Source organism: Urocitellus parryii, chromosome 3 (assembly GCF_045843805.1).
Source record: "Urocitellus parryii isolate mUroPar1 chromosome 3, mUroPar1.hap1, whole genome shotgun sequence".
Lineage (NCBI taxonomy): Eukaryota > Metazoa > Chordata > Mammalia > Rodentia > Sciuridae > Urocitellus > Urocitellus parryii.
Window position 1 is genome coordinate 117,965,337 of NC_135533.1, and position 72,089 is coordinate 118,037,425.

Sequence of the window (72,089 nt, forward strand, 5' to 3'; positions counted from 1 at the left end):
GTGCCCTGATATGTCCTATAAAGAATGGATCTTTTCTGTCCCAGATTAGACTTTGTATAGTGGAAAGCAAAGAGAAAACAGTAGAGGAAGGGGAAATCCTACCAGCATCTTCAAGGGATACTATAGCATTAACTATATACTGACTATGGGAAAATAAATTAAATACAGAATCTTTAAACATCACAAAACCTTGTAATACTGCATTAAGCTCTACCTTTTGAGCTGATTGTTTGGGCACTAAAAATGTAAACGTTTGATCAGGTGTAACTATTGCTGCTGTACCATTATTTGACCCATCAGTTAACATATTTGGAGCATTCATGATAGATGTTTTTCTTGTCATTTTTGGAAAAATTACAGGATGTGATGATCAAAAAGACAATAAAGGATTAGATGGTAAGTGGTTATCAAAAGAAACATTAGATTTGCACATGATTATTGCCCAAGTATTTAACTAATTAGCTAACTCATCAATTTGATTCATAGTATATGGAGTAATAATTTTATTGGGAGAAATTCCAAACACTCTCTTTGCTGCTTTTATTCCTTTGAGTATTAATTGTCCTACAGCCTCAGGATACCTAGTAAGAATAGTGTTAGGAGAATAAGATAAATGTATCCATAATAATGGACCTTCTTGCCAAAATACTCCTGTAGGAATATTTTTTTGTTTGTAGTACAATAAATAATAAAGGCAAACTTATATCAATTCTATCCAAATGCATATTTTCCATATATGTTTCAATGATTTTTAATGCCTTTCTTGCTTCAGGCATTAACATGCGGGGTGAATTTGGATCTGATGGACCTTTTAGGATATCAAATAAAGGTCCCAACTCTCCTGTTGGTATACCTAGATAAGGCCTTATCCAATTTATGTCTCCTAATAACTTTTGAAAGTCATTAAGTGATTTGAGTTGATCTACTCGTATTTGAATTTTTGGTGGACGGACCATGGTTGAGGATAGTAGAACTCCTAAATAGTTAATTGGAAGATTTAATTGTACTTTATCTATTGCTATCTCTAGATTATAATTTTTAAATAAGTTTGTAAGTGTGGCATAACATTCTAGCAATGTGTTTTTATCTTTGTGTGCTAATAATACATCATCCATATAGTGAAATATTTGTAGTTCAGGATTTTGATTTCTAAGTGTCTGGATTACTTTGTTAACATAAATGTGACACATAGTTGGGCTGTTAGCCATCCCTTGAGGGAGTACTTTCCATTCAGATCTCTGATCAGGACCTTCTTGATTCAGTGCAGGGATAGTAAATGCAAAACGTGGACTATCCTCAGGATGAATTGGAATTGAAAAAAACCCAATCTTTAATATCTATAACTAAAACATACCAAGTTTTTGGCAAAGCAGACAATTGAGGAATCCCTGATTGAACAGGTCCCATAATAACCATCTCATTATTAATGGCTCTTAAATCTTGCAATATTTCCATTTACCAGATTTCTTTTTGATGACAAAAATGGGAGTATTATGGGGAGATACAGAAGGTTGTGTATGTCCTTCTGCTAATTGTTGTTTGACCAGGTCATGGGCTGCTTGTATCTTTTCTTTAGTCAGGGGCCACTGAGGAACCCATACTGGTCTTTCTGATTTCCAAGTAATTTTTATTGTCTCAGTGACCCCTTCTGAAAATCCAACCCATGTTTGTCAGTTCCTTGGTCTATTTGTATTGGTGCTGCTATACCTTGTTCTTGTTTTTCTAATCTTTTTCCTTTCCTAAAACCTTGTCTAGCCATAATAGTGGGTGCATTTTGGATGATGTTATTTGTTAATGTCAAACCTAATTGATCTAGGACATCTCGTCCCCATAAATTTACTGGAAGATGATCCAATACATATGGCTGTATAGTTTCTTCACATCCTTCAGAATCCTTCCAATCTAATACCATTGCACTTCTATGAGGATTAGTCACCACTCCTAGGCCTTGAAGCGTTTAAGTGGCTTGTTGTAATGGCCAATGTTTTGGCCATTCTTGATGAGAGATGATGCTAAGGTCTGCACCTGTATCCAGTAGCCCATTAAATTCATGTCCTTGAATATTTAGTTTTAGCATGGGGAGAGAATCTAAATTTAAAGAAAGCATAGCCCAATCTACACCTGTGGAGCCTAATCTCTTGGAACCTCTTTCTACAGTACGACTGGAAAATTTATCATGTAGGCTGGGTATTATTAGTAACTGTGCTATTCTATCTCCTGGTGAAATTACTGATATACCCTTTGGAGAACTGGCTATAATTTTTATTTCACCTTCATAATTGGGATCAATTACCCCAGGACTTATCATAAGTCCTTTTAGAGTAGAAGAGCTGCGTCCCAATAATAAGCCTACTGTTCCTTTGGGAAGAGGTCCTTTTACCCCTGTGAGAATGATTTGAACTCCCATCTCTGGAGTTAATACTGCTCTGGCGGAGGTGCAGATGTCCAACCCTGTGCTACCTCTGGTTTGTCTGATGAGGGATCTAATGGACAATGTGTCCTGGGTACTACCCTGATGGGGTTGCTGGGTTCCTCCTGTGCTCCTTATATTTGTGGTCTTGGGCCCAGGAGCATTGGGCCCCCCTGTCCATTTTTTGGCAATGGAGCCTGATGCCTTTCTCCATGATATCGTGGATAAACACCTGGTCCTTGTTCATTTTTTGATAATGGAGTACCCTCTATGGTGGTTTGAGAACGGCATTCATTAGCCCAATGTCTCCCTCTATGGCATCATGGGCAAATACCCGGTATTCTACTCCTTTAATACCTAGTTTTGTTAAACCCTCCTCCTATGGGGCAATTCCTTTTAAAATGTCCTGTTTGTTCACAATTATAGCATGTTCTTGGCCTGGCATCTAAAGCCTGTTTTACTGCAGCTGCCATGACTTGCCCTTGTTCTAAAGCCTGTTTTACTGCAGCTGCCACGACTTGCTCTTGTTCATTAATGTCTCTACATAATTTAATATATGTATTAAACATATATATTGTTGGGTCTTGTTTTTTATTATTATAATCTGCTAACCTATGTCTTTTGAATGAAGAGTTTAAACCATTTAATTCAATGCAGTTCTAGAGAGATGGTTTTTATTTCCTGCCATTTTGATTATTTCCAATGTTTAAACTAGACTTGATTGTCCTTTAATTGACTATTCTTCTGGTATAATTCCTCCATAAGCAGGTTTTAATTTAATTTTAATTTTTTTTATGAAATATCTCATTGAGTATGTTTTGTAGTATATGATTATGTTTATGAACTACTTCAACTTCTGTTTGTCATGGAAAGTTTTTATTTCATCTTCAATTCAGAAGCTTAATTTTGTTGAGTATAATACTCTCAGATGGCATCCATTTTCTTTCACATTTTGATATATATTATTCCAAGTCCTCTTGGTTTTTAGGGTCTGGGTTGAGAAATCAATTGAAATCCAGTTTACTGTACCTATAAATGTGACCAGTTATTTTTCTTTTTCAGCTCTAAGAATTCTATACTTATTCTATCTGTTAAATATTTTCATTATAAAGTGTCCTAAAGTAAACCTGTTGTGATTTTGTATATTTGGAGTAATATATGCCTCTTGTATTTGAATTTTCATCTCATTATTAAAGTTTGGAAAAAAATTCTGATATTATCTCATTGAAAACATTGTGCATCCCTTTAGCTTGTAATTTTGATACTTTTTCTACTCTAATGATTTTCATATTTAGCCTTCTGATGTCCAGATTTCTCAAATATTCTGTTCATGGTATTTTAACATCTTTTATTTATGGTCAACTTTATTTTCAAGATTATATACTTTGTTTTTCAGGCCTCAAACTCTATCTTTAAACTGATCAAATTAATTGGTGATGCATTGAATTTTTAATTTTGTTTATTGATTCTTTTATTTTCAGGATTTCCATTTAGTTCTTATTTAGAATCTCTCTTTATTGTGTTCTTTACTTCCTGTATTTCTCTAATTCCACATCTTACCTCTTATTTTAGCTCATAGAACATTTTAACTATAAACTTTCTAAAGTTTTTCCTCTAAAATTTCTTCCACTGTGTCATCAATAGAGTCAGTTGTTGAATCATTATGGGCTGTTTGGGCATTTTTTCCTGTTGCTTTTTCATATTATTTGTATGTCTACCCAACTAATGGGACAGTTTCTTTTAAGCAAAGGACAACTTTATGAGCTTCTTTCTCTTAAGTGCCCTGGATTGAGCAGATATTCATGTACTGATAAAATAAGTCAATGTGTGACTCTGATGGTCCCAATATCAGCAACACTTTGAGAGATGCCACTTTGCCCTATTTAATATATTTATTTCAGAGCCAAACTTCATACTATTCAACCTATGAGAACCAAAACCTATGGTTAACCAAGAACTAGACAAAGTGTCTGTAAATAAAGGCTGCTATCATTCATTTAGACCAAAAATTTATTGAGTGGCTAAGACATTCTAGGAACATTGAATGTCAAAATGAAATACCAAACATGAGGAGCACACAATGGGAATCTTCAAGAAGACAAGAAAATTCCCTGGACTCAAGATTATCTATTTTCTAACTGATTTGAGCCTTGGCCCTCCCTAGTGGGCTAATACTACTTTTCTAAGGCCTTTGTTTCACAGAGCAAATACCCAGGACAAGACTTTATCAAATTTCCATCCCCAGCTTTTGTGTGTTCATTGGTGTTTCAGATTAATATTTCTTATAGTAGGAAAAACTTGAGAAGGATATGATGAGCAATGTTTTCTCTAAAAGAAAGATTAGGAGTTCAGATATGGTAGATTAAAAATAGTATTTATTGATCACAAACAATGTGGAAAAACTGATTCTACTTGAGAAACAGACTTGCATCAGACACCATAGGACTTCTGTTTCTTGGTCTTATTTTTATGAATATGACTGAACCAATCTTCCTTCTGAGACTCTAATATGTACAGGTGAAAGTATTACACTGGCTTCAAAATATAAGTTAATGGCAAAAATAATGATTTGCCTTAAGCTACCTTATAATTAATTACACATATACATGTTTATCCAACTGGGCAAATTTTATAACTTTCTGGTTTCCTTCAATGCCACAGAATGGAACTGAAGGGAGATAAAGATTGCAGCAGTGGTGAGTAGACAGCAGAATATAGGACTCAGGCAAAGTATGCATGGCAAAAGACAGCTACAGGTAGCAGGATGATGCCATTGATGTTCACTACTGTCCTCCACAAAGGCTTCTCAGAGGTGTCTGTCAGCTTCATCTTCATAGCTGCCTCCTCTTCCTTGGTCATCTTAGGTCCCTAGTCCAGCCCACAGAACAGGTCATAGGCCCGCCTGAAGCACCCTTTTCTCTCCTCTGGAACTTCTGTATCAAGGGAAAGGCATAAAATAATTATTGGATACAGAAGCAGGAGAGATGAGAAGGGGCTTCCAGGAAGATGCTATACCATGAAGCATCTCCATTCTGAAGAAATTTCCCAATTTTCTTCTTTTCAGGAATAGGAGTAGCATATGATTTTCAAATGAACTTATGTACAAGACGATGTTACTGAATGGATTCTACATCATCACAATCAACTAGCCTGAACTGTATCTCTATCAGACAAATGAAATGTATTTTGATTTAGATCAAGTGATAGTTTATGAGAGAGAAATGTTAACAATTGGCTGGTAAACTGTGGTGTGAAGAACATGGAAAACCCACCTGTGAAATACATAAACTCATAGCTCTCTGCTGTGTTACTGGAAAGCAACAAGGCTGGCATGTCAGGAGTGAATTGGCTACATCTGTGAATTCTAAGCTTCCACATCAGATCCACCTGGATGGCAAAGAAAGGTCTGAACCATTCCTGATGCAAAGTAGCACTGATCAATACTTCTGGGCCTTAAGATCTGATATTGCATATCAATACTGATGAATCAAACCATCCAACTGGCCCTTACACCCAAAGTGGATGCCTACCAAGGACAAGACTCCATCAAATTTCCATCCCCAGCCTTTGTGTATTCAAGGGAACTGGTTTTCATCTGAGCTCAGGTGAGGCACCAGAAGTAGACAGACCCAGTTTACAATCTCTCTCTTCCACTTACTAATATGAGATCAAACACACTATATTTTTGGCACCATCTTAAGAGAACACTCTTTTGCACTTTCTCATTTTCACAAATCTCAGATATTTTAAAAAGAGGCACAGAATTTTAGAAATGGAAACATCCTGAGTGATCTAGGGCATAAATGTATCACAATTGGTACCAAGTCCAGTCTCATGGCCTTATTAATTCACTTCTCTTATCTTTTGGGTATCTGTAAAAGTGGATAAATACTGACTTCTTTATTGTATTAATGAAAATTTAATGAGATATTTAATATAATGATTTAATGAGAGAGAACCCAGCACATAATACATATTAGTAAGTAAAATCTCCCCCCACTCTCTATCTTTTCTCTCACACAAGAGATATACCCTTTTGTACCTCTCCCATCTGTTGTATTCCAATGATATGGGCTCACTGATTTAGCTCATGTGACAAATAGGTACATGGTTATCTGAGTTAACATAAAGTTAAGTGGTATTGGGAAACTCTCTATCTTATTTTTCTCATCTATAAAATTGGAAGTTGTATGCTTGCATTATCTGCCTTAAACTATGATCTGGATACAAAATGTATCATTAAATGAGTTAGTTATTTATAATTAAATGTTATGATCATGTCATTATCAATCATATGATAATGGTGGTGGTGATGATGGTAAGGGGATGGTGATGCAATTTTATTCTCTTAATATTACTAGAATCTTCCCCATAATGCTGTTTGTGACACTCAGTCCTTTTTCTTTTCTATTTTGAGACAGCATCTCATTTAATTGCCCACGATGGTCTCATATTTGCAATCCTCTTGCCCCAGCCTTTTGAATCACTGTGATTACATGTATGCATCACCAAACCCAGACCCATTACCTAGATGTGCAATAGTCTACATTCTTACTCTGAGTTAAAATTAGATGGATCCTTGAGTTCATCAGTTTCATATTTCTTCTCTGATGCAAAAATTATCTCTTCTTCCATGTTAACACTTCTTGATATTCAAGGCTCCTCATCCATGCCCTTCTAAAATCTGATATTCTCACATAGTATGGAAACACGTTTTAAAGTAGAAGAGAAAGGGGGCATGCTCACGGGCTAAGGTGTAGTTTTGTTGTATAGCAGTTGTCTAGTAGGTGCAAGTCCTTGTTTTAATTGCCAGTACCACACAAAGGAAGAGAAAAAGAAAAAAAATGGGGGGGGGGCATGTTCATGCCTGGCTACTCCAGGAAAGCAGGAAGGAACTGCCTGATGTCAGCATCATGGACAGCTGCCTGTGGCTCCATGTTCCTCCAGTACCCACAGAGATGCTGGTTTCAGAAATGAAATGTTCTTAGAGATTAAGAGCATATTGTATCAGGGCCAAGACGATTAACAGTCTCTCCCTCCCAGTACCTCAATTTGTGTCTGTAAAGTGAGATAATAAGATCATAGGACATTTATGGCCCTTTCCAGAGCTAGAATTCTATGACATTCCTAATGGCCAGATTCAAAATTTGCTCTGCTTCCTCTGGGGCTCTACTTCACATGGAGTGATGAGCGCTCCAGTCCAATACCAGCAAAAGCACCTGATCTTGAGCTCCCCTACTTCTACCCACCACATGCATCCATTCTTCATCTGTGTATCGTACCCATATGGTGAGGAAAACTTCCAACATTGAACACATTAATTTAAAGGGAAAGCCTCTAGGCACTAACTAAGCATCATCTCAGGCTTCCAGAGAAATTTGATTTTTTAAGTCAGATATGGTAAGACATAAGATCCCAATAGTCTCTATTTTTTATTCTCTTTATGTTACTAGAATCAAACAAAGCTTTCCCCACCATCTGATCTGTTTCCAAACTATGTCAGAAGAGCCTGACCCTTCTCTTACCTATGACTATGCCCCCAAAGCATGGTCAAGTCAAGGTGGCAAATTTCTCATGCACTGATTCACTGAGCACAGTAAATTTGAGGGGTAAGGCAGCTGAAATGGCCCTGTACCTCCCTCCCTGACCTCAACCAAGCCTCATAGTAAACTTTCCAAAATCCACTTATCCATCCACATTCCTCCTAGGGAAGGGATCTGAGCTCTGATGAAGGCATTTAGTGAAAGCTTTACACAGTCTTGCTGTCGTAAGAGAAACTTTTTTTTTTTTTTGTACCAGGGATTGAACTCAGGGGCACTTGACTACTAAGCCATATCCTCAGCCCTACTTTGTATTTTATTTAGAAACAGGGTCTCACTGAATTGCTTAGTGCCTTTCTTTTGCTGTAGCTTGCTTTGAACTCATGATTCTTCTGCCTCAGTTTCCTTTACTGCTGGGATTACAGGTGTGTGCCACCACACCCAGCAAGAGTAAGTTTTTATGGCTTGGAAATCAGCTTTGACTCATAAATCACCTATTTCAATGGTATCCTTCGGTGTTTCTTGGAGGTTCTCCTCTTCTGCATCCAAGTCAATACGTTCCTCTGTGCTGTTGCGCAGATTCGAACAGAGACGATAGAGCTGTGGGAAAACAGAGAAAAATTTAATATAAAAATCCAGTGTCTTCAGCCAAGCAGTAGGAGAGCAAAGAGATAACCATCAAGAAAAGAAAAGGAATGTGTACCAACAAAGAACATAGATTACATTTCTCACCCACAGCATAATCTCTCAATATGTTGGAAACTTAGATGTAAATCATACCCATGTATACATGATATATGGATAGAAGTTAAAGAGACTGTCTCAGATAAGGAAATATTTGTTCAGTGATTATTTTTACACATGATAAATGAATTGTTCCTTTTGGCACTGATACTAGGAAGTAAGACTAGACAAAACAACCATTTGTCCAGATCAGCAGTGTGAGGTCATAATTTTATACTATGTCATATTATGAGGATAAGAATATGCAGAGGGATACATCAAGTTGGTAGAATAGAGATAACCAGCACTAGTTTGCTCCTCCATGGGATGGAAACAAAGAAAAACATTGTGTAACTGCTCACAGAAGTAAGGAACTATGAGTGAACACTGGAAATTGATAGCACAGAAAATTAAACCTGGTGAATTCCAGAGACAACGGAGAATAGCAAAGCAAAAGAGGTAGAATACCTCAGCTCCTGGTGCCTGACACCCTAGTCAGGGGAAGGCACTGATTCCTGCAAGGAAGTAAAATCTACAGAGAAAGAGTCATGGCATGGCATAGAAGGATGCACCCTGCAGACTAACCGGTTTTTTTAAAAGAAGTGTGGAGATAGTGTAAATGATTGTTCTGTAACTAATAGAGCACTTGTTCTATATTTTAGAATATTTATTTTTTAGTTTTCGGCAGACACAACATCTTTGTATGTGGTGCTGAGGATCGAACCCGGGCCGCATGCATGCCAGGTGAGCACGCTACCGCTTGAGCCACATCCCCAGCCCAATAACAGTTTAAATAAATAGATGACCTGGAGTCTGCTTAACAAGCTAGCTTTAAAGAAGGAACTCAACCGTATCTCTCAGCAAACCCTCAGAGTGCTATGGCGAGGATCCATCTTGAGTAGGGTCCTATTGTTAGGGACTAAACAGCTCTGTGATCAGAAGACCCAACAAAATCACATTTTAGTGTCCCTATGAACATTCCTATGCACTAACTGGGTCAGCAGTGGCCAGTATAACTTGGGGGAGTATCCCTGACAAAAGTTTCTGAGAAATTTATGCAGGGGTTTATTTATGATTTACTTATGCAGGGAACATAGACTACAATACATACACGAGAATGGAGGAAACAGTAATTCAGCAGTTCTCCCTTCTGTTATTTGAAGTGACCCCAGAAGTATATTATTTTGTGTGGGGGCCAGGTCTGAAGTCATGAGGATAGAGGTCGGCAAATCGTTTGGTTTCCACAACCAAAAGTACAGAACAAAGAATATTAAAGGCTGCAATAGAGCAGTGCAAACTCACATGTAAAGGCAAACCTATTAGAACAAAAGCAGATTTCTTGGTGGAAAATATTATCACCAGGAGGGTATGGACTGATGTATTTCAAATACTGAAAGAAAGTAAATGCCAATCTATATTAGTATACTCAGCAAAGTTATTCTTCATATTTGAATGATAAATAAGCACCTTCCATGATAATCACAAACAAAGGGAGTTTATGGCCATGAAGCCAGCACTGCAGAAGATACTTAAGGGACTTCTATACCTAGAAGAGGAAAAATGATAACCACAATCATGAGAACACAGGAAAGAATAAATCTCACTAAAAGAGTTGATAAGCAAATGAGAATTAAGAAAAAAACCAAACATTATTAATATGTAAAACTACCAATCTTCTAAGATGAATAAGAAAAACAAATATAGAATATCCAAAACTACCAGAATATAAACAAAAAATTTAGAAGCTGTACACACTTTTCAACAAAAATCCTGAATGTAAATGAATCCTCCAATTAAAAAATACATACTGGCCAACTGGATTAAAAAACAAGATGTAACAATCTGCTGCATACAAGAAACTCATGTCATAATTAAGGACATGAACAGACTGAAAATGAAAGGATGGAGAATGAAATTTCATGAAAATGAAATATGAAAGCAAATAGCAGTATTTATTTATGATTTACTTTTAGCCAAGATTTGTCAGAAGAGACAAGGAAGATCACTACAGACTTATAAAGGGAACAATTCATCAAGAAGATATAATGATTATAAATATATATGCACAAAATGTCAATATATATTATATTCAATAGTCTTTGTTAAACAAAGACTATTGAATATAAACAAAGAGATAAGCTTAAATAATAATAGATGATTTCAATATCACACCCTCAGCAAGTGATAGATCATCCAGACAATAAGCCATCAAAGAAACATCAGAGTTAAGTTATACTACAGATCAGGTGGACTTAATATACAACCACAGAAATTTCACCCCAAAACTGTATAACACGTATTTTCATAAGTACATGGATTTTCCAAAATAGATCATATATTAGGCCATAAATCAAGTCTTACAAATGATAAAAAGTTGAAATAATTTGTTATATCTAATCAGATCATAATTTAGTGAAACTAGAATTAAGAGGAAGAGGAACTACAGAAATTATATGAACACATGGAGACTGAACAATATACTTTTTTTGGTGGTATGGGGTTACTCTAACACTGAGCTACATCCCCAGCTCTATCTTTAATTTTATTTTGAGATAGTATCTAACTAAGTTGCCAAGGTTAACTTCAAACTTGTGATCCTTCCTGACAAGTATCTGGGATTATAGGTGTCCACCACCACACCAAGCTGATAATAAACAGTGGGTCATTGAAGAATCTGGAAGGAAATTTAAAAATTTCTAGAATCATGTGAAAATGGAAATATAGCATACCCTTATCTTGTGGGATACAATGAAAACAGTATGAAGAGGAAAATTTAGAGCTATGAGTGTTTGCAACAATAACAACAAACCATAGAGATCATAAATAAATAACCTAAACATGGCAAGGCTAAGACTAAACCCCCAATCAGTAGAGTACAGAAATAATAAAGATTAGGGCAAAAATAAATAAATTAGAGACAATATGAATGATACAAAGGATTGATGAAACAAAGAGTTGGTCCTATGAAAAGATAAAATTCACAAGCTCTTGACTAAATCTACCAAAAACAAGAGAAATAAGACCCAAATAAATATAAAGAGATAAGAAGGGGGATATACAACTGATACCATTGAAATTCACTGGATAATTTGGGAATATTTTAAAAAACTTTATGTAAAACAAATTAAAAATATCTAGTGGACAAATTTCTGGACACATATGACATTCCATAATTAGCCAAAATAGAAAATAAAAAATAAAATTAAAATAAAAAGATAAATAGATCAATAAGAAATGAGATTAAAATAGTCATAAAAAGTATTACAACAAAGATAAGCTCAGAATAGATTCACTGCTGAATTTTACCAGGCTTTTAAAGAAGAAATAATACCAACTACCAAAGCTCCTCAAAATATTTCATAAATTAGAAAGGGAAAGACCCTTTTAAACTCATTCTACAAAGCCAGTATTACTCTACTATGATAACATGATAAGGACACAACACATATACACATAAGGAAACTATAGGTCAATAACCCTGTCATCATAGTGCATAAAATCTCAATAAAATACTTGCAAATTGAATCAACAGCACATTAAAAGATCATTCACCATGAGCAAGTTAGTTTTATTCCAGTGATGTAAGTCTGATTCAACACACACAAATCAATAAATGTAATACAGCACACAAATAGAACCAAAGACACATATCACATAATCATCTCAATAGATTCAGAAAGTACCTTTGATAAAATTGTGTATCTATTCATGATTAAAAACCCTGATTACATTAGGGATAGAAATATCATATGTCAACACAATAAAGGCTATATATCACAAGCCCATAGCTCACATCATACTGAAAGGAGAAAAATAAAATCATTTCCTCTAAAACCAGAAAAATACAAGAATGTCCACTCTTATTCAATATAGTATTTGAAATTTCATCCAGAGCAATCAGGCAAGAAAAACAAATAAAAGAGATACAAAGAAAAAAATGAGGAAGTCAGATTTTCCATCTTTGCAGATAGTGCAATTCTATATTTAGATAACCCTAAACCCTAAAACACTTTTAGAACTTATAAACAAATTTAACAAAGTAGCAGATACAAAATCAAACATACAAAAATCAATAACTGTTTTATACACCAAAAATGAATTTCCTGAGAAACAAATTAGGAAAAAAACTCTCACTTTACAATAAGTGAGAAAAACAAATAAATAATATACCTAGGAATAAACTTGACCAAGATGATAAAAAACCTACAATGAAAATTTCAAAGCCCTGAAGAAAAAAACTGAAAAAGAGACTAGAATGTGGAAAAACACCACTGTACATGGATTGGGAGAATGAATATTGTTTAAATGAGTATACTACAAAAAGTGATCTACAGATTCAATATAATCCTCATAAAATACCAATGACATTCTTCACAGAACTAGGAAAAACAATCCTAAAATTCATATGAAAGCACAAAAGACCCATAACAGCCAAAGCAATCCTTGGCAAAAGAGCAACACTAAGGGATGATAATTCCTGGTTTCAAAACATACTACAGAGCAATAATAATAAAAATAGAATGTCATTGGCATACAAATAGGCAGGTCATTTGATTAAATAGAATAGAGGACACAGAAATAAACTCATGCATCTTTAGCTAACTGATTCTCAACAAAAGTCCCAAAAACTATGTTGGAGAAAAGACAGCCTCTTCAACAAATGATGTTGGGAAAACTGAAAACCCACATGAAGAAGACCGAAACTAGGGCTCTATCTCTCATCCTGTACAAAAATAAATTCAAATAAATAAATAAATAAATAAACCCAAAATGAATCAAAGAGATTAACGTAAGACCTGAAGCTTTGAAATGACTAGAAGAAAGCATAGATATTGCTACAAGCAACAATTTCCTTGAATAGGATTCTAATAGCCCAGGAAACAAAATAAATAATTGACAAATAGGATCACATCATATTAAAAAGTTTCTGCACAACAAGAGAAACAATCATCAGAGTGAAGAGATAACCTGCACTATGGCAGGAAACAAAATCTTTGCTAGCTATTCATTTGACAAAGAATTAATATCCAGAATATATAATTTTTAAAAATTAACAAAAGAACAAGCAATCTAATCAAGAAATGAGCAATTGGTGTGAATAGATACTTCTCAAGAGAAGAGTATGGATGGCCAATAAATATATTTTTAAATGATATATATCTTTATTCATCAGGCAAGTGCAAATCAAAACTATAGTAAGATTCCATCTGACTGAATTATAGTCAGAATGGCTATTATAAAAATTAATAAATAAATAACAAATGCAGGCAAGGATGTAGAGAAAAAAATAACCCTTTTACAATTTTGGTGGGAGTGTAAATTAGCTCTGTCACTATAGCAATCAGTATGGAGTTTCCTTAAAAAATTTAAAATAGAATTACCAAACAATCCAGCTATATCAATCCTGGGTATATATCCAGAGGAAATAAGTCAGTGTACCAAAGAGGTACCTGTACACCCATGTTTTTTACAGCACCATTCATAATTGTAAAGATACTGAATCAGTCCAGGTGTTCATCAACAGATTAATGAATTTTAAAAATGGTATATATACACTATGGATATCATTCAGTCATAAAGAATAATGAAATCATGTCATTTTCAGGAAAATTGATGGAATTGGAGTATATGTTAAGTGAAATCAGCCAAAAAAATAACAAGTAGGGCATGTTTTCTCCTGTCCATTGGTAACTACCTTGCTTTCTCGACTTTAAAAGGAAACACAGAACTAAATGTGTTTGAGGCTATAAGTTTGAGGCATGGGGAAGCAGGTGATAGCTCTATGAAAGAAAGCCTGTGACAGATACAGTCAATAAACATCATGCTGATTTTGCAGTAATTAAATCAGTTTTTATTTGACATATAGGTTTGTCACGGCTTTTGGAAATTTGGCAATGATGTTGAAGGTCTCTAATGGTCCTATAGTTCTTGTATTCAGGTGTGCATAAATACAGTATTAATAAAAATTTTCTCTTTTTGTATGGGCATATATGATCTTGGGTTAATTTCTTATCTCTGTTCCCTTGGAAACCTGAAAAAGATGGAACGCCATTTGAATTGGTTTAGCAGACTTATATTGCTTATAGGCCCATAATCACTCATTTTTTCTAGATTGGGAGGGATATGAATGAACCCTAAACCAATGGAAACATTTTGATTTAAAGAAGAGTACTTTTAATTTATGAAGTCTTAAATCAATTGGGCCTTGATATTGTGTTATGATTTGAATGTCCCCTCGAAAACTTATGTTGAAATTTAACTGCCATTGTGACAGTATTAAAGGTGTCAGCATACTACAGCAATAGAGGCACATCACATTTTATAGCAGTGCAATTCACAATAGTCAAATTATAGAACAATCCCAGGTGCCCATTAACAGACGAATCAATAAAGAATATGTGGCATTGCTACAGGCCTGACTCGGGCCTAAATGAAGGAATGTTTATCTTGCTCATTGTGCGGCAGGGAAGTCCTACCATAGAATGCTATGTTTTGGGACAGAGTGCTGTCAGAACTCCGGCAAGTACCATTTCCTTGCTCCTTTGACAAGGAGTTTTTCCCCTGTTGGTTCAAGGTAAGCCTACATGGCAGTTTCTAAACTCTTCGTGTCTGGACTCCTGTAAGATGATATGTTGTGTATCACTTCTGGACTATCATTACTGTTATATGTAAATTGGCACATACCCACTATAAAAGCTATTTTTGCTGTGCAATAAAACAGACACTGTTCTCTGAAACCATCTCTGGAGGGGTTTCTCCATGCTCTCAAGCTCCCCACAGTCGACACTGGAAGGGCAGGACCCTCAGCATGGCATGTGTACACAATAGCTTTTTAATTTTTTTAGTTGTTGATAGACCTTTATTTTTTATTTATTTATATCCAGTGCTGAGAATTGAACCCAGTGCCTCACACATGCCAGGCAAGTATGCTACTGCCAGACCCCAGCCCCAGAACCACAATGGCTTTATACTGAGCTATAAAGGAGAATGGAGTAATGTCATTTGCTGGTAAATGGATGTAATTGGAGAACATCAGGCTAAGTGAAATAAGTCAGACTCACAAAGTCAAAGGTCAATTGTCTTTGCACATAAGCAGAAGTTAGAAACAAGGAGAGAAGAGGATTGAGGAATCCCATGAAGACAGAAAGGAGAGCAGTAAGGAAAAAGAAGGGGATTAAGGGGACAGAGGATGGAAGGGAAAAGGGAGGAACCCCAGAATGAAATTGATCAAGTTATGCTATGTACATAAATGAGTATTCTACATTCAATTTGACCTTCGTGTATATCTATGAAGCACCAATTAAAAGCAATGAATAAACAGAAGTAAGTCCAGTAGAGTAGAGGAAGAAAATGGGCAAGGAGGAGACAAGGAAAAATGGAAGTACTGGGGATTGAAATGGAACAAATTATATTCCATGTATGTATGCATATGTCAAAATGAACCCCACTTATATTTATAACTATAATGCAAAAATAAGAACATTTTTTTAAAAAAGGGATAATTAGATAATGAGGAATCTGTTCTTATGAGTGGATTAAATCCACTATTATGGGAATACTTTTTTAATAAAAGGATGAAGTTTGGCTTCGATTAATTCATATCCCTTTCTCATTCTCTCTTGCCACTTAATGCCTTCCATGAGTTTATGATGTGGCAAGAGGGTCCTCACCAGATGCACCCATCAATCAGACTTGAGGCTTCAAGAACAAAAAATGAAATAAACTTTTATTATTTATAACCTACCCAATCTGTGGCATTCTGTTATAGCAGCAGTAAACAGACTAAGATATATTGTTAGAAATATTTTGAATTTTATGAACAACTGTTTGGCAGCTTAAGTGGAAAATATCAAAAGGTAAAACATACTACAGATTTCTCTGAGTTTAGAAATTTTTGTAACCAGGCCTCAGAAGCTTCAACTATGGGACTGTTATAAGTAACACAAGATACTATTTTGAACATAGGTTTCTGAGTATGGTAGCCCCATGCTTGCTCATGTGATCTCATTTCCCTTGTACATCTACTATCACTCAGGGAGTAGGATCCAGAGACAACCCCCCTGGACTGAAGTGTGGACTGTCAAAAGATTCCCATTAAAAATGCATTCTTGAAACTTCCTAGCTGGCATACCATATTTCCTGTCCTGTGTCCTTCTACACAAAACTAAGGGCAAGTACAAATCATTTTATTCATGCAGGTGGGAGATGTCTAGTTGAGCTGAGGTCAATCAAGAGTGCTGCAACATGAATGTGAAATAAGGACAGAAGAGGTCTTCTGAATGGATACTCACATGCACATCTGGAATGGGCTTGGTGAAGAGGGAGATGACCACAATGGTGATGACAGAAATGAAAAAGAGGAGAATGGCAAAATACAAGTAGTGGACCCCACAGATAATGGTGGGACAGTTGCTGGGCTACACACAGCTCCCAGTTCCATAGGCAAACTCAGTAATCATATGGGAAATCCCAATCAGAAATCCTAGGATGAGTCCCCAAAAGGCTCCCTGTGAAAGAAAACCCTGAATTAATGAGTGCTGAACCCACAAAACAGGTGGGAATTCTAACATTCCAAGAGCTGAGTGGGCAGAGGCAAAGGAATAAAGCTGAGAGAAATGGTAGCTCTAGACCATCTGAAGCCAGGACATCATGGTGCAGGAAGGGCTGGGACTGTTTAGTCAGGCTTCTAGGGGGTCTCTCTATCTTGTTTCAGCAGCATGATTTCACCTGCATCATTAAACAAGGACTCATAATATAGTGGAGTAAAGTGATTAATAACTCATATGGAATTTTAATCTCCTCTAAATTCCAAAAATTCATTTTAACTTAAAAAATATTTGAACTCTCCACCTTAGCTATTGTCATCACCTGCCTCCAGATTTAGGTCTGTTTAGATGTTATGTGATCACTTGTATTTTGTCTACCTTGAAGATACCAAAAAATTAATTAGGTATCTGTGGGATGGAGAAAGTAACTTTTCCATATAAATAGTTCTTCAATCCCCTTTATAAGCCCAAAGTCATAAATTTTAGTTTAATAACACAACATTATATAATGGATTTTTGTATCAAATTTGGGGTTTGTATATGAGATACACAGATGCTTCCAAGAGACTAGAAGAATTAGGGGACTATTTTTCAGGGATTTTTAAAGACTCTTCATCCCTCTTTCTTCACCTTTTCTTTTCTTTGTTTTCTTCCTCATTTTTTTTTACTTTCCTTTACCTCCTCTCTTTGCTTCTTCCTTTTCTTGTTTTTTTGCCTTTTGGTCTGTTCTCACCAAAGGCCTCTATTTCTGAAAGCTACAAATTAAGTGAGCCAGTGGCAAATGTGAATGTGCTCTTAGAAGGGTGGCCAAAATGAATCTTCATAATTTTGTCAGGTGTTGATCAGTCCCTTGGCTAGCCACAGTTATCCCTATACTTTATATTCCAAGCATGTTAATTTAAGAGCTGTTCTTTAAGTATATTTATGTCCAGTATTTTTGTTTATGTCATTCTCTCTATCTGTGAGAATATGGATATTCTTCCTGGTAAATTTGCTCTATTTTAAATAGAATAAACTATAGAGAACTGGGTGGGTTCACCCTCCTTGCTGTGGCCACAGGACTGTGAACACATGTCCACGTCAGACCAATTCTACTGCCATGCAATCACTTATTCATTTCTCTGCTTCCACATTTTAACTGGGAGTTTTTCCAGAGAAAGAACCAAGTTTCATTCACTTAATGTAGCTAGTGCCTGGCCCGATGCCTGGCATCTGAAATTTTCTATTAAATTAATAAGTGAGAAAGAAAAAAAATATTCCCCATTCATTCCCCATAATGTATTCCTTTAAAAAACACTTTTATTTTAGTTACTATGAATAATGCTGATAAAACTTACAAGGATTTCTTCTTTTTTTGGAAATTAACTTCTATTCCTTTACTTTTATTCTCAAGTGGCTCTTAAAAAAATTGATAGCCATTGACATTTTCTTGTGCATTTTAGGATGTTTAGCATATCCCTGACCTCTAACCACTAGGTATATGCAGGGTTCTCTGAAGCAGAATTATCAAAAATCTTTACAAACATTGCTCTTAAAGGGGGTTAAAAATACCTCCAATGGAGTATGACTATGGTCTATATCAATTCTTATTTTTGTTTTTGAAAGTGCTGCCATTGCCAAATTGGATATTCTTGTGGCCTGTTGCAGTGCCAACCTGGGCTTTTAGACATAAGATGACAATTTTATTTTAGAAATATTCCAGGGAACCAGCTTTCTGCTAATCCCTATTGAAATTTGTCTAAAGAAATGTATCTATGTATCTAACCTGTTTTGATTAATTTCTGGTTTAATTCTGATCTTGCCAAAGTATCTGTGTGCCCAGTTTTGTGTAACTAGAAAATCTGGATTATCTTAAAACAACAATGTTGATCTGCTCTTATAGAATTTAAAAAGAACTGGTTTAAGGATCAACATTGTTGCTTTAAGATAATTGTCAACTTTTGTGTTTTATCAGGATAATTTATTGTGTCTATTAGATTTTCATTACTTAGGGACACTAAGTTTTGAAAGAATTATGTTTTGTTTAAGTTCCTGTCTGTTTTAACACCTTTTAAATGATTGCTTCATAACTCTGGTGAAATAAACAACTGTTATTTTAGGTTATTTTATTACATCTAGCACCCTAAATATATGTGACTAGAAATGTGTTACATCTGAGGGCTAAATATGTTTGTTTGAATTTTGTCTAAATATTATAGAAAAAAGCTTGTAGAATTAAAGCTATGTAGGTTTAATATGGACAAGGTGACCATTAAGTGTTCTCCTCTATAAAATATATGTTGTATCTATAACTTAAATATAAATGGTCAATGAAACTTTTGTAATTCCTGCCATTTGTATTTGATCTGTATCTGTTTGCTTTACTAAATAAATATCTTGTTATATAAAAAAATAAAAAGAAAAGAAAAAGAAAATCTGCAAATGTGGAAAGAAGAGATATACCTGTTGTGTTTTGTGCACCTCAAACTGGGTTACTCCACTGAGGTACTTCCCTGATGCAGTATATATCTGTTTCTGTCCTTTTGGGAGTAAGAAAATGTCTCCAATCAAAACTATGATATCAATTTTATTCTTTTGGATGGTAAGCCACATGGTCAGCACTGCTGCTTTTTCTCAGCCCTTCCCAGGGGAAGGTTGGAAACAGAAAGCTGAGCAACACCCTTGTTGAATAGCATATCCAAATGCATCTTTCTCATTGGGATAGCACCAAAAGAGCAAATCTAAGAGTTATTGGGATAGAGGAAGAAGGCACAGAGTTTCAAACCAAAGGAATGCACAATCTCTTCAATGAGATAATATCAGAAACATGCCCAAACATGAAGTATAAAATGGAAAAATCAAATAGAAGAGGCTTGTAGGACACCAAATGTACAAAATTATAACAGATCTACACCAAATTACATTATAATGAAAATGCCTAGCATACAGAATAATGATAGAATATTAAAGGCCAAATGAGAGAGAAATCAGATCACATATAGGGGGATACCAATTCGTATCTCAGCAGATTTTTCAAACCAGACCCTCAAAGCTAGGAGATCATGGAAAAACACAACAAGAATTCTGAAAGAAATTAATGCCAACCAAGAATCTTATATCCAGAAAAATTAAGCTTCAGTTTTAATGAGGAAATAAAAACCTTCCATGATAAACAAAAGTTAAAAGAATTTACAACTAGAAAGCCTGCCCAACAGAACATCCTCAGCAAAATATTCCCTGAGGAAGAAATTAAAAACAACAATGAAAATCAGCAGAGGAAGGTATTACACTAAAGGAAAAAACTAATCAAAGGAGAAACCAAGTCAAGTTAAATAACAAAAATAAACAAAAATGAGCAGGAATACAAATCATGTCTCAATAATAACCCTGAATGTTAATGGCCTAAACTCACCAATTGAAAGACATAGACTGTCAGATTGGATTTTAAAAAAAGACCCAACAATACACTGCCTTCAAGAGATTCATCTCATAGGAAAAGGTATCCACAGACTGAAAGTGCAAGATTAGGAAAAATCATATCACTCATATGGTCTGTGGAAACAAGCAGGGGTTTCCTATCCTCATATAAAATAAAGTAGACTTCAAGCTAAAGATAATCAAAAGAGATAAAGAAGAACAATACATACTGCTCAAGGGAGCCATACATCAATAAGACATAACAATTATAAATATATATGCCTCAAACAATAGAGCATCTACGTTCATCAAACAAACTCTTTTCAAGTTCAAGCATCAGATAGACCACAACACAATTATTCTGGGTGACTTTAACACACATCTTTCACCACTTGATAGATCTTCCAAACAAAAGCTGAAAAAAGAAACTATAGAACTCAATAATATAACCAAAAACTTAGCTTCAGAGACATAAATAGAATATTTCATTTATCAATGAGTGAATACACTTTCTCAGCAGCACATTGGTCCTTCTCTAAAATAGACCATATATTATGCCACAAACCAGCTCTTAGCAAATACAAATAATTAGAGATATTACCTTGCATCCTATCAGATCATAATGGAATGAAATTAGAAATCAGTGATAAAATAAAAAATAATAGCTACTCCAATACTTGGAGACTAAATAATATGCTATTGAGTAAACAATGGATAACAAGAGACATCAAAGAGAGATTAAAAAATTCTTAGAGGTAAATGAGAACATTGTTACAAGATATCAAAATCTATGGGACACTATGAAGGCAGTGTTAAGGGGAAAGAAAATTCATTGCATGGAGTTCATTTCTTAAAAGAAGAAAAAGTCAACAAATAAATGACTTAATGTTACATCTCAAAACCTTAGAAAAAGAAGAACAAATCAACACCCAAAGCAGTAGGAGACAGGAAATAATTAAAATCAGAGCTGAAATCAGTGAAATTGAAACAAAAGGAACTATTGAAATAATTGACTAAACAGAAAGTTGGTTCTTTGAAAAAATAATAAAATTTATAAACCCTTAGTCATGCTAATGAAGAGAAGGAAACAGAAAACTCAAATTACTAATCTCCATTATGAAAAAGGAAATATCACAACAAACACTACAGAAATATAGAAGATAATTTGAAACTATTTTGAAAATTTGTACTTCAATAAATAGTACCTATCAAAGGCATTGACAAATTTTTAGAGTCATATAATTTGCCCAAATTGAATCAGGATGATCTACACAAGTTAATCAGATCGATTTCAAGCAAGGAGATAGAAGATGCCATCAGAAGCCTACCAATCATGAAAAGCCCAGGACCAGATTAATACACAGCTGAGTTATACAAGACCTTCAAAGATGAACTATCAATACTCCTCAAATTATTCCATGAAATAAAGAGGGAATACTTCCAAATCCATCCTATGAGGCTAATACCACCCTGATTCCAAAACAAGACAAAGGCATATCAAAGAAAAAAAAAGACTGAAGACCAATATCTCTAATGAACATAGATGCTAAAATTCTGGCAAATTCAATACAAAAACATTGAAAAATAATGTACCACAATCAAGTGGGGTTCATCCCAGGTATGCAAGGTTGGTTCAACATACAAAAATCAACAAATGTAATTCATCACATCAATAGTCTTAAAGATAAGAACCATCTCAATAGATGCAGAAAAAGCATTTGACAAAATACAGCACTCCTTCATGTTCAAAACACGAGAAAAATTAGGGATAACAAGAACATATCTCAATGTTGTAAAAGCTATCTATGCTAAACTGCAGGCCAACATCATTCTTAATGGAAAAAAAAATTGTTCGCATTCCCTCTAAAAACTGGAAAAAGACAGGGATGCCTTCTTTCACCACTTCTATTTAACATAGTTCTTGAAACACTAGCAGGGTAATTAGATGAAAGAAATTAAAGGGATATGTATAGGAAAAGAAGAACTTAAGTTAGGACAATTTGCTGATGATATGGTTCTATACCTAGAAGACCCAACAAATTCCACCAGAAAACTTCTAGAACTAGTGAATGAATTCAGCAAAGTAGCAGAATATAAAATCAACAACCATAAATCAAAGGCATTTCTATATATCAGTGACAAATCCTCTGAAAGTGAAACAAGGAAAACTACTCCATTTACAATAGCATCAAAAGAAAAAATACTTGGGAATCAACTTAATGAAAGAGGTGAATGACCTCTACAATGAAAACTTCAGAATGCTAAAGAAAAAAATCAAAGAAGACCTTAGAAGATGGAAAGATCTACCTTGTTCTTGAATAGGCAGAATTAATATTGTCAAAATGACCATGCAGATTTAATGCAATTTCAATCAAAATCCCAATGGAATTCTTATAAAAATAGACAACCAGTCATGAAATTCATCTGGAAAAATAAGAGACCCAGAATAGCTAAAGCAATCCTTAGCAAGAAGAGTGAAGGAGGTGGTATCGTTATACCAGACCTTAAACTATACTACAGAGCAATAATAACAAAACAGCATGGTATTGGCACCAAAATAGACTTGTAGACCAATGGTACAGAATAGAGGACATAGAGACAAACCCACATAACCACATTTATCTTATACTAGACAAAGGTATAGGGATTCTGATTGTGGAAATGTACAGGGAATGTTACCCTGGTGAATAAACTCCCAGGGGGGTAACAGATACTCTCTTTCCCACCCATATATTGCCCTGAAATCTCTCCTAGAAACTAGTAAAATAACTAAATATATGTTCAATGTTTAGCTGATATGGTAATACCCTGCTTGAGAAGCTCTGTGTAGAGCCTCATTAGCCTTGACCTTGATCTCAGGCACACAGCTCCTAGGAATAAAGGAACTCTCTTGTTAGACAACTACAATGTTTCACTGAGTCTAAACCTGTACTCATAACAATAACTTTATACAATGGACTTTCTTGAGAGCTACACAAACCTCCTAACATTGCACATTGCAATTTAGTATGTAACTGAGGAATAAGCTGCATAATGTTGCTAAGTCTGTAACCTGCCTAGTAATACAATGAACAATATGTACTAATGATGCCAATGACTTAAAGTAAACTATTGATATAAATAAAGCTGGCAGTTTGGTCATTCTGCCATCTTTTTTTTTTCTGCCTCTGCATCTTATCTCTGTCTCTCCCTCTTTATTTTCCTTACACAAAGGTGCCAAAAACATATATTGGAGAAAAGATAGCCTCTTCAACAATTTTATCAATTGATAAAATTGGAAATACATATGCAACAAAATTAAATTAAACTCCTATCTCTCACCAGGCACAAAACTGAACTCAAAGTGGATCAAGGACCTAGGAATTAAACCAGAGACACTGTACCTATTAGAAAAAAAAAGTAGGGCCAAATCTCCATAATGTTGGATTAGGCCCTGTCTTCCTTAATAAGTCTCCTATATTTCAATAATTAAAATAAAGAATTAATAAATGGGGTGGATTCAAACTGAAAAGCTACTTCTCATCAAAAGAAACAGTGAGGTGAATAGAGAGCCTACAGAATAGGAGAATTTTTTTTTTTTACCACATGCACATAAGATAGAGCACTAATCTCTGGGATATATAAAGAACTCAAAAATCTTAACACCATAAAAATAAATAACCCAATCAATAAATGGGCCAAGAAACTAAACAGACACTTCTCAGAAGATGATATACAATTAATCTACAAATATATGAAAAAATGTTCATCATCTCTAGTAATTAGAAAAATGCAAATCAAGCTGGTTCATAGTGGCATAGGGAGCGGGAGCAAGGAAGGAATAGACGAACCAGGGCAGAGGGGTGGGAGGGGAAGGGAAGGAGCATGAGGTTACAAGTGATGGTGGAATATGGTGAATATTATTATCCAAATACATGTATGAAGACATGAATGTGAATATACTTTGTATACAACCAGAGATATGAAATATTTGAGCTCAATATTTATAATATGAATTGTAATGCATTCCACTGTCATATATAAATACAAAAAATTAATAAAAAAAGAATCAGCAAAAAAAAAAGAAAAACGCAAATCTCATTCTAGTCAAAATGGCAGCTATTATGAATACAAACAACAATCAGTGTTGACGAGCATGTTGCAGAAAAGGTACACTCATACACTGCTGGTGGAACTGCAAAGTGGTGCAGCCAATATGGAAAGCAATATGGAGAATCATTGGAAAACTGGAAATGGAATCACCATTTGACCTAGCTATCCCTTGGTCTATACCCAATGGACTTAAAAATAGCATATTACAGGGACACAGCCACATCAGTGTTCATAGCAGCACAATTCACAATAGCTAAACTTGGAACCAACCTAGATGGCCCTCAGTAGATGAATGGATAAAAAAATATGGTATATATACACAATGAAATATTATTCAGCATTAAAAGAGAATAAAATCATGGCATTTTCAGGTAAATGGATGGAATTGGAGAATATAATGCTAAGTGAAGTTAGCCCATCCCAAAAAACCAAATGTTGAACGTTTTGATTTAAGGATGCTGATTCATAATGGGATTGGGGGGTGGGGTGGGAGGATTAGATGAATTCTAGATAGTGCAAAGGGGAGGGAATAGACGGGAGTGGGAATGGGGGTAAGAAAGATGGTAGAATGAGATAGACATCATTACTCTAAGTACATGTATGAAGACATGAATGGTATGACTCTACTTTGTGTACAACCAGAGGTATGAAAAATTGTGCTGTATATATGTAATATGAACTTCAATGCATTCTGCTGTCATATAAAACAAATTAAAAATTTAAATATCTGAGAAAAAGAACTATCATAGGACTATAATAAAAATACAACTAACCAAATAGAAGTTGCAAATGATATGAATATCCAATTTGTATTTATATATGACAGTGGAATGAATAGCCATCCCTACAAAGATATGCAATGGTTAATAATGACATAAAAAGATGCTTGACATCAAGAAAATTCAGAATGATTACTATTTCACACCAACTAGGATGGTACTTTAAATATATAACAAGTAGAGAAATGGAGACCTTCTGTTGGTAGAAATGTAATATGACAAAGTTACTATGGAAAATTATTAGGTCTGCAAACAGTTAAACATTTTGTGATTCATCATTTCCACTCCTAAATGTCTACCCAAGAGAAGTAAAAATGTACATCCACAGAAACACATGTGCATAAATGTTCATGGCACCATTACTTATATCACCCCAAAAGTGGAAACAACGCAAATGTTCATCAACTAATCAATGATTAAACAAAGTAAACAACTGATAAGTGGATTATCATGCAATGAAATATTATTCATTAATAAAAAGAAATAATGTGCAAATACATGCTAAAACACAAACCAACCTTGAAAACATCATGCTATTTTTAAAAAGATAGTCACAAAGAACCATATATTATTATATGATTCCTTTTATATGAAAGGTTTGGAACAGGCAAATCTATAGACAGAAAGTGCATCTCTGGTTATTTAGAACTGGGAGGTTGGGTTGAAATAAGAATGAACTGCTAATTTCTTTAACAGGTACAGGATTTCTTTATTGGGTGATGAAAATTTTCTAAATTTGATTGGGATGAACAAACTAAAAACCACTCTGTTGGACACCTTGAATGGGCAAATTGTATGGTATGTGAGTTACAGCTCAATGAAGTCTTTATTGAAAGAAGACAAAGCTCTATTTCCAACTCTGACCTTAAGCAAGTTATACAAACTGTAGGCCTCATTTCTTGAGGTGTTAAATAGGGATACTATGACATCCACTCATGTCAGAATAAGAGGTGTTGTTTTAAAAGTTTTCCCAATCACAGCAAGCACGATTGGCTATAATCTCTGTCATTCTTTCTATACCTCTGTGGGCACACAATTGCACCTGCTGAGGCCAGAAGGCCAGGGAGAGCTGAGGGCCCACCATCACAGCACAGATTTACGGGCTCAGAAGCAAAGTGACCTTAGGGACTACCTAGGTTTATCATCTACCAGCTACTTGGGTCCCTTCCACAACGCTTCCTGTTCCCAAAACTTCAGTAAGAGGAAATCTGCTACACCACAGGAAGTCTTCTTCCTCTTGTACTGTTCTGACCATGATGAAATATGCCTCTCTACAGCTTCAGTCCTTATGCAACTCAATGAGAGAGGTCTTACCTTTCACCTCTATTACCTCTTTCATATATTTAAAGATAACTTGTGTCCCCTTGAGTTCTGTATTCTCTAAGCTAAATATCTTCAGTATTCCTACATAATTTAGGAACCCAACTATATAGAACTTGACTCATATTTAAATTAACTTTGGTTTACATATTTGCATCAACATTCATGCCTGTTATGATTTGGATCTGAAATGTCCCCGAACGGCTCATGTGTTGAAGGCTCAGTCTCTAATGCAGCTTTGTTCAGATGTGGGGCTTTTGGGAAGTGATTGGATCATAAAGGCTCAAACCTCATCAGTGGATTCATCCATTGGTGGATGCATAATTTGGTAGCACTACTGGGAAGTGTTAGAAACTATAGGAGGTGGGTCCTCATTAAAGAGAGTGGGTCCTTGAGGCAAAGCCCTTACGGTGGATCTTATCTCAGGCTCTTATGCACTTAAGTTCTCTGTTGGCTTACTACTTGTGTCTGTGAGTACACACTCACCACAGGAATGAAGTAGTTCACGCTTTTCTCGCCTTCTGGCTGTATGAGGTAACTTTCCTCTGCCACACCTTCCCCACCAGGAAGTTCTGCCTCACCGAGGCCTAGAATCAATGGAATAAAACCTCTTGTGACTGAAACCTCTGAAACCATGAGCCAAAACAAAGCTTTCCTCCCTCAGGTTGATTTTCTCAGGTGTTTGGCCACAGACACAAAGCTAATAAACACAATGTAACAGGGGTCTAACTCATGCTTTAAATATAGCCCTTGCTCCTCTGCAGTTGTGACTTATTTTTAAATGGACATGTTTTTTCTCTTCTCCCCTGCCCTTCCCTAATCTCTCCACTTCTCTAATCTTGGGGGAAACAGGATTACCCTTCTTCCCTATACTAAGCCTAGTTGTCTTCTGTGAGTACACATCACAGGAATGAAGTAAGTCACACTTCAGAGATGATACTAGATCTAAGAAATGAATTCTGAACCCCATCAGGGCACACCTGTAATGTAGCCTTTAAATCACCTCTTTCAGAACTCTCCATTCTTCCTGATGGGCAGAACCACAGCCTCTGGGACAGGAGTTCTGTGTTTCTTTTTTTTGTTTGCAAAGTATTAAATCTTCTTTTTTCCTTTTTTCCCAAAACCTTGTCTACTTTATTGAATTGTCATCAGGGTCAAGAACTGAGTTTTTGGTAACAATAATGCCTCTTGAGATCTTTTAGGATCATGATTCTCTTATTCCTTATTTGGTATCTATAAACAATTTTATGGTTTCACATAAATAGCCTTGCAATATGGATTATAAAGTCTGCCCATTCCAATCTCTTTATTTTTTAGAAGGATTAAAAAACATATTTCCTCCTGAGTTTATATAATATAGATCATAGACTATACTGGAGCTATAGGAGTTAGAGAGACCACTTAGTCTGACTGTCTCATTTTTCAGTTAATAACTCCATTTCAATGAGTTATTAGGTAGGGTCTTCAGCAATTGGCTCAGGGTTACTTCATCAGTTAATTGCTTAACTAGGACAGAACTCTGTCCTCTCTTCCACACTCATTTCAAACTCTCATTCATTTATTCACTCAACAAATATTCATTGAACATAATTATATAGCAGTGTGGACAAAAAGTAATGTTTATATCAGACCAAAATTTTAGAGAGAGAGGAAGATAAGAGATATTTAGGAGACACAGTGATAGCATTTGATGTGGACTGACGGGAAAACAATTTACTGGTGAGATGAAACATAAAGAAGCTACCTAAGAATATGGAAAATGAGAAACAGGAAGAGTGGGCAGGGGTAGCTGTGTCAAAATAAAGAAATAGCACAATCGCCCCCACAGAGACCAGAGTGAAACTCTGGAAGAGCCATTGCCACTCTTGCTCCTCACAACCTTAATAAGCAGCCTGGCTCCCTGGTGTATTTAACCGTTACTTTCTTATTTATGTCATTTGAATGCCAATAGTTTGCCCAAGGTCATGCATGAATCCTGTGGTTTAAAAGAAAAAGGACCCTCCCAAATTCCTCAGTTCCAGCCTTGAGCAGAGTTAAGCAAGCCAGATGGAAGACAGAGTTGTTGAGTGCCTTGAAAAGGTTATTTTCTTGCTGGAGGCCTCAGTTTTCCCAACTGTAAAAAGAGATTAACCAAGTAGCCTCTAAGTTTCTTTTCAATAATAAAATTTTTAAGTTTATTCTATATTAAGATATTAATATTTATAAATTCTTTATTTCCTAAGACCCTCTCTGTAAGATATGGAAAATGACAAACTCCAAAATAGTGTGGACTGGGCAGGGGGAGTGAAAAAGAAGACAATGCACTGATAAAATTGATCCTTTCCCAATATACCCTTTTCTAGAGATAGGACACTCCCTGGAAAGGAAGCAAACATCATCCAGTGACAAGACAATCCCAGGGAAGGAGATCTCCATCAGGCCTAGAATGACATCTCTGGAAGGAAGCCAAATCCTTCCCCCAAATAAATCCTTTCCCAGTGAGAGTACATGGGACCGTGAAGGGAAAGAGATAAGCATTGAACAGTGATCCAAGCCCTCCATTCTTCCTCAAGTAAAATTATTGCCCAGTAAACACAAACTTCAAATTCTCCCAAACCTGTTTCCTGAGTGCCCAAACTGACATGCTCTGTCAATAATTAAGTCATCGTTCAGTGTAGCATATATAAGCACAGACTCCCCCTTGGTCATTGACTCATTTTCTATTAGGAAAGTGGATCTACCAGATGCAAGATTTCATCACTGAATAAAGGCTGTGCTGATCCATGAAGTTTGCACCCAGCTTGGTCATTTTGTGCTAACATTCCTAACCTAACCAGATTTTCAGCCCTTGAGCCATAATTAAGAGAAATTTTTTTTCTCCAACGTGAAACATGAACTACAATCTCACAGGTCAATCCCCAAACTCTAGCTATTATAAATTCAGGATTCAATCTTCTAGGATAACATATTCTTTTTTTCTTTTTCTTTTTTTTTTTTTTGGTACTGGGGATTGAACTCTCAGGGATGCCTAAATACTTATCAATAGCTCTTTTAAAAATATTTATTTTTTAGTTATAGGTGGACACAATATCTTTTTTTTTTTAATGTGGTACTGAGGATCCAACCCAGTGCTTCACAAATGCTAGGCCAGCGCTCTACTGCTGAGCCACAACTGCCCTGCCAGTATCAACAGCTCTTTTTAATTATTTTAATATTGATACAGGGTCTCATTAAGTTGCTTGGGGGCCTACTAAATTGCTAAGGCTGGCCTTGAACTTGTGATCCTCCTGCCTTCCCTCCAGATTTGCTGGAATTACTGGCATGTACCACCATGCCCAGCAGGGTGGGGCTCACCTGTAATTCTAGAAGTTTGAGATAACATATCCTATATGATAAGAAACCACACTGAAATCTATCCATCTATAAATTATCTATGATTTCAAACTCTTTCCTTCTAGCACTAAAATTCTGGACTTTTTCCTCCTAACATATTCCTTGAAATGATTTAAAAGTAAATTCATTCCCCAGGTAAAATTCTCTTATACTCCAGAGGCTTAGTTTAAGCCTTCATTTTAATTTGTTGGAGAACTTTATTTTTAATGGATAGAAAAATTATTTATATTTATCATGTATACCATGATTTTTGAAATATGTGTAGATTGTGAAATGGCTAAATCTAGCTAATTATCATATCAATGACCTCACATACTTACCTTTTTTTGTGATAATCTACTCTTAGCAATTTTCAAGCACATATTGTTAATGACTATAGTCACCACACTGTACAATAGACCTCTTGAACTTATTCCTCCCAACTGAAATTTTGTAGCCTGTTAACAAGATTTCTCCAATCCATGCCAACCTTTATCTCACTCCCTGGTAACCACCATTCTATCTGCTGCTATAATTTTAACTTTTTAGGTTCTGTATTTAAATGAGATGTTGCAGTATTCATCTTTCTGAGTCCGGCTTATTTCACTTAAAATAATGATTTCCAAGTTCATCCAAGTTGTCATAAATGACAGAATTTTCTTCTCTTTTAAGGCAAAACAGTATTTCTTTGTGCATATATACCACTTTTTCTTTATCCATTAAAGTGTTGAGCTCATGAATTGATTTCGTACTTTGTCTGTTGTGAGCCATGTTGAAATGAACATGGGAGTACTTCTATTTCTTCCACATACCGATTTCATTTCCTTCAGATATATATACCCAGTAGTGGGATTGTTAGGTCATATGGTAGTTCTATTTTTTTTCAAGAACCTCCATAGTGTTTTCCACAATGATTGTACTAGTTTGTATTGCCTGTGTTGAAGATTTTAGAAAGATTTTCTAGATTATTATGGAAGAGCCACAGTTTACCTAATAAATTTTCAGATCATCTCTTTTCCAAGCCTGACTGATGGACAAGTCCCAGGACTCATAGAGCCTAACCAAGTCATATGTCTTATAGACATGTGCAAAACCTGAAAACACTTACAATGAAACTTCCCCTACTGACCCACTAGATTCAGAAACTGCTTAGGCTCAGGAGGCACCCAGAATTTAAAGGGAGCCTAAACCCAATCAGCCTCTCAAGAAAGACTCACCATCAGGCATGAGCTCCACTACCAAGGTTGGGTAAGTGATGTTGGTGCAGCCAACTGGGGTGCCACAATATTTTTTACATTCTGAAAAGACACAGGCAATTTTTTCTGGGGAGAGACAAAGAATCATGTCAGCAAACACACATTGGGGGAATACTTCTAAAATTCACCTTCTTAAAACAAGGTATCAAATATAACATTTATGCCCAGGGCCCAGAAATGGTTCCACAATGAGTGTAGATTGCAGTGAGCATCTCCATCCCATGCTCCTATACTTCTTGTCCTGATATACCCCCAACCTCTGACTGGGGAGGAAGGATGGTTCTTAAGTAGAGGAGGATGGGGAAAAAAGAGGGATCAGGAAGTTAAGAACTTTAGAAGTGGTCCAGAAGTAGAGAAATGAGTATGGCCTGTGAGTCTTCCAGGCACTATGCTTAGGGTGAGATGGGGAGGAAGCACTTCAGCTAACAGTAGTGATAATTACCTTGTTTTCTCCTGAAAAAGCACAGTGGTTTGTGGTTCCTAATTTTTAGGTTTATTTGAAACAGCTCTTAGATGTAGAGTCAAATGTCTAAATAACTGAGGAAATTTCCCCAATGACAGGATTGTTGAATACCACTTCCAAAATATGGGAAATCTGGGTTACGGATAAAAAGTAAATAGCCTTGGAGGGGAAGGAACATAATCTAGAGCTTAGAAAGAATTCAAGAATGTGTATAGGATTCAGATCAAGAAACATTTGTTCAATACTTGCTATATAAATATCTCATTTAGTGATGCCCTATGTTCAACCATAGCACTATTTTGTAAACAAGTATATATAACATTCATTAGAATATAAACTATTCAGTTAGTTATACAGCCTTCCCACAGTGTCCATGGAGGGAACTGGTTCCAGGACACTACCTGACACCCAGTGGATACAAAACCCTGCAGGTGCTCAAGTACCTTATATAGCATAGTATAGAATTTGCATAACACATGCATATTTTCCTGAATACTTTAAATAACCTCTACATTACTTATAAAACCTAATATGATATAAATGCTGTGTAAACATTTATGGTAACATGTTGAATAATAGCAAGGCAAAAAAGGCTACACATGTTCAATAGAGATAAAATTTTTTTCTGAATATTTTCAAATCATAGTTGGGTGAATGCATGGGCATGCAAGTCATGAATATAAAAGACCGACTCTATTTTTTTTTTCATGACAGACAAGCCTGGGGTGAGTGTGGGAGCTATAATTGAGCACATGTTATTAAATTGAAGAGGCAAGTTGGATGCATGTTGTGACTTTAAAAGATATGAAAAATAAAATGAGAAAACAATTGCCAGCATAAGAAATCAGGGAACACAACCCCAAATGTCTTTGTCCTCAAGTTGCTCATTGTTGATTAGAGGGGAAAATGATGCTTGGTAATCATGGCCAGAAGAGGGCAGACTACAGGGAGCAGGAAGTTAGGGACTTTAGAAGTGAACCAGAGGTAGAGAAATGAGTATGGTCCGTGAGTCTCCCAGAAGGTATTACCTGTGTAGAGTATGCGGCTTATCATCCCTGGCATCACCATGAGGAACATGGGCAGCAGCTTCATGTACCCACATAGGGTACAGCCGGCCTTCACGTGAGACATATTCTTGGCTGAGAGGCAGCACTGCACAATCACCTGCCATGGAAAGCACAGTGAGAGAGGGGTGCAGCCCAGAATTCCCATGACACCTTACAGTTATCCCAGCTTCTTGGCCTGAGACTCTCATTTCATAAGGGCTCAGCCACTCAAGACCATGTGAGGCCTCCCCTATGTTTCCCAGCCCCACAAGCCACAGGTAGGCAAAAATCTCTTCAGTGCCCTGGGGAAAATCTGTACACCTGCATATCCAGCTTGAGTACCTGATCTGTGCACCAGTACCACAAGGCGAGGATGGCCAGCCCAAAGATGAGCCCAGGCCATGGAAGGTCTCCCTTCAGGGGATCTCAGAAGATGTGGAAGGAGTCTTCCCATGGGGTGTAGCATTCTTCCTTGATGGTGGTGTTTCCATCAGAAATTAAGGTTGGAATGGCTTTCATGTACTTTCCCATGAAGGCTTCATACCCTCCCACTTCATTGAAAGCTGGAAAACATTGGTACAAAAAACAGTCTGAAATTTCCAACTCTTCAAAGAGATTTCATCTCTGGAGCCTGAGAATTTGAGAGGACACCACCACCAGAGAGAGCCCTTACTGTGTGGTCTTGGGCAAGTTATTTTCCCATTCTGTGAGTCAGCTTTCTCAACTGTAGAATGGTATTATTAACCCTGTCCAGCCCCCTTGGGGGCTACTACGAAGATCCAAAGCAAAAACTGTGAGAGTGTTCTAATCACAAACTTCTTTACAAAAATGAAAGGTATTTCAATAATTTAAAGGAAGTTCATAGTATTGGATCACATGCAAAGACTTCTTCCCTTACTCCCTGTTGTTCGCCATGGTCCTTGGAACTCAGATCACAGGCTTATAGACTCTCAGTGACCAGTAGGAACCTGGACAGAGATCTACCACCTCTGGTCTCAGCAGTGTAATTCAATAACCAAGAAAAATAGGAATCTGGAACCCTGCCACCTTTCAGCTATGGGTTCTTTACAAGTCATTCCAGCCCTTACCTTGCTGACCCACAGGGTCTACTTGGGAGCTTTTATACCAAAAGAAAGGTCATGGAAAACCGAACACTACAGAGAACATAAGAGTCTTTGCAAGACACATAGAAGTTCTTGTACACCTAAAAATGAAGTGCATTTTACATCCTCTCTGAACAAGTGTCTATAGACACAGGTTTCCACTGTTGTCTTTAGGATTTTCTAGGCAAGTAATACCTCAAGAAATGAGGAGATCCAACATGGCGGCCTGCGAGCAGGCAGCATTTTCTATACCTCCGCAGTAACGGGATCAGAGAGACACATAAATACACTTGCATGGGACCTGCTGAGGAACTTCTAACAATATTCCACTGAAAGGAGACCTGCTGATAACTAGTAAGTCTGTGTGAGGGGTCAGTTTGTCCCAGGCGAGTGAATCTCGGCAACGCGGATCAGGGACACAATCCCGCAGGCCACCGCTGAACTGCAGCGAACATATGAACGTACTGGGCCCCGCAGGCCTGAGTCTGTGAACTGACTCTAGCGGCTTGGCGCTAGGAACAACACTCCCACCACCCCACCCCACCCCCAGCCGGTTCGGAGCAACGCGGATCAGGGACACAATCCTGCCGGCCGCGGCAGCCGGACTGAGCCCCCCAGGCCTGAGTCTGTGAACTGACTCTGGCGGTTCAGCGCTACGATCCATACTCCTACCACCCGCCCCCCGCCAGCCGGTTCGGAGCAACGCGGAGCAGGGACACAATCCCGCCGGCCGCCGCTGAACTGCAGCGAACATATGAACGTACTGGGCCCCGCAGGCCTGAGTCTGTGAACTGACTCTAGCGGGTTGGCGCTAGGAACAACACTCCCACCACCCTACCCCACCCCAGCCGGTTAGGAGCAACGCGGATCAGGGACACAATCCCGCCGGCCGCAGAGGCGGCTGGACTGGGCCCTGCAGGCCTGAGTCTGTGAACTGCCTCTAGCGGTTTGGCGCTAGGACATTGGCAGCGCTTAGTGCTGAGTTCCAGCTTTGAGACAGAGGAAAGAAGCGGTCCAGTTTGGTTCCAGACACCGGTCGGACCACAGAGGAGGACAGCAGCCGCCATTTCTGAGAGACGATGTAATCATCCCCATGTTCTACTGATCTCAGCTCATTCAGCTACGGAATAGGTGATTTCAGGCTGGTATTTGCCTGCATCTAGCAGACAGATTTCTTGCTCAGGCTCTGGACTGGGGATCTTGTGGAAAATACTCCTAGAGGCTCGTGCCTGGCAAGGCGTGCGCCGGGCACTGAGCAGCTGGATTCTGGTTCCCGGGGCTAACCTGGCCCAGGTCTGAGGAAACTGCGGAGACTGCCGGTGGAGGCCAGCTCCAAGTGGAGCGTGCGCTGAGTTTGGGGCGACTGGGTTCTGACTCCCGGAACAGTTTTGGCCTGGGGCTGGGGAAACCGTGGGGGTCGCTTGCTGGAGCCAGCTCCCAGCGGAGAGTGTATCGGGATCCGAGAGGCGGGGTTCTGGCTACCGAAGCTGCTTTGGCCCAAGGCTAGGGAACCAGCGGTGACTGCTTCTCAGTCAGGCTCCTGCTGGGTGCTGTGGGGCAGAGTGGAGCTTCCACCTGCACCCAGAACAGGCCAAGTGACCCGCTGGTGTGGTATCATGACACACCAAAGGCAGCTGGGGCTGAAGAGAGTAGCTGCCCACGCCTAGAATAGGACCAGCGACCCCGCGGCACAGTAGCCAAGTAACCTCATTTGGAGTAGGGGCTGTGCAGAGCTGCCATCTGAGCAAGCAGGGCAGGCAGACCTGTGGCCCACTGGAAAGACAGGCCAGGTAGCTTGCCAGCGTGGGGGACACTTAACACTGAGGCAGTCGCGTCAAACTGGTTGGAGTGGGGGCGGAGCAGCGTTGCCGCCCGGGTCCGGAGGGGGCCCAGGGACCCGTTGGAGAGGTAGTCAGGTACCCCCATTGGGAGTGGGGGCTGTGCAGAACTGCGACCCACCGGCCTAGAGGCCTGCCAGCTTGGTAGACACGTCACACCGATTGGAGTGGGGACCCAGCAGAGCCGCCACCCACATCCAGATCAGGACCAACGACCCCAGGGTGTGGTAGTTACGTTACCACAATTGGAGTGGGGGCAGAGCAGAGCCGCCACCCGCGCCCGCAGGCGGGGCAGACCTGCGACCAATCAGCGTGGTAGACAGACCACCCTAATTAGAGGAGGAGCACAGCCACTACCCGCCCTGCAAGGGAGGCTTCCCAACTATACAAGAGCAATATAAATAAATAGGGGGTAAATTTCAAAAACACAACAGTTGCACCAAGCAGAAAGAAACGCAAGCAGTATGAAAAGACAAGGAAAGAGAGGATCACAAGCAATGCAGGTCAACTCAACTTTAGAAGAGGTAATAGCTGCAACAGATGGAATGTCAGATAAAGAGTTCAGGATATATATTCTTCAGATGATCTGGAGTCTCAAGGAAGACATGAGACAGCAAAATCAGACAATGAAAGATCACATTGACAAACAAATCCAGGAAGTAAAAGATCAATTTCACAGGGAGATAGAGGTAATAAAAAACAAACAAATAGAAATCCTAGAAATGCAGGAAACAATAAACCAACTTAAAAACTCAATTGAGAATACTACCAGCAGAGTAGATCACTTAGAAGAGAGAACATCAGACAATGAAGACAAAGTATTTCAACTGGAAAAGAACATAGACAGCTCAGCAAGTCTGCTAAGAAACCATGAGCAGAACATCCAAGAATTATGGGACAATATTAAAAGACCAAATTTAAGAGTCATTGGGATACAGGAAGGCACAGAGCTCCATACCAAAGGAATAAATAGTCTATTCAGTGAAATAATACGAGAAAACTTCCCAGACTTGAAGAATGAGACAGAATCCCAAATCCTAGAAGCCTACAGGACGCCGAATGTGCAAAAATATAAGAGATCCACACCTAGACACATTATAATGAAGATGTCCAACATACAGATTAAGGAGAGAATTTTAAAAGCTGCAAGAGAAAGAAAGCAGATTACATTTAGGGGTAAACCAATCAGGATAACAGCTGATCTCTCAACACAGACTCTGAAAGCTAGAAGATCCTGGAATAACATATTTCAAACACTGAAAGAAAATGGGTTCCAACCAAGAATCGTGTATCCGGCGAAATTAAGCTTCAGGATAGAAGATGAAATTAAAACCTTCCACGATAAACAAAAGTTAAAAGAATTCGCAGCTAGAAAACCATCTCTTCAAAAAATCCTTGGCAAAACATTACAGGAAGAGGAAATGGAAAATAACATTGAAAACCAACAATGGGAGGTAGGACAGTAAAGGGGGGAAAGTAGTCAAAGAGGATAACAAATCAGGTTTAGTAACATCAATAAACAAATATGGCTAGAAGAACAAACCATATCTCAATAATAACCCTAAATGTTAATGGCTTAAATTCACCAATTAAGAGACACAGGCTAGTAGAATGGATCACAAAACAAGACACAACAATATGCTGCCTACAGGAGACGCATCTGATAGGAAAAGATATTCATAGACTGAAGGTGAAAGGTTGGGAAAAATCATACCACTCATATGGACTGCAGAAACAAGCAGGAGTGTCCATACTCATATCTAATAAAATAGATTTCAAGCCAAAGTTCATCAAAAGGAATAAAGAAGGACACTTCATACTGCTCAAGGGAACCATACACCAACAAGACATAACAATCATAAATATATATACCCCAAACAACGGTGCTGCTATGTTCATCAAGCAAACTCTTCTCAAATTCAAGAGTCTAATAGACCACCATACAATAATCATGGGAGACTTCAACACACCTCTCTCACCACTGGACAGATCTTCCAAACAAAAGTTAAATAAGGAAACTAGAGAACTCAATAACACAATTAATAACCTAGACTTAATTGACATATATAGATTATACCACCCAACATCAAGTAGTTACACTTTTTTCTCAGCAGCACATGGAACCTTCTCAAAAATAGACCATATACTATGTCACAGGGCAACTCTTAGACAATATAAAGGGGTAGAGATAATACCATGCATCTTATCTGATCATAATGGAATGAAACTGAAAATCAATGATAAAAGAAGGAAGGAAAAATCAAGCATCACCTGGAGAATGAACAATAGGTTGCTAAATGATCAGTGGGTTTTAGAAGACATCAAGGAGGAAATTAAAAACTTCCTAGAGTTAAATGAAAACACAGACACAACATATCGGAATCTATGGGACACATTGAAAGCAGTTCTAAGAGGAAAATTCATTGCTTGGAGTTCATTCCTCAAAAAAAGAAAAAACCAACAAATAAATGATCTCATACTTCATCTCAAAATCCTAGAAAAAGAAGAGCAAAACAACAGCAAAAGAAGTAGAAGGCAAGAAATAATTAAAATCAGAGCTGAAATTAATGAAATTGAAACAAAAGATCTTATATCCGGCCACTTTGCTGAATTCATTTATTAGCTCTAATAAAAAAAATCGACAAAACTAAAAGTTGGTTCTTTGAAAAAATAAATAAAATTGACAGACCCTTAGCCATGCTAGCCAAGAGAAGAAGAGAGAGAACCCAAATTACTAGCATACGGGATGAAAAAGGCAATATCACAACAGACACTTCAGAAATACAGATGATAATCAGACATTATTTTGAATCCTTATACTCCAATAAAATAGAAGATAGTGAAGGCATAGATAAATTCCTTAAGTCTTATGATCTGCCCAGATTGAGTCAGGAGGATATAGACAACCTAAACAGACCAATAACAATAGAGGAAATAGAAGAAACCACAAAAGATTACCAACTTAGAAAAGCCCAGGACCGGATGGGTATACAGCAGAGTTTTACAAAACCTTTAAAGAGGAACTAACACCAATACTTTTCAAGCTATTTCAGGAAATAGAAAAAGAGGGAGAACTTCCAAATTCATTCTACGAGGCCAACATTACCCTGATTCCGAAACCAGACAAAGACACTTCAAAGAAAGAAAACTACAGACCAATATCTCTAATGAACCTAGACGCAAAAATCCTCAATAAAATTCTGGCGAATCGGATTCAAATACATATCAAAAAAATTATACACCATGATCAAGTAGGATTCATCCCTGGGATGCAAGGCTGGTTCAATATATGGAAATCAATAAATGTTATTCACCACATCAATAGACTTAAAAATAAGAACCATATGATCATCTCGATAGATGCAGAAAAAGGATTCGACAAAGTACAGCATCCCTTTATGTTCAAAACTCTAGAAAAATTAGGGATAACTGGATCATACCTCAACATTGTAAAAGCAATCTATGATAAGCCACAGGCCAGCATCATTCTGAATGGAGAAAAATTGAAGGCATTCCCACTAAGATCTGGTACAAGACAGGGATGCCCTCTCTCACCACTTCTGTTCAACATAGTCCTCGAAACACTGGCCAGAGCAATTAGACAGACAAAAGAAATTAAAGGCATAAAAATAGGAAAAGAAGAACTTAAATTATCACTGTTTTCAGATGATATGATTCTATACCTAGCAGACCCAAAAGGGTCTACAAAGAAGCTATTAGAGCTAATAAATGAATTCAGCAAAGTGGCCGGATATAAGATCAACACGCATAAATCAAAGGCATTCCTGTATATCAGCGACAAATCCTCTGAAATGGAAATGAGGACAACTACTCCATTCACAATATCCCCCCCAAAAATAAAATGCTTGGGAATCAACCTAACAAAAGAGGTGAAAGATTTATACAATGAAAATTACAGAACCCTAAAGAAAGATATAGAAGAAGACCTTAGAAGATGGAAAAATATACCCTGCTCATGGATAGGCAGAACTAACATCATCAAAATAGCGATATTACCAAAAGTTCTCTATAAGTTCAATGCAATGCCAATCAAAATCCCAACAGCATTTCTTGTAGAAATAGAAAAGAGAATCATGAAATTCATATGGAATAATAAAAGACCCAGAATAGCAAAAACAATGCTAAGCAGGAAGTGTGAATCAGGCGGTATAGCGATACCAGACTTCAAACTATACTACAGAGCAATAGTAACAAAAACAGCATGGTACTGGTACCAAAACAGGGGGGTGGACCAATGGTACAGAATAGAGGACACAGTAACCAATCCACAAAACTACAACTATCTTATATTTGATAAAGGGGCTAAAAACATGCAATGGAGGAAGGATAGCATTTTCAACAAATGGTGCTGGGAAAACTGGAAATCCATTTGCATCAAAATGAATCTGAATCCCTATCTCTCACCATGCACAAAAGTTAACTCAAAATGGATCAAGGAGCTTGATATTAAAGCAGAGACACGGCATCTGATAGAAGCAAAAGTTGGTTTTGATCCACATACTGTGGGATCGGGCCCCAAATTCCTCAATAGGACACCCATAGCGCAAGAGTTAACAACTAGAATCAACAAATGGGACTTACTCAAACTAAAAAGGTTTTTCTCAGCAAAAGAAACAATAAGAGAGATAAACAGGGAGCCTACATCCTGGGAACAAATCTTTACTCCACAAACTTCAGATAGAGCCCTAATAACCAGAATATACAAATAACTCAAAAAATTAGACAATAAGATAACAAATAACCCAATCAATAAATGGGCCAAGGACCTGAACAGACACTTCTCAGAGGAGGACATACAATCAATCAATAAGTACATGAAAAAATGCTCACCATCGCTAGCAGTCAGAGAAATGCAAATCAAAACTACCCTAAGATACCATCTCACTCCAGTAAGATTGGCAGCCATTAGGAAGTCAAACAACAATAAGTGCTGGAGAGGATGCGGGGAAAAGGGCACTCTTGTTCATTGCTGGTGGGACTGCAAATTGGTGCAGCCAATTTGGAAAGCAGTATGGAGATTTCTTGGAAAGCTGGGAATGGAACCACCATTTGACCCAGCTATTCCCCTTCTAGGTCTATTCCCAAAAGACCTAAAAAGAGCATGCTACAGGGACACTGCTACATCGATGTTCATAGCAGCACAATTCACGATAGCAAGATTGTGGAATCAGCCTAGATGCCCTTCAATAGATGAATGGATAAAAAAATGTGGCATTTATACACAATGGAGTATTACTCTGCATTAAAAAATGACAAAATCACAGAATTTGGAGGGAAATGGATGGCATTAGAGCAGATTATGCTAAGTGAAGCTAGTCAATCTTTAAAAAACAAATACCAAATGACTCCTTTGATATAAGGGGAGTAAACAAGGACAGGGTAGGGACGAAGAGCTTGAGAAGAAGATTTACATTAAACAGGGATGAGAGGTGGGAGGGAAAGGGAGTGAGAAGGGAAATCGCATGGAAATGGAAGGCGATCCTCAGGGTTATACAAAATGACATATAAGAGGAAAGGAGGGGTAAGACAAGATAATACAAATGGAAGAAATGATTTACAGTAGAAGGGGTAGAGAGAGAAAAGGGGAGGGGAGGGGAGTGGGGATAGTAGAGAATAGGACAGACAGCAGAATACATCAGACACGAGAAAGGCAATATGTCAATCAATGGAAGGGTAACTGATGTGATATAGCAATCTGTATACGGGGTAAAATTGGGAGTTCATAACCCACTAGAATCAAACTGTGAAATATGATGTATAAGAACTATGTAATGTTTTGAACAACCAACAATAATAAAAAAAGCAGAAACCACAATATTAAGGAATTTTGGCTTACAAGGAGACAGTCACAGAATAAGATACAAGTCAAAAATAAACATAGTTGCCTAAAAAAAAAAAAGAAAAGAAATGAGGGGGCCCAACATTAAGTGGCAAATTTAGTTTTTTTTTCAAAGAAGGGAATTGAGAGGAAAATTGTCACATACTGTCAACAACTCATGAAAGTGGACATTTAACTTCAAAATGTAAGGAACATATAAGCTAAAACTGAAAACACAAAACTTGGATATATTTAACTTAATGGGTATTAAGTCTCATCTTTTCATTTTTCCCCCCTCAGTTTCTCTGCAGACAAGAGGCCCACATGGGGGTCAACTGACTGAGGCTATCAAGGGAGAACAGGAGCCCCAACCAGAGTCCTCCTCGGTGATGGCCAATGTGGGTTGGACCACTGCCCTTCAAAGGACACTGACTGCCCCCAAACTTTCTTTGCCTGGCTCTGTATGTCTTCCCCCACCCCCTCCTCAGCCTGCCCTTCCCCCACTTACCAAACCCAGTCAGGATAAAAGACCCCACCAGCATAATTGCTGTCTGCAAGGTGTCCGTGTAGATCACAGCTGCCAGGCCCCCTAAGCAGGCAAGAAGACAACATAGCTCACCTCATGTGGAAGATAGCCTATCTGCCTGCTTCCTCTTCCTATCACCCATCATGACCTCTACTTCTTACACCCAATCTGAGAAGCAACCCCATCCCCAGTCACCAACCTGCCTTCCCCCCCACACACTTTACAGTATTCTGCTATTTAAAAGTGTGTTCTCAACCTCCACTTTTCACAGAAATGTTCTCAAGGCCTTAGGGAAAGGAGAATGTTTCTAAAGAACCTGATTTGACTATGTTAAGCCAAGGGATGGCTCAAAGGAGATGGCTGCTCTAAGGTAAGAGAAAGCAGCTTCCAAGTGAAGGCAAAGAAGAGCAAATTGCTGATAAGGAGATGCCTGGGAACATTACCAAATTGCCACATTTCAGAGGGCCACTTCTATGTCCATCCCTGTTTCTCAGACTATCTGAGTAACATTAGTCCTCAAAGATATGGAGCCCCAATTCAGCTGTAAGTTTCATTGCTACTCCTGACCTTCCCAAACTAGGCAAAGTATCACCTCTGCAACCCTTTCTCTCTCCTGCAGTAGCTCTCAGTCCCCAGAATATCAAATCCAAGGCCTCTGTACCTCATTTGAATTATCAAGCCTATGGCCCACACTCGCCCCCATTACTCCTCAGTGGCCACTCTCCTTCAGCCAAGTGCATCCTCTTGCTTACCTTGCCTCCACCTCATGGCCTACCATTCCTACCTCCATTCTCAGCTCGCACATTCTTGCACCTGAAACTCCTCTGATGTTCCCAATTTAGTCACATTGTTTCTACAATCTGCAGGGCCAAACTCTCCCTGAGGTCCTGTAAGAAGTTGCCCTATCCCAGCCTCTACTGGAGATTTCTGAGACCACTCAGGTAACTACTAGTAGATACCCAGAAAATGCCCATTCTCAAATTGTTTCCTGGGTGTATCACTCTTCTTCAAGAAATGCCTAATACTGAGCTGAACTTGAGATGCTGGTTCACTTGAACAGACTCACCTGTGATTGTGTAAAGTCCAGTGATTGCTAATAAGATAAAGATGGCCAGGTATATATCCAGGCCCAAAGCCAGATTGATGAATATGGCTCCAGAGAAGATGTCTGCCTAGAAGAAGAGGAGAGGCAGGTTAGAAGTGGCAGAAGCCAGTTAGCCACAGAGTGCATACTGTATTCCCATGTTTCCAAACTAGCTTTATTCAGGATGATAATTTGTATTCCAGAAAAAGGATTCCATGGTTAAAAATTTCTGGAAAATGCTGAATTAAAAAGGTTAAGGCAATTACTTTGCCACACAACTTCTCTGAATCTTTAGTATATACCATCCTCTGTGAAGGTGAACATGAGCACAGAACACAAACTTCATCAACTTATTTAACTTTGAAACTTTTTTTTGCCAAGGAGTAACTATTAACACCTTGATGTTCCTCCTAACCCACCTGTAGACTGCTGCTCTTAGCCATTATCCATAATTTACACCTCAATGTACACAAGTCTGTTAGCTCTAGTCCCAAACACAAGTTTTAGTGCCAAAGAATCCATGAGTGGAAATCCCAACCCCAACCGAAGAATGAAGAGAACTTTAGAAAGATTATAATTTTACCTTTCTGACACAGAAGTGTAAGGATTTTGGCTGAGGAAATGTACAGGACAGCATTCATCTGGTGAGAAAATTTCTTGGAGGTAATAGGAACCCTGTTTCCCACACTTGGAATATTCTGCATTTTCCCCCAGGGACTAGTAAGGTAACTAATTCATGTGCAATGCCTAGCTGCTGTGGCAATGCCCTGCATGTGGAGGCTCTGTGCTAGACTCCTATCAGCCTCAACTTTGATCTCAGGCACTCAGCTCCTGGGAATAAAGGAACTTTCTTGTTTCACCAAGCTCTGCTGTGCATGAACCTGTCGACATAATAGTAACTTTAAACAATGGACTTTCTTGAGAGCTACACAAAGCTCCTAACATTCACATTGCAATTATAGTATGTAACTTGAGAAATAAGCTGCATAATGTAGCTATCTCTGTATCCTGCCTAATGACACAATGAACAATAATGTACTATTGATGCCAATGATCTAATGTAACCTATTGATATAAATAAGGCTGGCAGCTTGGACAAGGGCATTCTGCCATTCTGCCTCTGCATCTTATCTCTGCGTCTCCTTTTTTATTTTCCCTACACAGAAGGAGTTCATCTTCAGTCACACTTTAAGGGAAAATGTTCCCTTTTTGCTCCTGAACTCAGTATATTCTTGGTGCGGTTCTTCCATGACTTCTTTCTCCTTGTGTCTCTCAGCCCCCTCATAATTAGCCTTCTACCTGGCTGGATAATATAAAACAGCAGAGGGTGTGAGGGTCAACCAAAATTAACTTTCATGCATCTCCAAAACACTGCACTACCAGGAAAGATTAATATTAAGGAATGATCATGGTGAATCTTTTCAAATATTTACATAAAGAATAAGGTTGTCTTCCCCTAGATGAAGATGAGTGAGATGTTTTATTGCACAAATCATTTCAGGGCATGCAAAATGGCCCAGCCAGAGTCCTGGGGAACAGGTCAATAGAGTTGGACTCAATTCTCTTAGTCTCATCTCATCTCTCTCCCCCTCTACTGCAGCACCTCAGTTTCCCCTGGTGGCTGAGATGCCCCACAACACCCTCCTGTTCCTCTGCTAGATTTGAATGTCCAAATGTTCACGTGTTGAAAACTTAATCCCCAAATCCTTATGTTGATGATATTTAAAGATGGGGTGTTTGAGGGCTGGGGCTGTAGCTCAGTGGCAGAGCACTTGTCTGGCATGCGTGAGGCACTAGGTTTGATCCTCAGCACTACATAAAAATAAACAAATAAAATTAAGGCCTTCTGTCCATCTACAACTACAAAAAAAAAGATGGGGCATTTGGGAGGTAATTAGGCTTAGATAACACAGCAAGGGCAGGAGCTTCATAATGGACTTTATAAGAAGAAGACAGACCCCAGTTTTTAAGCTCCTTATCACCATATGATCCACAAGTTAGGCACAGTAAGGAAGCCCTCACCAGATGCCAGTGCTGTGCCCTTGGACTTCCCAGTTTCCAAAACTATAAGAAATTGATCTTTATAAATTATGCAATCTCAGGTATCCTATTATAGCAACATAAAACATACTAAGACACCCTCTTAATGGAATCTCCTCACTACTGTCTCTCTTATTTGGCTCTATTATTTGGTCTAATGTCAATTTCATGCTTACTTGTTAATGTTTGAGCCCTGGAGAATGAATTAACCCCAACACCTAAGATGGGCTTCTGAGGGCCCCATGACTTAGCTCCAGTCCTCTCAGATCTTCCCTGAAGATTCTCATTCCAGAGATCTAATGCCATCATCATTCTTGGTGAAGGAGGATAGGCAGAGCTAGGAGGTTGGAAGAGAGAGTGTGATTTAGAAAGAGACCCCTTCACTGGAAGCTGGTGGTCAGAGGACCTGAGTTTTAGATATCATCACTGAGTACCCTTAGGCAAAACATTTTACTTTTCCACTTCTCAGTGTCTTCATCTTTAAAGCAGGAAGTCCTGACTCCAGGTGCTTGTCTCGGGGGCTAGAAATGGGAAAAGCCTGCAGCCAAGAAAAACATTCCCCAGCCAGGTCCTGGATGGATTCATCCTGCCCTCTGCAGCAGCCCAAGAGGAGGAAAGAACCCCTGCTGTGCTCTATGTTTGCTAAATGCAAATGACCAATTTTTCCTGACTGCACATGAAGCCACTTGAAATTGTGCGAATACTCATAATGCCATCCCATGCCTCCAAACAGTTACACAAAGTTATACAAATTAAAAGGGCCCCATTCATGATTACATCAGGATGCTGTCAAATTCATACGCTTTTGATTTGGTGGAATAACTAACAAACACAAATGAGTTATAAAAAGAGTTCAAGGCTGCTACTATTTCCTTAGAAATGCCCACAATTGGCTTATTTTCCAAGGAAAGGCAATTTTTAGTGTTTTATGATAACATGTCATGGTTGACTGTGATTCTCTCATTAATATTTGCCTTATTGTCAACAGGCTCAGATAAGTATTATACAACCCCAAGATAATTCTATAAATGAAGTTTATAAAGACTTGAAATATTGATCTCATTAAATCTTGTTTTATGACATTCTATTTCCGTCTAGTACAGATAAAGAATTCTAAGCAAACCTCCCTGGCAAATAAATTCTTCCTCCCATGAGTCATTCCTACCTCCAAGATAAATTCTGCCCTTGAAACCCCAAATGCCAGCAGAAACGACTGGGGATATGATAGCTGAGTTCATGAAAGTGACTGTATCTGAGTGAATTCACTTTAGCCTGGGGTTTCTGGCATTAGTCTTTGGGTCTCTCTCAATGAACCAATTTTTCCTTCTTCACTGCTGGATTGTTGTTGTTTTTTTAAAATACCTTTATTTTATTTATTTATTTTTATGTGGTGCAGAGGATTGAAACCAGTGCCTTGCACGTGCTAGGCAAGTGCTGTGCCACTGAGCCACAACCCCAGCCTCTGGCTTTTTTTTCTTTCTCCCTTCAATTATAGGGAATTTTATAGTTTACTAAAGGCTTTCAGATGTACCTGTTATTTTGATTCTTAAAACAACATGGAAAAGTAAAGAATCACTTTTCTGTAACATTTTCTGCTAAGTCATTTTAACCAATTTTTAAAATTGACTTTAAAACAAAATTTTGAATAAAATAATGTGTGTGGTTTTAAAACAAACAGCATGGAAAGTTATTTATTGAAAAGTAAAATGTTAAATGCTGAAAAATCATCACTCTTCCCAAAGGCAAACACTGTTGAGAGTTTTTTGTCTACTAGTTATTTTTAAATAGTTTGCTAAAACTTAGATATCAACAGTTATGTTCTCCATCCCCTAAAAGTAATGATGCTGAAGTTAAAAATCGAAAAATGTGTACAATTTTTGCTAAGAGCAGGGGGAAATGAAACAAAATGGTGTGGGTACTTTTTGTGTGTGTATGTGTACGAGGTGTTTGCTGTGGATGAAAACCTGGGCCTTGCACTAGCTAAAAAGTGCTCTGTTTCTGACTAAATCCCAGCCAGTGTGCACATTCTGATTGAAATTTTATAATAAAAGAATACACAAAATATATAAAAGATTGAAATATGGAAATGAAAATGTTTGTATTAGAGGATTATCGATGTTTCTTCACCCTAAGATTTTCTTAAATGCCTTGAAGTTTCAAAAGTAGAGCAGAAATTTTTAAAATGTTCTTTAAGGATAAATGGGTGTGTGGGGGTATAGCAAAAATATAAAAATAAAGATGGGAGGCTGGGGTTGTGGCTCAGTAGTAGAGGGCTTGCCTCCCAGGCATGGGGCACTGGGTTCAATCCTCAGCACCACATAAATAAATAAAATAAAGATATTGTGTCCATCTACAACTAAAAAAAATAAGAAATAAAGATGGTAAGAATACATATGAAGTTAAAGTTAGCATTTACCTTTTAGGAAGGAGGGAACTAGGATCAAGAGGAAGTACAGAGAAAAGGGTGCAGATACGTTATGTTTTGTTTCTTTTTAAAAATGTTAAAATGTGTTAGTTGTGTTGGCACACACTTGTAATCTCAGTGACTCAGAGAATTGCAAATTCAAAGCCAGTTTCATCAATTTAACAAGACTTTGTCTCAAAATAAAAAGAAGAGCTAAGAGCAGGGGAGAAGATGTAGCCCAGTGGTAATGCTCCCTTCCATTCAATCCCTAATACCACAATAAATTAATAATAAATAGTTGGATCTACAAAATTTGAGTGGATAGATATCAAGGTGTTTGCCATATTATTATTCTTTGTTCTTTTCTGTATGTTTTAAATATTTCATTGAATTATTTTTATTTAGAAAAGCAGGGGACTGTATAGGAAATACACCATGATAGTGGTATAATAGCCCTGAGAACAATGGTGATAATAGCACCAGGAAAAACTTTGCTGTCTACCACAAATTACATGCATGCCAGATTTCTGTCTTCTTAAAACATTCCTGACAAGTCTCTGGTTATTCCCTGTCTGTACATGGATCTCACAAGGCCTTCTCTCCTCTCTTCTTATCTATCATAAACCATCTGTGCGCACACACACACACACACACACACACACACACACACAACATTCACTTATCATGTGTAATTCATAAAGCTGAGGCTTTATCTCAAGTGATCATGCTTATCTGAATAATAAATAGCTTTGATATAAAAAGGAGTTTTCTATAATCCTCTGTTTTACAGTAATCATCCCAAATTGCTCCTTTCCTAAACTATTGTTAAATGCCTTAAGAAAAAGAGGGATAGAGAAAAAGAGAAAGAAGAAAGGGAAGGAGGAAAAATGAAAGGAAGAAGGAAAGGAAAGAAGCAAGCAAAGAAAAAAGGGAGAGAGATGGAAATTTCCCTGATGTTGCTAAAACAAAATCAACTCAAAGTGAAATAGAAAATTATGGTCCTCTAGGTTCAGGGATTGGCAATTTTTTCCCATAAAGTCAGGTAAGAAACATTTTCAGTTTTGCAAGCCATACCATCATTCCAACTCTACAGGTAAAACCTGAAAGCATCATAGACAACAAGAAAATGTTATTTACCCAAGCAAATAGTAGGTTGGTTTCTCCCAAGGGCTTTGAAAGTTTAGTTGATCAGTTTCCATGGGATTCTTAGGAAACAATAAAAAATCAGACCCCAGCTAGAAAATCTTTAAGAGAACTGAGTCTCTGATTTTGGTGAGTCTTGTGTAGGTTGTTTGGCTTCAGTGCAGAGGTTTTTGGGATGCTGTGATTTGATATGTGTGTTTGCTGTCCATTCTGGTTCTAAGATGTATCTGAGCACCCAATAAATCCTACCTGGCAATGAGGTTTCAGATACAGAAGCATTATTATTCAAATTTCTCTTTCCATTTGTGAAAGTGAATAGCCCAGGTAATAAGCATTCAAATCTTAAGCAAAAGCCAAAGTTTTTTACCCAAGGATCCCAAATGGACAGCAGAGTCACTGTTAAAGTTTATTGCAGTCATGATCTGTGATAATAGCCATGGGAAATACAAACAAGGACATTCAGTTATCACGTGTAATTCATAAAATCTGATGCTTTATCTCAAGTGATTGCACACATTTGAATAAGATGCACCATGCCAGGAAACCTTACAGAACAAAATGCTTCTCAGAGCTTGATAAGGCAGGTGCTCAAAGGAACCAATAAAATGGAGGAATTCATAGAGAGAGAATCAGTTCAGGGTCTCTGAGCTGGAAAGAATATAATCTCAAGATGGTAGCCATAACAAAGGCTCCTTGCCACCATTACCCACACACCTGTAATATGCTTTGCTGTCTACCTCAAATTACATGCATGCCAGATTTCTGTCTTCTTAAAACATTGCTCACAAGTCTCTGGTTATTCCCTGTCTGTACATCGATCTCACAAGGCCTTCTCTCCTCTCTTCTTATCTATCATAAACCATCTGTGCGCGCACGCACACACACACACACACACACACAGATTGGTTAATCTATGTTTGTGATACACACTATACTTACCTACTCACTTTTTAACTAATAGTTCTTTTCTTTTATCCATGATCCCTGCACTCCTGTGTACTAGGCTCCTAGCAGATACAATTGACATCAATGTATTTCTTTTGTTTTCATGTCTGAATTCTGTGTATGTATTTCTTTATAAAATTTCAAGTTCTACACCCCATGGTAAACCTGAAGCCAGCCAAATGTACAGCCAAAGCCTTGTCTCTCTCCACACACCTCCCTCCTTCAGGACATCCAGACACCCAGCGTACAATTGATGTTCTTCACAGTCCTTTCGGATCCTTCTCTCACCAACTCGTTTATATTATGAGATTCATTTAACTGCTTCCCTCAATTTTTCATGCAGTCTTAAGTTTTAACGCTCTCTGTACTGGAGGAATGAAAGATAGAAGACACATAAGGTCAAAATATTTATATTAGTGTCAGGAAACCTGCTTCTCATCCTGGTTCTGCTCCTCTTTAACCCCCCAAAGTCTCTTTCCCTCCCTAAACCTCATTTGCCCATATATAAAATGAGAGCTTAGGACATACTACTAGCTGATTTATCCCATTTCATCATTCTATACCTTCATCTTACCTAAGCATAAGACAAAAGTGTGAAACCACAGACTTTGAGACTAGAGAGACCCAGATTTCAATCCTGCCTTTGCCTTATGCTAGTTGGGGCTTCATTTTCTCTTCCATAAAGTGAAAAGTAAAAATAGAAACCCCTACTCATGCCATTCACTTATGAGAACAAGAGATAATGGAAGTAAAGCCCCTGACACTGAAAATGCTGGCTCTAAGTGCAGCTATCATCCTTCTTAAACATTTGTCAAGCGATCATGTTTGGGCAATGGATGGAACAAGTATGATGTTTATTAGGGCCTCTAGTAGGGAGCACCAGAAATCATACAGAGAGGCAGCAGACAATGCCATATATGATTCAAAAGCAAAATTTAGAAAAAGCTGATGCTAGGAAACATTCCTCATCAAGATCTGAGCAGGAAGAAGATGCCCCTCACCTACCTGGGGACTCTCAATCCAAGGAGGTTTAATCAGTAACCTGAAAAATAGGTGGGGTGACAGGGAAGGCAGGAAGAGAGGTTGGCCATTTATTTATATGACTACCCCTATACCAGCTCCAAGGGCAAAGAGTACCTTTTCCCTGGCAACTGCAGTCAACAGACTTTCACCAGCTTGAACTGTGGACTTGGAGAATGTTTGCCTCTGAAAAGGGGAAACCCATTACCCTTCTCTATGTGCTCAAGAGACTGGTACCACCGCACAAACTGAAATCTAAGGGACAGTTCCATCACCAGTTCCTGCTACTTTTAGAGTGACCTTCCCACCCTCCTGCTTATCTACAGTAAAGGCTCACTTCAATTTCAACCCATCTCAGATATTAGCCAGGACAGATCTTTTACAAAATTCCAAAACTGGTTTAATCTCTCCTTTGGTGTTGGATAAGGTAGAATTTAAAAAAAAAGGAGAAAAACTTGCTATAGCCAATCACATGCTTTTTTGATAGAGCAATAAGTACTTTGTATCTGCTGGAAAGGGGAAAGCCAGAGCCACTCCTAGGTGATATCAGAAAATGCCAATTCTCTCTCTGCCCTGCAGTATGAGAGCTGAAGTCTCTCTCAATCAGTTATGGTTTTCATCGTCTCTTACATTTCAGTAACTTTATGCTTTCAAATGAATTCACTGAATCCTCACTACCCACCTCTCAGTGAGGTCGACAAGGCAATTATTATTCCCAGTTTCCTCATGAAGAAGGGACATCTAAAGAGTTTATGCCATTTGCTCCCAGATCACCTGTTAGTGAGCAATGAATGGACCAGGAGTCCAGCTTCCTCCAATTATACTGCTAGATGGTTTGTCACCAAGGTCCTACTGGTCCTATTTTCATTCTCTTATTCTTTATTATTCACCCACTGACCCACCCTTCCTTCCTTCTTTTTGTTTTTTCTCTTCTTCCTTCCTTCCTTCCACTATTGTTTTAACCTTTATCAGGTAATTACTTTGGAGATAGAAAAATGCCAAGCAAAACCTACAAGCAAGTTTTCCTATCTTTTTTGGACTGTCAGTATCTTAGAATTCAGAGGTTTCTGAGGTTGATTGGGAAGAGTTGCTTTGTTTTATTTTTGGATTTTTGCTTGGTTTTGTTTTACCATCATGATGAATGGACTTCAACACTTCCAAGAAAGGAAAAGTGAAGTGAGGAAGGAAGAGGAGGCTTGTTCCGGTAGGCCAGTCAAAAGATCTTCCCAGCTTTCAAATGTGCCCAGTGGCCAGCCAATCCCTGAGAAATCTTAAACTGGAGCCTGCAGTTCTGGGCTGGCAGGGAGGGTAGGATAAAGGGCCACTACTAGGAGCATCCCAGTGGTTGGATTTAGAGAGAATAAAAGTCCCCCAGAGGTTTAGCAATGAAAGGTCCAGGGAACTGATTCCAAGTGAATACTAGGAGCCCCATGCAGTGAAAAGGACAGTGAACTAAGGCACACAGAACTGGTTTTTATTCCTGATATAGGATTATGAGAAGTACTTTACATCCCCAGGTGTTTTCATTCCCCTTTTGCAGAGGATTGCATATCTCCCTTTCAAAACTCATGTTAAAACAGTCCTCAAAACCATGTTATAGTATTTGATAGTATTTGGAGGTGGAGCCTTTGGGAGGAAATTGGGATAAGATAAGATCATCAGGGCCAGCCCCTGTGACCAGGGAAGGGAGATATGTGCTGACATACACTTAATCTGTCTTGTTCTGTTAAAGAGGTCTTCATCAAATGAAGGCCTTTTGATATTAGGCTTTCCAGTCTCCAGATACATGAGACAAGTAAACTTCTATTTTTATAATTGACCAAGTCTGTGGTATTCAGTTATAGTACAGAAAATAGAACTACCAATTAACAAAGAATGTCACTGTTCCCTTTCAAAATTGGTATTGACTGTCTATGTTGAACAGCCTCAGAAATATCACATGGAGTCAGATTATAACCTGATAGGACACAAATTTTCATGGTTGCCTCAGGTTGAGACCAGTCCTTAGATGTCCTTAACTTCCCCCCTTTTTAATTGAGTAATAAATATTTAACATGTTTATCCTGTAAACCATGATGTTTTGAAATGGGTGTACATTACTTAATGGTTCAAAGAGTCAGTTCACATATGTATCACCTCCCAATATGTGTTTATGTGAGAACAGTTAAAGGCAGCTTTCTTAGCAATTCTCAAGTATATACAACATGTTATCATTGACTGTAGTCATCATGTTGTACAATAGATCTCTTGAACTTATTTCTCCAGTTTACCTGAACTTTTCCATCCTTAGACCAAGATTCCCCCTCCCCATCAGCCTCTGGTAACATTATTTTTCAGATTAGGTGGTTTTATTTTTCTGTGTTCAGCTTATTTCACTTAACATAATATCCTCCAGGTTCATCATATTGTCACAATTAAAAGTTTTTTTCATTATTTAAAGAGCTAAATAGAATGCATTCTGCTGTCATATATAAATAAAAAAATTAAAATAGAACTAAATAGTACTTTATTGTGTGTACATACACCACATTTACTGTACCCATTCATTTGTTGATGGTCACTTAGGTTGATTTCATGTCTTGACTATTGTGAATCATGCTGCAATTAGTGTGGGAGTGCAGGTATTTTTTGACATATTTATTTCATTTCCTTTGAATATATACCCAGAAGTGGAATTGCTGGATCACATGGTATTTTAATTCTTTAACTCCATCTTAATCTTCTAATAAGAACAGCTTCCACTGAAACTTTGTAAACCTGTTTTGTTCCCAACCTCTGCCACAGTGGGGAACAAGGAGTTCCACTAAACTTCATTGGCTCTTTGATGCATGAAACAGGATTTTGCCCTGAGCAGCAAGAAGGCTTATGGAACCAAGTTCATAGAGACACATAGAGCTGCCTCTTGGTGAATGACAGTGGGCAGCTTCTGAGGCAGCCAGGGCCCAGTCCACAGTGCAGCGTACTCACCGAGATCTTAGTAAATATGTAGAGAAGCAGGGACAGAACGGAAAGGTAAATCTGGATCTGCTTGCCTCCAAACCTCTTCCGCAGGTACTCTGGCATTGTCACTACCTGCATGGAATGCAAGAGAGGTCATCACCAGCAAGAGTGACCAGAGAGCCCAGAGAACACAGAAAAAATGAGAGCCATCTTGGTGTTAGAGTCATAATAGTATGGTCAAGGATTCATTATCCTTGTTGGCCTGGGAAATCTGCAAAGTGGCCAGGTGACCACAGACATTCAGCCATTTGCTCATTTCAATCTCACCTGCCCTACCACTATAGGAGTAGCTAGGCATTATCCCAGAACATAGAAAGTGCCAAATAAACACCTGTTTTTGAATGAATACATAACTGGACTCAACTAAGGAAGCAGATCCTTGTCCTGGAGAGGAGGGGAAATGTATATAGATATATCTATATATAGAGAGATATATTCCTATATAGAGCACCTAATGAAAACAAGTCATAGGCAGATATATTCCTATATGGAGCACCTACTGAAAAACAAGACATCATAACATTGATGGCATCTTGCCAGTGTACTAAACTAGTAAACTAGGCTGGATGTGACCTGCAACATGCTCTTCACATAGGCAATGCCAAGGATTATAGCTATAAGTCTGCCCAAATGTTCTCTCAGTTCCTTCCTGCAAATTCTAATCACACCTCTGCCCTAAGATTGTTGTCCTCTGGGACAAAACATGTGTTACCATCAATCTGTGAGTCTCCAGAAGATGTAGTACCTTCCCTATTTTCCCCACATTTACACATAGGAGGTGCTCAGTATATCTCACTGAACAGGTGATACTAAAGATACCCTATGTAAAATGTCAGAGAGACACAATCAGGATACCAAGCATGCATTTGATAGTTGAGTACCAGCTGCATGCTCAGCAAATAAGAACTACTGATGTACATAAATAAAGAGGAAACACAGTTCTTTTTCTCAATCTGTTTCCTTTCTAGAGGCAGAAACTTGACATAGTTGTACATCAAGAGCAAATGCATGGCCATGTAGTACAGGGACACACCCAGAGTGAGGGGGCAGGATGTTTCAGAGGAGTTCAATTAGTGTGAGATTTCTTAGGAAACCTTCTCAGAGGGAAGAGTCATGAGTCTTAACAGAAAAGAGCCAGGGGTGCTGTTCAGTGCCACAACAGGGAGCCAGGAAATATTTTACAACCTAGAACTAAAAGCAAACACAGGTTATCTTTGCCATTTATTCCACTGAGTCTCCTCTGTCCCCCAGAAGAATCAAAGTCACATATACATTTGTCACCAGGAAATGGAATAACAGAGTGGGTACTTACCCCAGCCTTGATGTAAATGGGAACAAACACCCAGTCCAGCACAACCACAAAAAACAGGGCCTGAAACCAAAACAAGAGGTGGATTCAAATCAGGAGGAAACTTAACCCATCTCTACTTACCTGAAGGACCCTTTAGCTGCTGCAAAAAACTCACCCATCCCTTTCTTTTTTGGATTGAAGAGCAACTCTTAGGTGGCCATTAGAGACTGTAGGATGCCTTAGTTTCCCAATTGGCCCAAAGAAACAGAAACTGCGCAACAGCAGAGGGAGCCCAGGAAGCTATTGCTATCATCACAGCCCTGGGCCCCAGCCAAAGGACTGAGATCTCCTTTGACTCTTCCCTATATTACATGAGGATAAAATACCATTTAGAGAATAATAATAATATATGGTGCAATGAGTTAGACATCATTACTCTAACTAAGTACATGTATGAAGACATGAATGGTGTGAAAATACTTTGTGTACAGTGACTAGAAAATTGTGCTCTATATGTGTAATATATATATATATATATATATATATATACATATATACATATATGCATTCTGACATCATGTATAACAAATTAGAATAGATAAATAAATTAATAAAAAAGAGAATAATAACAATAATAATAATTGGTGATAAGCATTTCCAAACTTGTAACATGGCTAGAAAGGTCTGGGACCTCATCTTTTTAACACCAAAGGGAAAGAGAAAAAATATTCTTACTATCCTTCAGTGTATCTCTCATGCTACTCTGGTGGAAGGAAAGCAGAACACCTGGGCTCCTAAAACCATGCTCCTCCATCTGCATCCCAGGATGGCTCTGAGCAGTTGGGTTCTATCTCAAGCTGCTCTGGACACAGACTGACCTGGCTAAGTGCTAAGGTTCTGCTATAGTTTGGGTATTGTTTAGCATGTCCCCTAATGGTTCATGTATTAGAGGCTTAGTCCTCAGCATGGTGGAGGTGGTGGAACACAATATGAGGTGGAGCATAGTATAAAGTTCTTAGGTCACTGTGGGTACTGCTCATGTAATAGATTAAGGTAGTTCTGAAGTGACCCCTTGGAAGTTATAGAAAGTGTTATAAATGCCTGACTCTGGCCCCACCCATCTCTCTGACTTCTTATTTTGGGTGATATTACCTCTCACACACAATGCTGCTATTGTCTTCCACCAGGAGATACCACAGTCAAGTGGGTCCCTTACAAGGACCTGTAACATGCTGCTTGGACTTTTGACTTTCAAAACCATGAGCTGAATAAACCCCATCTTCATAAACTTAGCTTACATCTGGTATTTCATAATAGTAACTCAAACAGACAAGTACAGGCTCTTCCACTTCTCCAACACAGTGGCACTGATGCTACTTACATTCCATTCAAAGGCTCCAGTGGCAATCCCTGAAGCTGCTCCAGTCCCAGCCAGCCCCACAAAGTGGCCACTTTCAATGTTACTGGCGAAGAGAGAGGCTCCAACCTAGAAACATAAAGATAAAGTCAGGAGAGAAGTCAGGAGCAACCCAGTGACATGATTCATTTTCTTCTCTGTAATTTCCTCCCCCATCCCTTCTGAATTTGAGATTATAGACTTTATCTAAAATTTCTCCAGCTTGACCTTGCTTGTGACTAAGAAGCCCTCTTCATCCCCTGATGGGGTGAGAAAGGCTGTTATAAACATTTACACAGTTTTACTGCCACTGTGCTTGAGAATCTGTGTCAGACCAAACTAAGCAGGTTTGATTGAATGGTAATTGGGAAAATAACATGTCATACCACAAAAGGCAAAAAGACCATGTGTTTCCTTTTCCCTCTAGGCAATTTGTGATCACATTTGACTGCCTACATTTCCTGTCCAACAAGGTTGGCAAAAGAGAAGATAGAGAAATTAGAGAATTTAAGGCTAGGGATATAGCTCAGTTGCTAGAGTGCTTGCCTCACATGCACAAGGCCCTGGGATCAATCCCCAGCACCACAAAAACAAAGAAAGAAAGAAAGAAAGAAAGAAAGAAAGAAAGAAAGAAAGAAAGAAAGAAAGGAAGGAAGGAAGGAAGGAAGGAAGGAAGGAAGGAAGGAAGGAAGGAAGGAAGGAAGAAAGAAAGAAAGAAATTAGAGAATCTTGCAGAATTTGATGGATCCAAGCATATCAGCTTGAGGCCCTTTTGCAACACCTTCTAAGTGATGGTCAGCTGCATACACACATCTAACAACAACTCCCCACTTTTCCAGACAGCTGAATCTATGGTGGAACATTTAATTTTTTTAAATTAATACCCTCTTTACCTTGAGCTGAAACCTACCAATGTCCTACTTTCACCCTAGTGATACAGAACAAATCTCTCTTCCACAAGCTCTTACTATATCTAAAGACAGAGGTAATGCACTCCCCTCTTATTCCCCAATCCAAACTTCTTCTTATTGTATGTCTGCTTCTCCTTAGCCATGGACTTGAATCTCATCACCCTGTTCTTCTCTGCTTCCCTTAGCCCCATCTTTCTCCCCAAGTGGGTCTCAAAACCAAGTAGATTAATCTAGACATGAGCTGTCCAGAATGAGACAGGATGCCTTTCTTGCCTTTCCATCTGGCTTTAACATCCTCCAACACCAACTTCTTTTTTAAAGTTTCATGATTCTTGGCAGTACTGAAGATTGAGCCAGTTCCTCTAATTTCTAGCACTTTTGGAGGATCTGCCTGTAAATTATTCGGAAAATTTAACAAGACCATTTTTTTTCTCCCAACATTTTGGGGAGAAATGATTTTCCTGGACATTTTCTTTTGTGATTTAATTAGTTTTACCTTTAGATAAGGCTCACAGGAAGCCATCCAACTAGTGGGATTGCATCTATCTTTTGAACCAAAGACAGACATTACTCTATTTAATAACTCCTTCAGTGCTTAACTCAGTTGTAGAGATGTGTTCCCAGAACTTGTACTATTCACAGTGCTCTGCAAACCAGGGACATCAGCTTCTCTTTGGAGCTTGTGAGAAATGCAAACCCTCAATTGCCTCCCAGAGACTTAGTGAATGAGAGTTATAAGCTCTCCACTCCACGTGATTCATATGCACTTTTAGGCTTAAGGAGTCTTCTCTAATCTGTATTAGAAGTCATCATTCTCTCCTTAATGTTGTTTTGCCCTCTCTTGGGAAGCAGAAGTGCAGTCCCTAGCTATACAATTACAATGCTAAGATCTGGAGGACAAAAAGTTTGGGGTGAAAGAGGCTGTCTCCAAAGTCTCCTGCTTTACCTCCAGAATTTTAAAGGTCTGTTACCAAGGCATTTATACTTCCCAGTTGGAGATACTGTTACTCAAACCATGTGTCAAGATATGGCATGAGGACTGAACAAAACTTTGGCCATCTCACCTCTAAAATCCCAGAGTTGACAGACTCAAATTAAGAATCCCAGGATATCCTATGTCACAGTAAAGTTATTGAGATATCCAAATGGAAAAGTCAAAGACTTTGTGGGGAAATACTTCCACAAACAATTTAGCTCAAGAAATAGGATCATTAGAAGTTTCCAGATGGTGATCACAACCACCAGAAACAACAAAAATGGGCTACTAGAAAACTCATCTGCCCTCTGATATGACCTGGAATTCACAAGAGGAATAATAGGCACTGAAGCCACTTCACAATCAGGACAATCCTACTTTCTCCAACCCAGCAGCCCTGCAATGTCCTGTCACATCCTCTACCTTCTGGCAAAATCACACCAACTCAGTCTCCTAGACATGCTCTGTGCTTTCCTGACTCCCATGTTAATATGTTTTCCGTTCCTGAAACTCCCTCTCTATTGAGTTCTGCCTTCCAAAACACTGTGTCAGTCATCAAAATGAGGCATAGTCCCATCTCATCACTGATACCATCCAGAGCTGATCTCTTCCTGTTCTGATCTCTTGTCCCACATGCTGTCTATTCCACTCTCCTGGTGCATTGCACACCCTATGCTGGTACAGCAGTGCCCCCTTAATCATGGTTTCACTGATATCAAATGTTTGAATGTTCCTCTTGGGAAAACAACAGGAAGCATTGCAACCAAATGCCTTGCAGTTGCATTTTTTCCTACTGGTTACATGAAATTGGGACTTTTCACAGGAATATGCCAAGGTACACTCTATCTTGAAGGAGAGGCAATAAACTTGGCCAGCTAGGCTTACACGGGGCTCATAAGGACAGCAGGGCATTCTAGAGAAATGTCTCTATGAGATGTCAATCTGGTACCCTGTTTAGCAGTAGTAAGAACAATACCACAAGTGGGGTGGGGGAGATCTGATATTATGGGTTATTTTCTATCAAACAGACAAAATATTTTCAATTATAATACTTGGTATTGGTAAGTAAATTTTCTCTTCCTTATATTTCTGGTATAATTCATCTTCTTATACTATATGAAGACTTATATTATTTGGGGGACTCTATCTTAAGCAAATTATCTGACATGCAAAGATTTATTTAGATGGATTTCATTAGTATGTTCATTGCCAGGCAAACTATACACCATATGATCCCTGAAATTTTAAAATATATGCATGTGTGCACATTTGTACATAAATTGACAGAAATATCTAATTTAACAATGGCTACCTTTGGAAAAGAAAATAACAAATACATTGTTTTACTTCTTTATACTTTTCCAATTTTTTCATGATGAGTTTCTGTAATTTTATAATCATAACACAATTTTTTAAACCTTTGACAATGAAGCACTGCAATTCCAAAGTTTCTATCCTAGACTCACTGGCAGAGCCTAAGAACTAAAAACAAAGTTATGTATTTGGAGGGATATAGAAAAAGACATGAAATGTCACTAAATACTAACTATGATAAAGTTTTCTGTGACAGGAAATAGAAGATTTACACCTTAAACCAACTTATCTGATGTTAGAGATGGAATTACCTTGGAAAAGACTATAGTCAACATTATTTTCAAATGAAAATAAAATTATAATCCAGAAGAAGAACATGGTTCAAGTTTACACATGAATGTTATCTTTACTTCTAACCTAGGGGCCAAGAATTACCCATGAAATGGGTAGGAAATGGACAGGATTACATTTGTCTTCCTATCTTAAAAATTAAGAGCATTAGCATCTTGGGAGGCTGGGGCAGGAGCATCGTGAGTTCAAAGCCAGCCTCAGCAAAAGCGAGGCACTAAGCAACTCAGTGAGACCCTGTCTCTAAATAAAATACAAAATAGGGTTGAGGATGTGGCTCAGTGATTGAGTGCTCCTGAGTTCAATTCTTAGTACCAAAAAAAAAAAAGTGTTGGGACAAGTGCATGGAGTACTGTATACATGGCATACTTTAAGGGCGTGTGAGTGGCAAACCACTTACCCTGTAGGCACAGCCCTGAGCATGAGGCTGCGTGTTGCAGTCCCTGTGCTTTCTCTATGGCCCACTCCTCTATTGGTTGCTGCAAGGACAGTTGGCCAGAAATTGTATTGGTGGCTGCCTGTAATCTACTTAGCTACTACTTGAGTATATATACATATTTCCTGCACAATAAAATCAGACCTGCTTCCTGCTTGATCTTCAGAAGTCTTGATTAGTGACTGCACCACCCTCTCCTACTGTGGACCTCCTCGCTGGACAAGAGAGAGCCCACGCAAATAGGAGCATTCAATGGATTTTGGAAAGTATTCTAAATGTTTCAAAAAAAATGTGTAGAAAGGATTTTGAATGTTTCCACACAAAGAAATGATAGTGTTTGAAGTGATGGACATCACAATTACTCTCTCCTGATTATTACACATTTTATGTATTTATTAAAATGTCACATTGTGCCCTATAAATATGCATAATTATTCCATGTCAATTAAAAATAATAAAAATATATATCTTTCAAACTATCCTGTATCAAAAATCATGTTTGAATTCATTAAAGGCTTCCCTTCCCCTTCTTCTAAGCACACTGGGAACCTTTCAACCAGGTTCTAATCTTGGCTCTGCCATCACAAACTATGTGACCTTGACCCAGTCACTTTTGTGCTTTGAACCTTAGTTTCCTCTGTTATAAACCAAGAATAAGACTCTTCCTTCCCCTAACCCACAAGGGTATTGTTGCATTTAAATGAGATGACAAATGTCGGAGACCTTTAAGAAACATTTGCCCACAAAGTCATACTACTCTGAAAGAATACTAATATACGTTTTTACATGACCTGTGTTTTTATGGAGTGCCCTGAGTTTCATCAAAGAGCCAGAGTTGTCTGTTTCTCTTTGAGGGAGAAAGATCATAGCTCAAACGGAATTGCACTCAACAAATTTCAAGAAACTACTTTCTTCATTAATTAAGCATGTAATTTCAATAATATCCAGAACACTGAGATGACACCCTGCTCCCTGCTTCTGTCCTCCTCTTTAAAGGATAGGACTGTTTCTCCATCCCTTCTCTGGGCTGTGCTAGACACATCTATTGGGATGTTCTCCCAAAAGTGATTCTCAAACTTTAGCACACATCACCATATGAGATTCCAAACTAAATATGCATTTCACATTAGTAATTAATATAGTTTTTTAAGTACATCATGTGCAATATTTGGGATAACTTATCATAAAATGTTTTTCTTGTTTGTCTGAAATTCACATTTAACTGAATATTGTGTATATTTATTTGTTGAATTTGGCAATCCTAATTAAAATCACCTAGAAGCTTTCATTGTTCTGCCTGATTCTCTAGAGTTTCTGATGCAGTAGGTCTAGGTTAGGGCTGGACAACTAGCAAGGTCTGGGTACCTCACTTAGAGAGCCCCACACTGGGAAAATAAGAAAAGGAAAGAGGAACACTGACTTTAACAGTGCCTCCAAGTGTTAGGCCATGAACTTAGTTCACTTTATCTTATTTAATGCCCACAAAGTTTGGTAAGGTTGGTATTATTCATCTTAATTTTACAGATGAGATTAAGGATCAGAGGAGTGGAGGGACTTGCCCAAGGTCCAATAGGTTCTTAAAGTCCAGAAGGCACAAGAATTGCTTCAGCCCCCCACTGACTCCCCCCTTTTCTGACAGTTTCTTCTAATTTCCATGAAGGGGCACCATGGGAAGAGACCCTCCTCCCTACCATCTCACTGTAAACTCAGGAGCAGCATGTGCTCCCCTGCATCATCTTTTTTTTCCTCCTTCACCTTCTCAGGAACTGTTAATATCTTTTTCCCTTTAGTAACTGTCTTTTCAATAAGGAAAATTTGAAAAGGTTTAACCTTTGACACTTGCCATCTCTCAGGAATCACACTTCCTGGATAGGAACAGAAATAGGGTTGGGTTTGTATATTCAGAATATTTTATTTATGAGTCTCTGGTAAATATTTAGACACAAGCTATGCTCCAGAGTTGTTATAACCTCTGTTTACTCTACATCAGCTCATGTGCCCACAGACAATGGTTGTCTTTCATGCATTACATATATGCACATCTCTCCCCTGACCAACAAATCAAAGTGATAAGAAGTCAGGAAGTCACTGCCAAAGCTGGTATCTTCCCACCAGTTTTTGACACAAAAGGCAGGTGAGGTCTTCTGCTGGAATTTAGAGGTTGAGGGGACTGGACACCAACCGACCCACCAACAGATGAACCCATCTTCAGAATCATCAACAATTCAAAAGGCCTGATCTAAATGTACCGAATCTCTCTCATGCTGCCCCTTTTCAATTCTTTATATACCCTCACCTTCTTTTCTATCTCAGTGCCTTTGGGCATCTGTTTATTTTGCTTAGATTGCTCATCCCCCAATTTTCCTTATTTTATATTTTAAAAATTTTAATTGATTCATAAAAAGTACACATACTTATGTGGTAAAATGTGGTTTGTCAATGCACTTATACAATGTGCAATGATCAAAACACAGTAATCACTTCAATCATTTCTTGTTTCTGGATGAGTTTTTCTGTTCCTTTAGGTCTTAGCCTAAATGCCCAATCCTCATAAATTTCCACACTATGTTAGCAAAGAAGACCCTTCTCTTTTCCACCTACCCTTAACTCAAATTATTTTATTTCTTAACATTTAACCATTACTTATAATATTATATATCTTGTGGAAATGTGACATGTACACACATAAATTCATATATATAGGCACCTATCACAGAATCTGACACATAGTAATCACATGTAGTTGTGGAAAAAAGAATAGCAAATCATAAATAGATGACAGAATAAATGAATTCATAACTAAAGGGAAAGGATCTGCAAATTTGATAAAATAATGATTATAATGATAATAGCCAACCCTTGATTAGTACTGAAAGTATCCTATCATAAGATATTCACATACACTAACTAGTTCAATATTCATAAAAGGTAGGTGCAATTATCTCTATTTTGCATTTGAGGAATTGGGGCACACAGAGAGTAACTCACCCAATAGCCATGTAAGTATGAATTTAGGGAGCTGGGGTTTTAACCAAGGCTTCCAACTCCAGAGTCTGTGCTCTTAACTATAACTTTAAATCACCTCCTTAACATAAAGTTTGCCCAAAGAGATTGATATAGTTGCCTTGACTCACTTTGCCACATGCCAAGATAGACAAGGAAAGCCCAGATATATTTCTTAATGCAAAAATCACTTCACTTTAGCTGACAGTTTTAGCACTCTTCTGACTTTGACCAACTGGAAACAATGATTGAAATTTAGTTTGTTCTTTCTGTCTACAAAAGTGTTAATTTGTTAGAAAATACTGGGAAGGTAGCCAGTGGGAAAGGGGAATCTGGGAGCTTAGGTACTAACTAGATGACAGCATCTTGGCTACATGCCAGTTGACTGATGCCTAGGAACACAAAGAGGTGAGTGGCACGTGATGCCTAGGAACCCATGGGGAGGTGAGTGGCAATACATTTCTCTAAGAAGGTTCTCAGCAGGGACTAAGAATAGAAGAATGGGAGGCAAATTGCTCTACCAAAAAAATGAAGAATAATGAGAAGGAGAGAATGAAGGTGAAAGGGAAAAGTAGAGAAGAGCAGGAAAAGGAGAAAGCAAGAGGAGATAGAGGAAGAAGAAAATGAGAAGCAGCAAAAAGAGCAAGAAAGGAAGAAGAGAACAAAGGAACCAGGTTATTTAAGAGCAAAGCAGGAGCTGGCAAAAATTTTCACTGAAAAGGAGATACATATTATGGGAATTTTCAAGTTTTACAAAAAGTTGACTCAAACTGACAAAAAAAAAAAAAAAACAGTCTTGAGATAGAGAGGAAGCATGGCCACACCAGACTTTACCAAGATTCCAATGTGGGCTGAAATTAGATACTCCACCACAGGCTCACACCACTGCACCTGGATCAGACTGCACCAGTGAGAGACCTTGAGCGAGGTGATTGCTGGTGGCTTGGCTTGGTCCACAGTGAAGTTCATGGAGGAAGCTTCATGAAGGAAGTGGATGGACAATGGACTCTGCTGGCATTTACTGTTTAATAATTATTAAGGTTTTAATGAGGAAAATAACAGAACCAATGAATGGCAGAACTATCAAAATGACAAAACTATTAGATATAAGGAGGAGTATTGTAGTTTACTCATTTAGAAATGGCAATAATAATAATAATAATAGATGAATAACAGTGAATGAACCACAAAAAGGGAAGCCTAAGCAGGAAGAATCACCTCATCAGTTATGAGAGAGTTTATTCTAAAATATCTGTTATTTCATTTAACCTTATAAAAATAGTTCCTTTAGAAATAACTTTAAGGAAAATTATTTTGTAGATGTTCCAAGTTTTATGAAAAGATTAGACAGAATACTCAACTTTAAATGATAATAGAATATAAAGGTTTTTAGTATATAAGTAAATTTAATCATGGCTTCAATAAAAATATATTTTAAGACCTATAGAAATGATTTAAATATTTTCCTGTATGAGTTACTTCATGTGAATTTTGTTTTCTTGGGCATTTTGTGTTGTAATGCCAGAGTTAAACATAAATTAGATAGTAAATACATTATCATTTACCAGAATGCCTACCCTCCAAACCAACATTGTTTCTTTATTTCTGAGTAATTACAACTTGTTTCAAGAGAGCTGTGGCTAATTAAAAATAAATTTCAACAGTAAATAAAAAACAAATTTGGATACTCCAATTAAGGACAGACTTGTTTTTCCAGTTTTACTATTATGAGCCTTAAAAAAATAGAGCAGCAAAAGCCATTTTCTCTGTGCACAGAGACAGAAATTTGGAGCCCTGCTGGAGAAAGACTTTGAGTTGGATCCTCCTGAATTCTTACCAATGCCTACACTAGAGAAGAGAATGCAGACTGAGCTCTCAGGTGACACCACCAAGGGGTGCCAGCATGAGGATCTGCAGACATTTCCCTCTCCTCTCTCCCTCCTCTCAAATTCAGCTCCTATTTCCAGTGCTTGCCTTCATTGAAAGATCTTGGAGCAGGTATTGTAAGGGATAAAGAAAAATTATGAAAAGTATAGGATTAGACCTCATCAGAGGATACTGGGATAAAAAGAACACAGATGGCTTTTTGCTGGTGGAAAGCAATCCCAACAAGAAGACAGGGCCCAATGAACTTGGGTGGTAAAAGGAGGAAGAAATCACTTCTCTGAGATTTTTGAAGGATAAACTACTTGTCTTTCTTTCTCATTTTGTCCTGGGGATTTCTCTTTTAGTGGACTTTCTGTCTCTCCTATGTCCATTTGCCTAGTTCCCTCCCTTTTCTCTCTGTTTCACGAAGTCCCACCTGTCTTGGGCCTGCCAGGTTTTACAAGACATACTTTTGGTCCTCTAGTGGCATTGTAAGGGGCCAAACTTTGGTTGGATCATTAGCTTTTAGAGACTTAAAGTTAAATCTGGTATATTTTTCTCCAGAAGGTTTTAAAAGTTTGAGAAGCTGTCTTCTTTCTCCAGGGATAATTTCTATCATGGTCTCTGGTCAACACTAAATGAAAGAATTTCTGGGTTTTCAGGTTAACCTTAAGGCTACACCTATTGGCCTCATAACTCTTCTCAAAGGACAAAGAGAAAGAGACCTGAATAACCAGAAGAACAGAGGGAGTCCTAGCTCAGTCCTTATCTTTGAGTGAACTTGGCCCATGGAGTCAATCCTCATCCTTATTATATTTGCAAACTAGATCACTGAAAAATCAATGAGATAAGTGATGTGATAGTCTTTGGAAAAGTTTCTACTTGAAAAAAAAGGAAAAAAATTAAAAGAGCTACCATTAAGACTTTACTATCAATACTAGTATACACATGTTCTCAAAACAATAAACAATAAATCTGGTCCTTTGCCTGTTTTTTTTAAATAAAGTTTATTGGAACACAGCCATGCCCATTCATTAATGCACTTTTAATGGATGCTTTTGTGCTACAAAGATGAGTTGAGTAGTTTTGACAAATATCACAGCTACAAAGATGAAAATGTTTACCATGTAGCCTTTTGCAGAAAAAGTTTGCCAACTCTTTCCCTAAGGCACTGGGATATAACGCTTTCTGTAAATTCTCTAACAATAAAAGAAGGAAACTAATTCTGGCTGTCCGAGACACCATAATCTCCATGGTCTTTGCAGGTAATGGATTACCTAGCATGCCCACACCCATTCCCTGTACTTTCCCCCTCCTCTTTGGTATATACAGTCTTAGAATTTCAGTCCTGGAAGAGCCTTTGAAACTCATTGAATGTTTTTGCCATGGTCAGCAGGCCAAGAGAGATGCCAGCTCTGGATAGCCTCTGGCTTCTGTAATGATGTCTTTGGGCCAGCACATTTGAGAACCAATATTTGAGACCTCTCATTGGACCCCTAACATAAAAAGAGGAAACTCCTGGAGCCTTGGAGAAGTTAATGAATTTCTCAATGTCATAAGGCTTGGTTAAGTCAGGTCCTTTGGTTCCTTGTGCAGTTCTCATTCCCTGCCCTTTGGAATGTTTACTTCTGAGTAGAAAGAGTTCCCAGGGGGTTGTCCCAGCCTTGTTGTGCCCCATGCTCCCATGGTGTCCACTCTGTCAATGTATAATTATGACCAAACTCCTCTCTGAAACAAGAGTATTCCCTGAGATGTGCCTCTGGGGGCCTACTTTTCTGAGTAATTTCTGCTGCCTGTAGCCAAGGAGTAGGAAGTTCTCTTTCGAAACTCAGCCCATGAGTTTCCTAGCCTTCTTGCTTTCATATCTTCCATGTCCCTCAAATGATCATCACAATATAGCACACAGGCAGCTGCTAGGTAAAAAAACAAGAACTATGTTGACTAGAAGTGATGAAAAAGAGCATCCCTATCTTGTTCCAGTTTTTAGAGGGAATTCTTCCAATTTTTCTCTGTTTAGAATGATATTGGCCTTGGGTTTAGCATAGATAGCTTTTACAATGTTGAGATATGTTCCTACTATCCCTAGTTTTTCTAGTGTTTTGAACATGAAAGAGTGCTGTATTTTGTCATATGCTTTCTCTGCATCAATTGATATAATTATATGATTTTTATCTTTAAGTCTATTGATATGATGAATTATATTCATTGATTTCTGTATGTTGAACCAAACTTGCATCCCTGGAATGAACCCCCACTTGATCATGGTGCACTATTTTTTAAAATGTGGTGTTTATATGTGACTTGCCAGAATTTTAATGAGATTTGAAAACTGGTTGGGGTAAGAATACTCAAATGAGAGCCTCATCATTAAATCAGTGGATTCTGTACAAAAGTATGACGCCATGCATCTCTTTGGTTATAATAATCCAATTCTGAGATATGCATATATGTTCTTAAGGAAAAGAACACCCATGGAAAATACTATATGAACCATTGAACCCTACCTGCTTAGAGTAGGGTTAATTCCTCTCATTAATCAACCATCAGCCCAGATATAGACTCAGACAATATCAGGAAGAAAGAAATTATTGCTGGTCAATATGTGAAGTATTCCCAGACCTAGGCTAGACTAAAATGCGAATCTCCTATGTGTGATTGTGCCGCATGCATTCCCTCTCATTGGCTTCTCCAAGTCCCAGAAATTGGAAACTGAGGTATCACACCCAATAAAACATTCCTAGAGGCACAAAAATTCATCTTGATTACAATAAATAGAAGGGAAAATAGCTGTGTAAAAAAATGCAATGATTTATCTTAAAAGTGGTGAGTTTCCTATCATGGGGGGATGTATAGGAGAAAGGGGTACTGGAAAAACAAACTGAGACTGGATGAGTATTTGGCAGGCTTGCTATAGGTGTTGAGAACCACAGCCAAAGGGGCCCCAGCAAACTTCCAGCTGCCAGCAAACTTCCAGCTGCCAGGCTGATGATTGGCTCACAGTGGCCCCAGCAACATCTAGCTGATTGGCTCCTCTGCGGTGATGTTCATTGGGCTGTTTCCCTGCCCTTCAGACTGCCAGCTGATGATTGGCTCACAGCGGCCCCAGCAACATCTAGCTGATTGGCTCCTCTGCGGTGATGTTCACTGGGCTGTTTCCCTGCCCTTCAGACTGCCAGCTGATGATTGGCTCACAGCGGCCCCAGCAACATCTAGCTGATTGGCTCCTCCACAGAGCTGCTCATTGGGCTGTTTCCCTGCCCATTCAGACCACGGAGCTGCTCATTGGGGGACTTCTTTGGCTCTGCCCACACGACCCAGCCAATCGGCCTCAAGAGCAGGAGGATTGTGGGAGGTGGTGAGGTTGGGGTGGGTGAGAGGCTTGTGGAAGCCGGTGGTGGCAGTTGGGCTCTGAAGGTTTTTTTTTCCTGAGGAGCTGTTTTGCTTGGCGTTTGTAGTTCTAAAAATAAAGTTAGTTTCTTTTGACAAGTGGCTCCTGAATTGTGCCAAGCCAGACTGCGGCATTTGGTGGCTCGCATGGGGAGCGACTGAGGGTAAGTAAACTGCTCGCCCCTGAGGGCAGGGCGAGAGGATGGGTAGCCATTCTAAGTTTACTCTTTTGTTTTGCTTCATTTTTGTTTTAACTTACCTGTCCCTGGAGATGAGTGAGAGGGAAGAAAAACCGCTCACATCTGAGGAAAAACTATTTGCGTGTGAGGAACAGATAGGGAGAAAGGACGGATGCACATGTCAGGAGGATAGAAAGGCTATAATGAATTTTTCTTGTTCCATTTTTATTGGATTCTGTCTTGGTTTGGTTTGGTGTTATCTTGCTGGGTTGTATTATAATAGAAATACGGGATCAGCAATTAATAAAAAACAAACCGAAAAAGTGTTAAGTAAATTGTTAGAGGAAGGAGGCATCTCAGTAAAATCAAGAGCAGTCAGGGCATACGTTGATATAATACAAAAATATAGCCCATGGCTTTTTAAGGAGGAGTTGTTAGATATATCACAATGGAACCATCATGGTGAAGATTTAAAAAGAATAGAAAAGAACAACCCAGGGATTCTGCCAGTTGGCACATTGCCATTGTGGACGAACGTATCTGGTTTGCTTAGTCCAAAGCCTTCAGTTCAGACAAAGGTAGAGGAAGGAGAAGACATATTGATTCAAGTAAAAGAGAAGGTCTCTCAAGTTAGTCAGAAAGAGGAAAAGATTCAAGTACAAGAGAAGGTCTTTTGAGCTAGTGAGACAGAGGAAGGAAGTTTAGAGCAGAAAAAGCCATCAGGGGAAAAGTTACAATAGGAGACTGCTAATAACACCTTTCTATCAGAGAGCGAAAGTCTCCAACCAACAGCACCACCTCTACAGGAGACTTCTACTAACAGCATTCTATCACCAGAGGGCATAAGTGTCCAATCAACAGCACCACCTCCATATGCTAGGAGACTCCCAACCCCCGCAGTTGATAGTTGGGATCCTGAGACAGGATCTCAAGTATGCCCTGTATTTGAGGTAGGAGGGCAGCGAATTTACCAGGGTTTAAATTTCAAATCAGTGAAGGAGCTAAAAGAGGCTGTAACAACCTATGGTCCTCAAGCACCCTTCACTGTAAACTTGGTCGAATCCATTACCAACTTAAACATGACACCAGCAGATTGGGCTAATATTTGTAAAGCTGTGTTAACTGGAGGACAATACCTGTTATGGAAGGTTGCCAATGAGGAATTTTGCAAGGAGACGGCTAGGCGAAATGCAGCAGCTGGTTATCCTCAGAGAAATCTAGATATGTTGTTAGGAAAGGGACCTTATGACGATCGGCAGCAACAACTTGCATATGATCCTGGTGTATATTTACAAATTACTGTAGATGCAGTTAAGACATGGAAGACTTTACAAGGACATGGAGGTTTACAAGGTCAAATATCTAAGATAATACAAGGAGCTAATGAACCTTATGCTGAATTTGTAGATAGGCTTATTCAAACAGCTACCAGAGTTTTTGGGAATACAGAAAAGCAATGCCATTAATAAAACAACTGGCTTATGACCAAGCAAATCTTTGGTGCAGAGATATCATTAGACCATGGAAACAGGAAGATTTAAACACATATATTAAATTATGTAGAGACATTAATGAACAAGAGCAAGTCATGGCAGCTGCAGTAAAACAGGCTTTAGATGCCAGAGACATTAATGAACAAGGGCAAATTGTGGCAGCTGCAGTAAAACAGGCTTTAGATTCCAGGCCAAGAACATGCTACAATTGTGAACAAACAGGACATTTTAAAAGGAATTGCCCCATAGGAGGAGGGTTTAACAAAACTAGGTATCAAAGGAGTAGAATACCAGGTATTTGCCCACGATGCCATAGAGGGAGACATTGGGCTAATGAATGTCGTTCTCAAACCACCATAGAGGGTACTCCATTATCAAAATACGAACAAGGACAAGGTGTTTATCCACTATATCGTGGACAAAGGCATTGGGCTCCGTTGCCAAAAAATGGACAGGGGGCGCCAATGCTCTGGGGCCCCAAACCACAAATATACGGAGCACTGGAGGAAACCAGCAACCCCAGAAACCCCATCAGGGTAGTGCCCAGGACATCAGATCCCTCATCAGACAAAGCAGAGGGAGTGCAGGGTTGGACATCTGCGCCTCCGCCAGATCAGTACTAACTCCAGAGATGGGAGTTCAAATCATTCCCACAGGGGTGAAAGAACCTCTTCCCAAAGGAACAGTAGGCTTATTATTGGGACGCAGCTCTTCTACTCTAAAAGGACTTTTGATAAGTCCTTGGGTAATTGATCCCGATTATGAAGGTGAAATAAAAATTATAGCCAGTTCTCCAAAGGGTATATCAGTAATTTCACCAGGAGATAGAATAGCACAGTTACTAATAATACCAAGCCTACATGATAAATTTTCCAGTCATGCTGTAGAAAGAGGTTCCAAGGGATTAGGCTCCACAGGTGTAGATTGGGCTATGCTTTCTTTAAATTTAGATTCTCGCCCCATGCTAAAACTAAATATTCAAGGACACGAATTTAATGGGCTACTGGATACAGGTGCAGACCTTAGCATCATCTCTCGTCAAGAATGGCCAAAACATTGGCCATTACAACAAGCCACTCAAACGCTTTGAGGCCTAGGAGTGGCGACTAATCCCCATAGAAGTGCAATGGTATTAGATTGGAAGGATCCTGAAGGATGTGAAGGAACTATACAGCCATATGTATTGGATCATCTTCCTGTAAATTTATGGAGACGAGATGTCTTAGATCAATTAGGTTTGACATTAACAAATAATATCAATCAAAATGTACCCACTATTATGGCTAGACAAGGTTTTAGGAAAGGAAAAAGATTAGAAAAACAAGAACAAGGTATAGCAGCACCAATACAAATAAATCAAGGAACAGACAGACATGGGTTGGATTTTCACAAAGGGCCACTGAGACAATAAAAATTACATGGAAATCAGAAAGACCAGTATGGGTTTCTCAGTGGCCCTTGACTAAAGAAAAGATACAAGTAGCCCATGATCTGGTCAAACAACAATTAGCGGAAGGACATATACAACCTTCTGTATCTCCCCATAATACTCCCATTTTTGTCATCAAAAAGAAATCTGGTAAATGGAGATTATTGCAAGATTTAAGAGCCATTAATAATGAAAT

At 38.3% G+C, this 72,089-nt stretch overlaps 1 pseudogene; it reads right to left on the reverse strand.

Moving 5' to 3' along the window:
* Positions 1 to 5,131: 5,131 nt before the first annotated feature.
* Positions 5,132 to 56,635, reverse strand: LOC113177502 (sodium/glucose cotransporter 1-like; annotated as a pseudogene).
* Between the last annotated feature and the right edge of the window lie 15,454 nt (positions 56,636 to 72,089).